The 72089-nt window shown below is 37.5% G+C and overlaps 3 protein-coding genes, 2 non-coding genes and 2 pseudogenes across 6 annotated transcripts; 5 read left to right on the top strand and 2 right to left on the bottom strand.

Annotated features, from left to right (window-relative positions):
• The first annotated feature begins 10715 nt into the window (after positions 1–10715).
• On the top strand, positions 10716–12152 carry LOC132169799 (acetylserotonin O-methyltransferase pseudogene; annotated as a pseudogene).
• Positions 12153–12181: 29 nt separating this feature from the next.
• On the top strand, positions 12182–13344 carry LOC132167784 (acetylserotonin O-methyltransferase-like). The gene is made up of 2 exons (XM_059578809.2): positions 12182–12946; positions 13048–13344. Exons 1-2 carry the CDS (start codon positions 12182–12184, stop codon positions 13342–13344), a joined length of 1062 nt encoding a protein of 353 aa, XP_059434792.2.
• A 22198-nt stretch (positions 13345–35542) lies between these two features.
• On the top strand, positions 35543–35692 carry LOC132168267 (U4 spliceosomal RNA). Its single transcript, XR_009438788.1, has one exon. It is a non-coding gene; the product is annotated as a U4 spliceosomal RNA (small nuclear RNA).
• A 2512-nt stretch (positions 35693–38204) lies between these two features.
• On the bottom strand, positions 38205–39879 carry LOC148587451 (uncharacterized). The gene is made up of 2 exons (XM_088512615.1): positions 39840–39879; positions 38205–39209 (listed from the first exon to the last, which is right to left on the bottom strand). The coding sequence occupies exon 2, from the start codon at positions 39204–39206 to the stop codon at positions 38205–38207; it is 1002 nt and encodes a 333-aa protein (XP_088368741.1). The 5' UTR covers positions 39207–39209; positions 39840–39879.
• Positions 39880–49527: 9648 nt separating this feature from the next.
• Positions 49528–49634, bottom strand: LOC132168304 (small nucleolar RNA R71). Its single transcript, XR_009438820.2, has one exon. It is a non-coding gene; the product is annotated as a small nucleolar RNA R71 (small nucleolar RNA).
• Positions 49635–63153: 13519 nt separating this feature from the next.
• LOC132169834 (acetylserotonin O-methyltransferase pseudogene) lies at positions 63154–64627 on the top strand (annotated as a pseudogene).
• A 34-nt stretch (positions 64628–64661) lies between these two features.
• LOC132167621 (acetylserotonin O-methyltransferase-like) lies at positions 64662–65824 on the top strand. Of its 2 annotated transcripts, XM_088513748.1 has the most exons (3): positions 64662–64977; positions 65089–65426; positions 65528–65824. In XM_088513748.1, the coding sequence occupies exons 1-3, from the start codon at positions 64662–64664 to the stop codon at positions 65822–65824; spliced, it is 951 nt and encodes a 316-aa protein (XP_088369874.1). The 2 variants fall into 2 exon arrangements, with proteins under 2 accessions (XP_088369874.1, XP_059434611.2); XM_059578628.2 differs by having other exon boundaries at positions 64662–65426.
• Positions 65825–72089: the final 6265 nt, after the last annotated feature.

Below are 72089 nucleotides of genomic sequence, written 5' to 3'. Positions count from 1 at the left end.
GTGCAATCGATCGCAAAATGTCAAAAACCTACTGGTACTGCGATCGATCGCACACGACTGTGCGATCGATCGCAGATTATTTCTTTTTTAATTTTTTTTAGGACCATTAGGGTCCACTTTGTGGACGCTAATGGTTAACTATCAGCGTCCACTTTGGTTTGGACGCTGATAGTTAATTTTTTTTAAGAAAATTTTTTAGGACCATTGGGGTCCACTTTGTGGACGCTAATGGTTGACTATTAGTGTTGGCTATGGCTTCCGTTTACATCACCTTTAGGGTCAAAACATTGCGACTTTTAGGGTCGATAAAGTGGACGCTAAAAGTGATCATTAGGGTTGACTTTAAGTGGACGCTGATAGTTAATTTTTCTTTTTAAATTTTTTTAGGACCATTAGGGTCCACTTTATGGACGCTAATGATTAACTATCAACGTCCATTTTGGTTTGGACGCTGATAGTTAATTTTTTTTTTTTTTTTTTTAATTTTTTTTAAGACCATTAGGGTCCACTTTATGGACGCTAATGGTTAACTATCAGCGTCCACTTTGAGTGGACGCTAATGGTTGACTATTGGCGTCGACTATGGCTTCCGTTTACATCACCTTTAGAGTCAAAACATTGCGACTTTTAGGGTCGATAAGGTGGACGCTAAAAGAGATAATTAGGGTCGACTTTAAGTGGACGCTGATAATCACTCATTTGACCATTAGGGTCGGACTATTAGCGTCGACACCTTTAGGGTCCAAAAGTCGACGCTGTTGTCAACAGCGTCCACTTTTGGACTTTTAGGGTCGACTCGAAGTCGCCCTTAAAGACCTAAATTCTTGTAGTGATAAGAAGTCGCACACATGAGCATCTCATTATGTTAAAGGTGATTGAGTAGCCACTCCTTCGATTTAGAGTTGGTTACACAGCCACCTTTATATATATATATATATATATATGGAGCTTGACTTCATTTTATATAGGAAAAACTTCACTTAGAACAACTAAACTACTACGCGTTTTGAGAAGAAATACCCAAATTTTAAAAACTCTCAATTTCACATTCGAACTTTCAATTTGATGCAATCTACCCCTCCTTAAACCCTAAGATAAACAATTAAAAATACCAAATTACCCTTCAATTTTTCCTCCTTTTTTTTTTTTTTTTTTTAAAAAAAATTTAATTTGAAATTAAGTGTAAATTTAGAATTTTATAAGAATGCTAGGGGTATAAAGGTTATTTTATCACTTTTAAAGTCTAGAAACTAACGGAGAGAGTAGAATATTGCATCAAAGTAAAAGTTTGATGTTAAAAGTATATCAAGCTCTCAAGAGCTCGAGAGCAGGTCTAGTGCACTCGAGCGCAGTAACAGAGAAAAGTGCAGGTCTAATGTGCTCGAGCGCAGTGACAGAGGAAAATGCGGATAAGCAAGTCCAACTAAGCTCGAGCACAGCCCTAAGGCGCTCGAGCGCAGATAGGCGCACAAGCCAATCGCATAGATGCAGGAAAGCTGAAAATCAATATGGAAAGATTCTTTATATCCCTCAACCTCATATGACAGCATATAAAGAAGATTTGGGAGTACTAGTTGGCTGTGATCAGATCTTGTGTAGAAGGAAAGAAGCTCAACTATTGGAAGACTTGGACAACAAGCAAGCCAACTAGAAGATCTCCTTCTCCTTAGTGTATATGAACTATGATGTAATATTAGATTCTGATTGTTATCCTTCAAAAAAAAAAAAAAAAAAAAGATTCTGATTGTTATGTTGCATTAGGTTTAGCCGTAGTAGTATATATACTACATCAATGTCAAATATATTACACTGCTCACAAGCCTCAGCCAACTTGCTTTCTATACAAAAATTCTGTAGTAATAATTGTTGCTACTTCATCCTAACATCATCTCATTATTTTACTAAGGACCTGCTGACCCATGCAACGCTCTTGGAGGGGAGGAGTGAAAATGGCTTGTATCCACTCAAGCTCGGAGGGAATCTTCACAAAGAAACCAAGACTTTTACAGCTTTCTTAGGAATAAGGACCACCTCTTTAGTGTGACATTTTAGACTAGGGCATCCTACTTAGGAGACTGTCAATAGAATTGTTAAAGACAAATCTCTTCCTATTTCCAATTATGATTTCAATAAAACTGCTTCTTGTGTTTCATGCCAATTAGACAAAAGCAAAAGACAGCCTTTTCTTACTTCTAATCGTGCCTCATTGCAAACTCTTGTTGAAAATTAATTCTCCACTAAAATCAAACAACTCCAATCTGATGGTGGAGAGGAATATACCTCAACTCAGTTTCAGTCTTTTCTTTCTAAAAATGGTATTGTGCACAAAAAATATTGCCCATACACCTCCCAACAGAATGGCTTAGCTGAATGCAAACTTAGACATATCCTTGAAATAGGGCACACTCTCCTAGCTCACTCTTATCTCTCCAATAGGTACTGCCGTAGTGGGTTGATGCCTTCCTTATAGCAGTCTATATCCAAGTTCACACAGTTGGCCAACAGAAAGAAGATTGAAGGACAATTCAGGCACATGAAAAACTTTAGGAACAGAAGGGGAATGTGTATCGATAGTGCCTATATTTTTAACAATCATAATGGAGCCATCAGCTGTGCGAATCAATGAGGAATGAGATGAAGGTACATATGTGCTAGTGACAAGTGCTAAAATATTCATACTTTTAGCCCTTAAATTATATGTTTTAATCCTTTAGTTTTAGTTAATTCATGCCATTTTACTTCATTTTTGTATTTTCTTTATTTTATAGGTTTTTGGAAGAAAAGAAAGCGTTTCTGGAAAAATTCGAAGCTTAAAGTGAAAATTGGGAAGACCTAGAAGATATGGTTAAGCTTAACCAATCATGGTTAAGTTTAATCCAATAAAGGAAAGGAGCAAATCGGAATTTCTCAAATAATAGTCAAAATCGGATTGGAGGCAAAATTGAATTCTGCATACCTCTCGGTATTTTGACCATAACATTCAGCTCAAATATCCGATTGAGGTGATTCAAGTGGCATTGGAAAGCTAACTCAAAATAATACAAATTATTATGAAATAGTATTTTCCCAATTCGGAGCGTCGCAAGGCCAAAATAGCCCCGCAATACAGGACCTCAATTCTGTGCGAATCCTATTCCGATTTGGACTTGGGTTTTCTTTATCCTAATTCGACTTGGACTTAAATCTCCGAAATTCCTAGGATTACTAGGGCTTCTAGGACTCTCCTAAGCCCTATAAATAGACCTCTAAGCCTCACAATTAAAATCATCCTTGGAAGAGGCACAACTTGGGGAGAGAAATTTGGAGGCTACTTCTAGGAGCGGTTTTCGGTTTTTTCTTTCCCTTTTCTTTTTAGTTTTATTTTCATTATGTGTAACTAACTCTTAAAGAGGGCTGGATTGAAGCCCTAATTATGCTTATTTAATATTTCAATATTGGCGCCTTTGTAATACTCTTGTTGTGCTATTTAACTTGATTAATGCCTACTTGCATGAATTCCTCATATGTGTGTGCCTGATCAACATATGCATGTGGTATGGACTAGTTAGTTAAATCAATTTGGATGACCGAGTCCTAGGTTTAACATAAGTAAAAAAAGAATCTACACTGCGATTCTTGGGTTAATCAACATGGGGAACTGGGAGTATATGCCATGCCATAGGCCTCGTGTGTTTGTCGATTTCCATAGAACATATGTTTTCCTAAGGAACAACTTAGTATACATCATGCTAAATCCCTTAGAAAAGAAAAGAGTTAGAGTATACACCATGCCTAACTCGTTGCTTAGGGAAATCTGTAGTCTTAGGAGTATACGTCATGCCCTTAGGTTGACAAACATTAGATATGCATAACATGATCAAAGCATTGGCATATTATTATATTATCTAAGTATTATTAGTGGTGGATATCAAAGCCCTGCCTTTACCTTTACTTTATCGTTATATCTTTTTATTTTTCTTAATATCAAATCTGTGACAATTTGATATTTTAATTAATTCAAAACAAAATCACAATCCTCGTGGGATCGACCTCGCACTTGCTGCACTATACTATTGTTTTAATCTTGTGCACTTGCGAGTTAAAACGTACTAAATGTTATCTCTTAATTAGGTAGTATTTGGCACAACAAGTTTTTGGTGCCTTTGCCGGGGATTGTTTGATTTTGTTTGGAATTATTTTCCTTAGTTTATTTTTATTTTAAATTTTTCTGTTTTTATAGTCTTTTCCACAGTTTCTGTGCCTCTAGAGGTGCGATCAATTGCCCAACCAGGGCGATCGAGCTCACCAGTACAATCGAACGCACCTCACAATGCGATCGATCGCACATCTAGAGAGCAGCACAGTTACTGCATTAATTATAGATCTGATTTTTTTTTTCTTTTGTTTCATGCAGGGTCAGTCGAGTCTGCAGATTAGTAAGTTTTTATTTCCCTTTTAATTTTAACCTCTTTTATTTTTAATTTCACATATGTGGGGAGGCTTCCGATGCCCCATGGATCATGTTCTTTATGCCACGACCTTTATCACCATGTTAGAGAATGTCCTTCAATAAGACAAATTCCTAACAAAATTTTTGGGCATAAGAACACATCGTTCTCTAGACCGGGGACCGACCGCTATTTTGATTCCTATAACCTGTCATGGAGCCAACAGTCTAATCTTTCGTGGCAAGCTCAAGCTCCTGGAATTCAAGCACCACAAATTCATGAAGAGGAGCCATCTCCACAGTTCTATGGTCAATCATATTCATGTCTTAGTCTCAGTCTAAGGCAATCCATTTTCAAGATAATAGCTCCTAAAGAGGAACCATCTCCAATATATGACTATTCATATTCCTCTCCACCTCAATAATACCAATAAGAACCACTTCCTCCAAAAAGATCTGCCTTACAAGAAGCAGTCCAACCAGCTCAAAAGCCGGAGAAGGATGACCTGAAGGATCTTCTACAGCAATTGGTGACTTCACAACAGCAATTTGTGATTGCGCAAGAATAAATCAATACAAGGCGTGATCAAGCCATTCAAAGACTGGAAGTACAAATGGAACAATTTGGCAAGGAGCTGAGTACATTTTGCATCAATAGGCCTTACCAATACCAAGAAGAAGAATGTCAAAGGCAGTTGATGGAACACCCTAATGAACAATACGTGGAGGAAGAGTGCACCTACTATCATGAGCAAGCAATTACCACATTGAGGAGCGAAGAGGTGGCGGAAAATCAAGTGGAAGAGGGGACAGTTCCATAGGAGCCACATCAGGAAAAAGAAGATAGCACTAAGATTTTTTCACCATTAGCTTTCATTCCTAAAACACCAAGAGGCTAAGAGAGAAGTCTGTTAGAGCGACCACATGAGAAAATTGACGACATCAAGATAGAGAAGCTTCTTGAGTTTCCTTCTTACTATATTCCAGTTTATGATTCCCCACCGGATGAGCAATTGTTTGAGAAAACTTAGAGTGGTCTCCCCCAATCTAGAAACACTTGGAAGCACCTTGCAACATAAAAGATTCATTCCCTTTGGTGCAAGATAAGAAAGGACTGGTGCTTCAAGTTTAAAGTGCCACAGTCTGGCTGAAGACGTAAAACTTAGCGCTCATCGGAGGCACTCCATAATTTATCCTTTTCTTTTGTTTAATGTGTTTTCAGTTCAATTTTTATTTAGTTTTAATTTTGTTCCTTTTTACTTGTTTGTGTGTTTTCTTATTTTGCAGGGACAAGTGTGCTTCACTTCAAGTTTGGAGGTGTGCTATGAGCCATGCTTTCCAAAACTATGTCGTCCCTATCCCGGGTACATTCTTTCCTTAATTTAGCCACATTGGGGATAATGTGTCATTTAAGTTTGGGGGTATGGGCACACATGTTTTTTACACACATTTTGTCCCAATTTCAAGTTATTTGTTTTGTTTGTTTGTTTGTTTATGTTTAATGAAAAAAAATATAAACATTAGAAGTATACGTCATGCTCTTAGGTTGACAAACATTAGATATGCATAACATGATCAAAGCATTGGCATATTGTTATATTATCTAAGTATGATTAGTGGTGGATATTAAAACTCTGCTTTTACCTTTACTTTATCTTTATATATTTTTATTTTTCTTAATATCAAATCTGTGATAATTTGATATTTTAATTAATTCAAAATAAAATCACAATCCTCATGGGATCAACCTCGTACTTGCTGCACTATACTATTGTTTTGATCATGTGCACTTGCGAGTTAAAACGTACTAAATATTATCTATTAATTTAGGTAGTATTTGACACAACAGGTAGAGGAAGTAGGGTGAGGTGTCATATGATTGCAACAAGCAGAGTTAAAGAGCTAAGGGGAAGAGGTACCTGGCAAGACTGAGAGGACAAAGAAAGATGCATTATCAGAACGAGATAGGACGACCTAGTTGACTATTGTCTCGAAGTCAGCTGCAGATAAGGTGACACTAGATCTTGATGCTTGGCCAAAGGGAGCAACCGAAGAGGAAGCAACTGAAGAGAGAGCAGCTGGAGAAGTGACACTCTCAGTATGAGCAACGGCTACTGTGGGTGCATTAGATCTTCCCTTACCCCAACACCTGTCAATAGTGTGCCCTCGAAGTCGACAAATGTGACAATAATATTTATTGCGAGACTTAGGAGGGAGTCGAGGAGTACTTGACCTATCAAAATGCTCTCACTGGAATGACGAAGAACCAGATGATGGCGCAGCCAACACTGTATGACTGGGCTAAGAGCGTAAAGTCTGCGATCTAATCTCGACACGGACAAATTCGAAGATGGTAGTGTCCAACGTGGGAAGAGGAGAACGATGAAAAAGTTGCACACGAACAGGCTCAAAATCATCACTCAAGGCCATCAAAAATTAGAAAAGGCGATGTTGATTTCTACGTGTAACATACATCTCAGCATCAACAGGATCCTTCCAAATAAGGTTAGAAACATTAATTTGGTTCCATAAGAATTGCCTGCGAGCAAGAAAATCATTAATATTCTGACTATGTTCCTGCCTTAGATGGAAAAGCTCAAACAGAAGCTAATACTCGTGAGCATCATCCACAGAAGAATAGCGAGAAGCAAGCATATCCCAAGCATCTTTTGTTTCATAAAAACTGCCAAAGAGAGCAGAATTGGATGGGATAGTGGTGTTACGGAACCACGTGAGAATCTTATGATGGTTACTATCCCAATCAATAAGACAAGTAGTGAAAACATCCTTTGATTCAAAAGCCCCATTAACTGGCTTTTTAATCTCCCCAGTCAAATAAAGCCAAAGTTTGCGGCCTTTAAGAAAGCTACGCATAGATTGAGACCACACCATATAGTTTGTGCCATCCAATACAGTCTAAACATGATGAATAATCTCGTTTTGTGTCATTTATACTGGTAAAATGCAAAAACAAACTACAAATATGAAATCATGACGAAAAAATAGAGTAGAAAGCACCTAGTCAACTCTGGAAGTCAACAGCCACTAGTCAACGCAAGACTGACGTTGCACTAGGGTTGACATGGAGCTGCTGAGGTGGCACTAGGGCTGACGTGGTAGCCTGGAGTGCTGGCGCATGTGGTGCACGCGCGACAGTAGGCGGTGGCGCTTGGCGCAAGAATCTCATGCTCAGAACTTTGGGTGGCACGTGAGGGTGCGTGAGGTGGCGGAATGTGATTCTGTTGGCGGTTTTGGACTGGCGGAAGCGATCGGACCACCATGGAGGCCTGTGGCAGAACGATAGTGGCGAAATTGCCGAAACTTTGGGTGGCACGTGTGGGAGCATGAGTACTTCGATGGAACTGTGTGCGGCGGCCCTGTGACGGTTGTCTTTCGAGCTTTTAAGCGGTATAGTGATCCAGTGAAAAGTACGAGGAGAAGATAGAGAACCGAAAAGGACAGAGGGAAAGATTTGCCGAAGAACAGTAGCGTCCCCGGAAAAATAATACGGGATGCAAAAAAAATTTAAAGGTGATTTAGGACCTGTGCTTTGATACCATGTTGAAAATAAGGTTGTATATTGAATCACACCGAATAATGTACAGAATGAGCCTATATATATAGGCTAATAATAGTAACCTAGTAGACTTAAGAAAAGTAAACCTAGTAGACCTAAAGTACCTAAGAAAGTAAATAACTGTTAACATAATATTCTTAACACTAAAAAAAATATGGTTTACTATTTGAGGGTTGGTGACTTGGTGTGATGCATTCAAATCCCAACAAGGCTGGTCGCCCCTGGGTTTTTATTAAGTTAAATTTGAAAAGAAAATATTCAATTTTTAAGGGAGACAAAATAAAATTCAGTGTTGTAAAATATTAGGATATTTACAGAACGGTTTGGTGATTTTAAAGGTCTTAAGGTTTAAGGAATGATTATAATTTGACTATTAATTATATGCAATATTGTGTATGCAAAAGAAATATGATATTGAACTATGGAAGGTACATATACTTTAGGGACTAAAAGAGAGTTATAAGTACAAATTTACTGTCCCTTTTTCTTCTCTCTCCCGTATTGATTAGAAAAAAAAAAAAAATACAAATTTACTGATAACACTTACAAATTTTACATATTACCTAAGCCTTATTTTAACCTTTTGCCTCAAGTCGATTTTCATTGAACTATAGCGTTGTTCAATTAAGTAATTCGGCCCTTAATATAGACATGTAAATTTTTTTTTTTTTTTTTTTTGAGCAAATAATGGTAGGCTAGGAAGATGAATTGTGACTATTTTACCTGAACGTGACTATAATAACATCTACCTATTGGGAGCCGCAAAGAAAGGGCTTAGACTATGAGAATCACAAGCGCTCCCTCAAGTCTCACTGAGTCATAGCCTAATTTAATCCCACCAAAATATCAATGAGAATCCAAAGCCGCTAATACTAATCAAACATTTGTGAAAATTCTCAATTTCAAAGATGGAAACCCATACTTGGATTACTGAAAATTTCTTTGAACAGCATACCTTTAAATTTGGTATGGACATGTAAATTGGAGTACAAGTTGGTTGACGGTTGGCAGTACTGATGATAGGCGCGCGTTGGGTGCATGTGCTGACTATTGACACGGCCTGCGGGGGAGATTGTGGGGATGGGCGAAGGGGTGAAACAAGTCAGCATGTGCTGTTTTCAACTTTGAAAATAGTCTATGATTGAGGGTTGGTGACTTGGTGTGATGAGTTCAAATCCCAACAAGGCTGGCCACCCCTGGGTTTTTATTAAGTTAAATTTCAAAAGAAAATATTCAATTTTTAAGGGAGACAAACTAAAATTCAGTGTTGTAAAATATTGGGATATTTACAGAACGGTTTGGTGATTTTAAAGGTCTTAAGGTTTAAGGAATGATTATAATTTGACTATTAATTATATGCAATATTGTGTATGCAAAAGAAATATGATATTGAACTATGGAAGGTACGTATACTTTAGGGACTAAAAGAGAGTTACAAGTACAAATTTACTGCATGTCCCTTTTTCTCCTCTCTCCCGTATTGCTTAGAAAAAAAAAAAAAAAAATACAAATTTACTGACAACACTTACAAATTTTACATATTACCAAAGCCTTATTTTAACCTTTTGCCTTAAGCCGATTTTCATTGAACTATATAGCGTTGTTCAATTAAGTAATTCGAACCTCAATATGGACATGTACATTTTTTTTATTTTTTGAGCAAAACTTGGTAGGCTAGGAAGATGAATTGTACGTGACTATATTTAAGTGTAACTATAATAACATCTACCAGCTGGAGCCGCAAAAAAAGGGTTTAGACTATGAGAACTATAAGCGCTCTCTCAAGTTCGATCCGACTGAATTATAGCTTAATTAATTCAGTCCCATCAGAGTATTAATAAAAATCTAAAACTATTAATACTAATTAAGTATATGTAAAAATTATTTATTGCAAAGATTCGAATCCAATTTAATATTTCAAAATTTCTTTCAACACCGTACCTTTAAATTTGGTATGGACATGTAACTTGGAGTGGTTGACGCTTGGCAGTACGCCAGTACTGATCATGGGCGCGCGTTGGGTGCTGACTGCTGACACGGGGGGGGGGGAGGGGGGGGGGGGGAGGGGGGGTGTGTGGGCTGGAGGTGGGGTGGTGTTGGGGGGCTTGTGGGGATGGGCGAAGAGGTGAAACAAGCCAGCATGTGATGTTTTCAACTTTGAAAATAGTCTATGATTCACGTGTTTTTATAGCGAGGCACGTGTTTTACCTGATTGCAAGTGAACATGCTTGCACAGTTGCACAGCTCTACTTTCGAGGGTTCTGTAACTCCTCTACAATCTTGAAACAATTATATTGATCGACAAAGATGCATTTATTTTCTGACCGGTCTTTATTGGTGGACTGATGGAGTCCCACGTAGGACCCAACCTATTTCTGTCAATTTATCGTGAACTCCTATCATGGACTATCTTAAATTAAAGGAAATTAAAACAAAAATTATAGCAGTACAATCTTGAAAGAATTATTGTGCATGATGACAGCTTCATTTCTTATTGCGAAAACAATTCTCTTTCTCGTATATATATATATAGATTGCTCAACCTCAAGTGTATAACCTCAGCCTTAAGCAATTAATAGATTGCTCAAGAGACGAGAGAGAGAGGGAGAGTTGGTGGGGGTTGATACTCGTAGTGTCATTGTTCCTTAGTTTTTACTAAAGAGAGTTCTGTAGTTGTTTGTTTGTTGATATAAAATTCAATCATTCATCCAAAAAAAAAAAAAGAAGAGAGAGATGGAAAAAACACAACGAGAGACAAAATGGTGCGAAGAAGAAGAACTGGCAGAAGCGAGTATTTGGAAATACGTCTTCGGATTCACAGAAATGGCGGTAGTGAAGTGTGCCATTGAGCTTGGGATAGCCGATGTTATTGAAAGCCATGGAAGTCCCATGACACTATCCGAGTTGTCATTAGCTCTAGCATGCACTTCATCTCCCCTTTACCGCAGAATAAGGTTTCTAATGCACCGGGGAATATTCAAAGAGGAACTCACCGCCCATGGCTCCCCAGGTTATGCACAAACGACCCTGTCTCGCCGTTTGATGAGATATGGAGAGCACAGCTTGACTGCTTTCATTATGCTAAATAGTAGCCCAATGGTGATGTCATCATTGCACTTTCTCAGTGCCCGTGTTCTAGCCAATGAGACTTCACCATTTGAGGTGGCTCATGGCAAAGATGCATGGAGCTTTTTATAAGCAAATCCTTCTCAGAGCCAACTCGTCAATGAAGCAATAGCTTTTGATGCCAAGGTGACCGTGCCTGCAATAATTCACGGTTGTCCAAAGGTATTTGATGGGCTTGGCAATCTGGTGGATGTGGGCGGGGGCAATGGCTGTAGTGCACTCACAACAGTCCATTCCATGCATTCATTAGTTGTCTTTATTATATATATATATATATATATATATATATATATATATATATATATGTAGAAAGCAACGTCAGTCGAGGGCCAGTCTTTGGCTGAATTATCATAAACGTTAAATGAGGAAAGAAAAGAAGAAGAAGAAATAAAATTACAAGTGATATCGTGAAAGAATTCTGTGATAGTCATAGCTTCGCTTCCTAATGCGCGGCAACTATTCATTCTTGTATATATATATGAAGCTCTGACCTGAAATGCAATGCTAAAAAGTTAAGAAAATCTAAGAGATGCAAAGAGAAAAGTTTATTGCTTAACTTTCACTGATAGGTACACGGTGATATATATACAAAAGGTACACTGAAAAATAAGGAATGAAAACATACACTGATTTACAATAACAAAGAAGATATCAATTACAGCCCAATTGCCTTATGTGAGATATATTCTGTTGATGTGTTTTCTTATAACCGTTGAGAGTTCTTTGTTATTTTTCCTTACTGATGTGTTTCCTTGTAAATTTTGAGAATGCCTTGTTGTCTGCACATTAATAGTTTCCTTGTAAGGCAGGGATTGTTTCTTTAGTTGGTTGCCCATGCTTTCCTTAGCGGGTGTCAATGTTTCTCCACAGCTGTAAGATATATGAGCTGATTGCTTGACAGCTTGCATGGTTGATAGTGTTTCCTTAATTGGTGTCAACGGGTCTTCACAGCAGGATGTCATAGCTAGATGGTTGACAGCTTGCAAGGCGTTTGCTGATGTGGAATTCATATTGCATACATAAAATAGCTAGATTTCTCAAACTGACTAGAGATGGAAGAAAAACAAAGAGAAGCAACATGGCAGGAGGAAGAGGAACAAGCGGAAGTGGCTATCTGGAAATACGCATTCGGGTTCACAGAAATGGCGGTAGTGAAGTGTGCTATTGAGCTTGGGATAGCCGATTCCATTGAAAGCCATGGAAGCCCGATGGCATTATCCGAGTTGTCGTCAGCTCTAGCATGCGCTCCGTCCCCACTCTACCGCATCATGAGGTTTCTAATGCACCGCGGGATATTCAAAGAGGAACTCACCACCGCCCATGGCTCCCCAGGTTATGCACAAACGGCTCTGTCACGCCGTCTAATGAGACATGGAGAACGTAGCATGGCGGCTTTGATTTTACTAGAAAGTAGCCCAGTGATGCTGGCACCATGGCACAGTCTGAGCGCCCGTGTTCTAGCCAATGACACTTCCCCATTTGATGCGGCTCATGGCGAAGATTTATGGAGCTATGCTGCAGAGAATCCCGCTCACAGCCAGCTTATCAATGAGGCAATGGCTTGTGATGCTAGGTTGGCGGTGCCTGCCATGATTCACGATTGCCCAGAAGTATTTGATGGGCTTGGCAGTTTGGTGGATGTGGGTGGGGGCAACGGAACCACTTTGCAAACGTTGGTGAAGGCATTCCCATGGCTTCGAGGCATCAACTTTGATCTTCCTCATGTTGTCTCGGTTGCGACAGAGTCCATCGGAGTTGAACATGTCGGGGGTGACATGTTTTTAAGTGTTCCAAAGGCTGATGCTGTTTTCCTAAAGGTAAATTAGTGTATGATCATTTATGTGATAATTAGGAAGCCCAAAAGAAGAAGGCATGTTTGGGTAATGAATTAATTAATTTGGCTTGTGATCAATCGCAGTGGGTTCTCCATGATTGGGGAGACGAGGAATGCATCCAAATCCTTAAGAAATGCAGAGAAGCCATTCCAGAGGATAAAGGGAAGGTAATAATTGTTGAAGCAGTGATTGAAGAAGCAGAAACGGACAAGCTAACTGATGTGAGGCTGGCTCTAGACATGATCGTGATGGCCCATACTAATACTGGCAAAGAGAGGACCTTCAAGGAGTGGGGATTTGTTCTTGGCAAGGCTGGATTTTGTCGATACACAGTGAAACCCATTCGTGCTGTGCAATCTGTCATTGAGGCTTTTCCGTAATATATATAGTGCATGGATTTCTAGTCCTATATAATATAAGTTTGTAATTTTCTTTCTGTAACGTTGTACAAGACAGGTTGTTTGATGTAGCTTGCTTCGTTTTGAGTGCAATTTAAGATTATGGTTTCCTCTAGAAAGAAAAACCTCTCTTCTCTCTCCTGTCTCAAACGCAGCCGACTAAGCTTGAGGAGGAGGGACCTTCTGGTTTCCTCCTCCTCCGACCCCCTTCTCATGGTTTTTGTTCCCTTTCTTCATGAGTTTCTCCTTTCGTGAAACAACTCTTTATTCTCTAGAGTTTTCTAGAGATCTATCTAGACCCTTAAGAAACAACAGCTGCAATGGATCTCCTGCTTCCTCTTTACCATGGATTGCCTCCTTCATAGCTTCACCGGCCGGATCTGTGTTGGCTTAAAGAATGGTTTTTTCAAAGTCAGATCTATTTCTTTCCATCAGTCCCAGCCAGACACGCGCCCATCCACCATCATCACCAGCGTTCCAGCTTTCCAGAGACCTCCTGTGTGGCTCCTTTTGACAGCCACGCATCGGGGCGTGGACCACACGCACTGGCACGTGGGCCCCACGTGCCGTGCAGTGTCTGCCGAACCTCCCCTCCGTCGCAGCTGCTGTAATTTGAGTTTTTTCTGGTTATCTTGTGTAACCTTTTGTATTTTTCGGCTTTGTCGCTTAGTTTTTATTCCGATCTGTTTGGTCTTTAGACTCTTTGTCTGTGGAGTGGATCTTTTTTCCTTTTCTTTCTGGTTTCCTTTTAGAAACCTTTTTTCTATAGTTACTTCTCATATAAATCTCCATGGCTTTTTAGGAAGCCTGTTTAGATGTTTGATTGGGGTATTCGTACTCCCAATTATAGTATCCATCACCAGTATGCGTCACGGCAAAAGTTTTCTCTGGCTGCATTCGCATTTTTTTTTTTTTTTTTTTTTTCTGTTTATGATCTCATTCCTGTTTTTTGAGATTTGGCCAGTTGGGGTTTACAGTAGGCTTGTATTTGTTTTTCTTTTCCTGTTACCTCTATATTTTCTCTGTTGAATGAAGGAAAGTTTGTAGGAAAGCTCTCTTTGTTAATTTAATTCGTTTTTTGTTTTTTCAAAATATTTAACAAACAATCACTTTGAAAAATATTTAACAAAAACAATCAGTTTGTAGGAAAGCTCTCTTTGTTAATTTTCTCAACTCAATTTATAAAAATGACACAAGCATATCCAATCTATAAATATGATATGAATTAGATGAAATTTTTTCAACCCAATTTAAAAGAAAACTTTTTCGTCACTTTTATAGATTGGGTAGAAAAATTTTTTCCATCCCAATTTAGATGAAAACGGTGTCCATTCACTTTTCAAAACACAACACAAAAAGCTTTTTAGAAAACGAAATACAATAGATCTATTGAGAAAAATTTTCACATCTTCTTATAGGAATATTTTGAGAAAACATGTGTTTATTTTTATAGGATAAATGATCACTTATTACTTCAAAAAACTATGATAAATAAAAGGGAAAAAAATGAAAAAGCACCACAAACTATCAGTCATTTCTATTTTCGCCCACTAATGTTCAAAAAGTGATAAAGTAGCCCCCCAAACTACCAAACAGTTACATTTTGGCCACTCTGTTAGTCATCACCATCAAATAGGATGGAAAATTCAAAACTACGTCGTTTTGGTATGGTTAAGTTACTAAAATGCCCTTTTGTGGGAAAAAAAAAAATTAAACAAGCAATCAAAACGGCGCCGTTTTACTTGAAATTATGGTTTCCTTACCCTTACCAAAACGACGCCGTTTTGGTAAGCGTAAGAATTAAAACAAAATTCCCCCAATCCCACGCATACTCCCAAAAGAGTTTGGTTTCAATTGTACAGAACCAAGCACGTGATTTCAAGACCAGCTTCAATTGTGGCATTAATCGCTCCAACAGCAGGAGCATTCTTCTTCCTTGCCAACAAAACCAACCTTTCCCTCAACATCAGTACTATCGTCATAGGAGTGTGTAGCAGGGCAATTACTAAGTTGTTTGGGACAAAAAATTTCTCCATAAATCACAATGTTGTGGTTGCAAATATCCCAATAGGATCCTTTGTTTTTGGCTACTTGGCGGCTCTTCTTTATCGCAAGGATGGAAATGGAGATGGCGAGTGCATGGGGATGGAATGCTACAGGAAGACCTTCATCATCTGGGTTGGGTAAGAGAACCCTAAAAAAATTGGAAGGTGTCGTGAGGGAGAAGGAGGTCTGGGTGTATGCGTGGGGTTGGGGGAATTTTGTTTTAATTCTTACCCTTACCAAAACGGCAAGGAAACCCTAATTTCAAGCAAAACGCGCCATTTTGATTGTTTGTTTTAAATTTTTTATTTTTTATTTTATTTTATTTTTAAAAAATGGCATTTTAGTAACCTAACCTTACCAAAACGACGTAGTTTTGAATTTTTATCCTATTTAATGGTAATGACTAACGGAGTGGCCAAAATGCAACTGTTTGGTAGTTTTGGGGACTACTTTTTCACTTTTTGAACATTAGGAGGGTAAAATGGAAATGGCTGGTAGTTTGGGAGGCTTTTTTATATTTTTTCCTAAATAAAAAAATAAAAAGGTGGTTCTATGGCAATTGGCAATTCCATGGCCACCTCCACGGAGGAGAGGGCAGCCATCCAACATAACATAAGAAGTCGCACGCATGAGCATCTCTTCATGTTAGAGGTGGTTGGATGGCCCCTCCTTCGGTTTAGAGATGGTTACACAACCACCTTTATATATATATATATATATATATATATATATATATATATATATATTTGGAGCTTGATTTCATTTTATATAGGAAAAACTTCACTTATAACAATTAAACTACTATGCGTTTTGAGAAGAAACACCCAAATTTTAAAAACTCTTAATTTTACCTTTGGACTTTCAATTTGATGCAATCTACCACTCCTTAAACCCTAGCATAAACAATTAAAAATACCAAATTACCCTTCAAATTTTCCTTTTTATTTTTAAATTTTAATTTGAAATTAATAGTAAATTTAGAATTTTATAAGAATCACTACAAAAAAATTGATGGCTTATGACGTGGCAAACAGTAACCAAATTTTGCCACGTCAGTAATTATTGACGTGCCAAAAGTGGCACGTCAATATTTATTGACGTGTTAAATTCAACACGTCAGGAAATTTAAATTCAATTTAATTTTTAAACATTTTATTTAAATAACTTAATATTTAAATATTTATTGACATCGTAAAATTAGACACGTCAAAATTTCTTGACGTGGCTTTTTGACACGTCAATATATCAGGTTTATATATATATATATTTCATCTAATTTTTGTTTTTTATTAGGAAGGATTTCTATTTTTTGCTCTATTTCTTTCTCTCTTTTTTTTTTTTTCACGCAAAAACACTTTTTATTTGCAAATAAAACAAAGAAACATGAAATGAAATTGTCGTTGCATGTACCAGATTTTCTTCTTCTTTCTTCCTTCTCTTCTTCTTCTTCTTTTCTTGTCAATCAATTGGTCCATTTTATAAAGCTGTTTTGGCTTAATTAAAAATAAATAAACCATTAACTCTCTTTAGAGCTGCTTGCCTATGTTTCAGAAAAATAAATGGAAAAAAAAAAGAGAATAAAATCTTATAAACAAATGCCGTATTTTTTAATTATCATACTCCATCATAGTCTCCCCAAATTAATAAATTTAAAGAGAGATCGAATTTTGTATCCAATAACGCCCTTGGTCAAAAGGCATGTTATACATACAATGACAATAATAAAAAAAACAAATTGTCCTAAACTTTCCCACCCTTATGGAGAATAAATCAAGAGAAAAGCTATACATACTTCTAATTATTCACTGTTTGACGTAACAATGAAAATTTTCATTTATTATTTTATCTAATAGTAATTTTCATTGCCATATCAAGAAGTGAGCAGTACTTGAAATGGAACACTTGATAGTATATGGAGCACCCCTCATAAATCAATGCCACCAAAGACCTATGGCTACAACATCTCAAGAAAAGTTCATGGGCTTCTTCGAGAGAAAAAGTGGAATTCATCTTCAATGGGCGAATTATTCAAAGTTCAAATGTAGGAACTTCATATGCATGTAAAGCCATTTGTAGCTTGGTAAATTAATCGAGACAACAAATTTCTGTAAGGATCTTTTTTTCTTTTTTCCTTCAAATAATCAATTAATGCATCTCGCAACCTCATACTTGACTTCTAAATATAATTTTTGAGATTTGTCCTTGTCTCTTAATTCCTACTTCCTCCCTTCAAAACATAATTAAAGATTAAGATTAATCACCATGTAGCTTACTTATAAAAATTAAAAAATAAATAAAAAAAAAAAGAAAAAAAAGAATTGGCATTGAGAATTCTATTAAATCACAACTTATTTCAAAAGCTTAAACCGATAAGAAATGATTGACTTAATTATTTAAATTACCTTCTAACATATACTCACAAAAGCTTAAAACTATCAATGACTGTTGCTCAAGTGAAAGCACAGTTTACCATTGTTCTAAGATTCAGGAAGGACACAATGGACTTGAAGAAGGGGGCCGGGGTTGAGAAGAGTACCTACATCAGCTAATGTGGCTCACAACATCTGCTCACTAAATACCTTCTACCATATATCTCGTTTAATACTTAGGTAGGGCATGATGTAGTGATTTATAAAAACATATGTTTCATGTTTCCCAATGGGACGATATTATAATAGTGCAGGTTTTAGAGAAGAGAAAGAACTCGATGATTGTCATTAGAGATTATTTTTCTCAGGTCAGATGACTTCTTAGGAAGTTTGATTCAGGGGAGTCAAAAGCGGATAATACTATGTTATTGGGGTGGCGTGTTACATTAGAGACATCTAGCGTAGACAAAAGGGGCACCCGTATTTTAAATTTAAAGAAAAAAATTAACCATACCTTCTGTTTCAATGGGTTTCCCGAAGAAATAATAAAACCGACCAAGAAATTTTGGTAGAATTTCGGGAAGATGTACATCTTGGTTGGCCACCTCACCATTCGCATCAGTCCTATAATACAAGATCATTCTAATATTAAAAGAGAGAACAGGCAAGGCAAATGCAAGCAAACAAATTAAGTTTGAGACTTAACATTAATAAAAATAAAAATAAAGATATAATGGAAGCCAATAAACACAAGACTAACAAGAGGACTTAATTAAGAAGCATTAATATTATTTTGCAAATTCCTGACATGCCAAATAACATAAGTCAGAAAGTTCTGACGTGCCACATGTGGCACCTCAGAAATTCTTGACGTGCCTCATGTGGCACGTCAGGAATTTGCCTTGGCAAGGCCAGCGCCTGTTGGCCGTCCCATCGAGCAGCCATGCCATCACTCTTCTTCTTTTTTTCTTTTTTCCCTCTCTCCCTCCCCACTTTTTCTTCTCTCCCGCCCAGGCCAGCCCCTCTCCCTCCCCCATTTTTTCTTTCTTTTCTTCTCCTCCCTCGATTAGCTTTGATCCGACCAGTGTATAGCTAGCTTCCTCTCCCTCACTCTTCCTCATCTCCCGATCTCTCTCTCTCTCAACTCTATCTCTCAACTTGGAACGGCAGCTAGCACACTCTCTCTCAAGCTCACTCTCATCTCCGGCGGGCCAGCTCAAGTACGTCGTCGTCGCCGTTGCTGTGTCTGGCGGTTCTCCAGCTTCAGCTTCTTTGGCAATATCCTCTCTCCGGCAGGTATATATATATATTGTTTTTTTTTTTTATATTTATGTTTTATTTTGTCATGAATCCGCATGATGTTTCGTTAATGCACTGGATTGAGTATTTGTGAGCATTTAATTGAGGTGTTTTTTTTTTTTTTTGTATATCTATTACTTATTGTACGTTGTATATGCACATGCATGCAAAATGATGTTTCTCATGCTAGGTTCTTGTTTCAAAATATAATAGTTTTTTAAATGTGGCTTTTTTTTTCTTTTTTGTGTGTGTGTGTGTTTACCTGAAAAATTTGGCTTATTAGTAAGGAATTTCTAGAACATTATGTCAATTTTAATCATTCATTTCAATCATTTGACCTTCTAATAATCACATGTAGTGGTGAATTATAGAGACTTAATTTAAGACTTTGTTTAATTAATATTCAAATATAAAAAGTCTTAACATTGAAAGGAATGATTAATATTCAAACATCATAAACATACATTGATCCCTTATTTGTAAGTTATAAATTCACACAACGAGAGGATTCAATCCGAACTCCATGGATTTAATGGGAAAAGTAGTTGGCGAAAGTGCAAACCTTGTCAAACTTAGAGAGAATCCAAATGAATAAGTAAAAAGCCATGACTTTGTTTTTTAGACTATTTTTTTCTTTTACACTTTTGTTTTGAGTTTTTAAAACAAATTTAATCATAATTAAACACATAACCTAAAACACAAAATATATTCAAAACAATTTTTACTTAATTCTATCCCACATAAAATATTTTTTCAAACCAAAAAAACCATCCAAAAAGGATTAAACTTTTGGATTGAGGAACTTAGATTTTTCTAGTTGAAAGATAACGCATTAAAATTAATATTACCTAAAAACAAATTGGAATTTTCTTAAAATTCTGATTAATATGAAAGAAATTAATCTAATGTGTCAATAACCCAAGAAACATCCCAACAAAAAAGAAAAGTTATACTCCAAAAAAAAAAAACTCCATTTATTAGATGTTTAGTTCATGATTTTCCTCTTTTCAACTACTTTCTTTATTAATGTCTTTTTATTTAAAAGAATAACAAAAAATATTAAGAAACCATTTAAAATATTTGCAAAACACTCAAAATTATTTTAACCTTTATATATATCATATGAAAAAATAATAAAAAATAATAATAATAAAAAATTAAAAAAAAAAAACAAACAAACAAAAAATCCAATATATTCTATACTGCAAATGACATAATAATAATACAAGCTGACAACAGTAATCCAAATTCAATGCAAAAAGAAATAAGGAAAGATTGTTTACAAAGAAATGATCATATTGATGCAAGTAAATTATTGAATTAGTAGATATGTCATGATATTATGGATTTTAAAGCTGCTATATTATTCTATATTCAGATTTTTTTTTTTTTCTTTTTTTTTGTTTTGTTGAGATTCTATATTCAGAAGTTGAAACCCATGTCATCACCTACTAATGCCAAAGAGTGACATTTAACATAGATTTATTGTATTTAGGGTCCCCATAACAAACCTAGCTAGGTAGATGTTATAGAAAAACCTTATAAAATAACCTAGCTAGAATTATTTTGTTTAGGGTCTCCACCAAACAAAATGTTTAAATTTGATCGAGTATGTTTTTTTTTTTTTTTTTTTTTTGGGTTTTTCAAGATTAATTATATTAGATAAGTGTTAAAAATACACACTTTGGTACTATCCCCTTATATAACAAATTCATATCCATGAATACTAGATATATTTGTTAATTAAATAACTAACCTAGTTTTGTTTTATTTTAGGGTCCCTATATAAAACAAATGCATATATATACACACACACACACACGCATGAATATTTCTTATATTTGTTAATTAACAGAGAGTTATATTTTCACATAAAAAATTTAAACCTATATGAGAATATATAGGTTTATATATTTTATGTGGTTGAAATATTTAGGTTTATATATATATATATATATATATATATATATATATATATATATATATGCATGTGCTTTAAATTAGGTTTATATTGTCTAAGTCTTACATATTTATTCCTAATTTATATACGTAGAGAAAAATGGACAAGAGTTGGATGATAAAGTCTAGGGGTACAAGGGAATATAAAGATGGGTGTAGATTGTTCGTGGAGTTTGTACTTAGTAACTGTAGAACCCCTGATGGATTCATCTATTGCCCTTGTAAGATTTGTCAAAATAACCGGCACCACCCGCCAGGTTTCATATTCGACCACTTGACAGGGGGAATAGGAATGATGCCGGAATACACACTTTGGTACTATCACGGTGAAAAGCCTGTACAGGGTCTAATTCAAATCGCTCGGCCTCAAATGCGGGTACAAGCGCAAATCAGGGTGGAGACTTGCACGCAATGTTGCGTGATTTATTCGGCATGCACGAAGTAGTCAGGGAGGACAATTGTGAGCCTCAGGTTGTGGTGCAAAAGGGTGAAGAAATTGTGAACCAAGAACCGCTAAAGGTGACGCACTAAATTATTACGACCTTCTTAAAAAGGCGGAGAAACAACTTCATACTAGGACCAAACATAGCAAACTAAGTGCGACTGTACACCTGTACAACTTCAAGTGCGTTGGGGGACTTAGTAATGTGATATTTTCGTCTTTCCTAGAGTTCATCAATCAGTTGCTGCCTAAGAGTGATGAAACTCTGCCAGTTAATACATATGAGGCGAAAAAGTTTTTATGGGACATGAGACTCAGGTATGAGAAGATTTCAGTGTGTCGTAATGACTGTATGTTATTCTGGAAGGGCAATAAGGAGTTGAATTCATGTACCGTCTGTGAAAAATCTAAATGGATAGATGCAATCAATTTAGATGAGGATGGTCAACCCATATCGTCAGGCAAGAAAGGTTCGATGAAGGAGTTGCGCTGGTTTCCACACATACCACGACTATAAAAGCTGTTTATGTCAGAGCATACTGCACCTTTTATGAGGTGGCATGCAGAAGGCCGTACTAAGGATTGTGTATTTTAAGGCATTCGGCCGAAGGTGAAGCATGGAAGTCATTCGACAATTTACATCCAGAGTTTTCAGTGCACAGCAGGAACGTAAGGCTCGGACTAATCTCGGATGGATTTAATCCATTTAGGAACATGAGCACATCTCACGGCATTTGGCCTATAATGCTTATGCCGTACAACTTGCTTCCTTGGATATGCATGAAACAAACGTCTTTCATACTATCCTTAATTATCCCGGGCCCAAGTTCACCTGGAATGGATATAGATGTCTGCCTTCAACCCTTAATTGAGGAGTTACAAGAACTATAAAATGTAAGGGTACGCACATATGACGTCTCAAAGAAAAATAATTTTGTTATACGAGCGCAGTTGATATGGACAACTAATGACTTCCTAGCATATGCAAATTTGTCTGGATGGTCTACCAGGGGTGAGAAGGCATGCACTCAACAAGGTCGAAATGGTTAAAACACGGCCATAAATGGTGTTTTATGAGCCACAAGCAATATTTGCCCATGGATCATCTGTGGAGGCGGAACAAAAGAACATTTAACAACAACGTAGAACTAGAATGTGCCCCTGATGTCCCAAGTGGAAATGAAATCATGAGCCAATTAGAAGGGATGGTGTTTGGGGATGAGAACGCCGGTCAGGCAAGGCCGGATGATATAGAAAAATGAAAGAAGCGGAAGACGAACCCTTCTAATGTAGTGTGGAAGAAGAAAAGTATTTTCTTTAGGTTGCTTTGATGTACAAATTTAATTGTACTCGCAAGTGCACGAGTCGTGTGCAATATAGCGTGTGTGCAAGTGCGAGGTCGATCCACAGGGATTTGTGTTGTGTAAACCAATTTCTATTTAAACCAACTCTATTTTAACCTAGTTCCGAATTTTGTGATTTTTGTCGTGCAAAATAAAACATAAACTAAAGAAAATAATGAAATAAAATGGTAAAGAACACTAAGGTTTTAGAATTCACTTCGCCAAATCTTAACTCTATATTCTCGTATTTGTTCCTACAATCGAAAAACTATATTCGATGTTTTACAAATATCAAGTTTAAATCATTCAATGAATCCACCCATTTTTACAAATCACAACAAATATCCGATTCGAAATTAAATCATCCTATGTATCCGTTTGGTTAACGAATCACAACGGATATCCGATTTCAATCGAATGATTTGATGTATCCGAAGGATGAAACACATCAAATATCCAACTCCAACACATAATAGTTCATCACATTCAATTAAAAGATATAAATCAAGCAATTGAATGAAAATCTACAACATCCTTATTCGAAGTCAAAATTGTATAAACAAGATACGAGAATACATGAGTTTGTCAATGACGAAGCTTCATCTTCAACCTTAGTTGAAAGATTTAGCCTCTCATGATAACAAAAATAATCACCAATTGAATTGTCATCATCGAAAGAATAAAACTTACAATGGAAAACAAAGCAAAAGCTTCCCCACGGCAATACGTCGTAATTCAGCTTAAAACGGCCTCCTTCAATTGTGAGGCTTAGAGGTCTATTTATATGGCTTAGGAGAGCCCTAGAAGCCCTAGTAATCCTAGGAATTTCGGAGATTTAAGTCCAAGCCCAATTAGGATAAAGAAAACCTAAGCCCAAATCGGAATAGGATTCGCCCAGAATTGCGGTCCTAACTTGCGGCATGATTTTGGCCTTGCGGCGCTCCGAATTGGGAAAATACTATTTCACAATAAATTGTAGTAATTTGAGTTAGCTTTCCAATGCCGCTTGAATCACCTCAATCGGATATCTGAGATGAAAGTTATGGTCAAAATACCGAGACGTATTCAGAATCCAATTTTGCATCCAATCCGATTTGACTTCAAATTGAGAAATTCCGAATTAATCCTTTCCTTTATTTGATTAAACTTTAACCATGATTGGTTAAGCTTAACCATATCCTCTAGGTCTTCCCAATTTGCCCCTTTAAGCTTGAAATTTTTCCAGAAATGCTTTCTTTTCTTCCAAAAGCCTATAAAACAAAGAAAATACAAAAATGCAGTAAAATGTCCTAATTAACCAAAACCAAAGGATTAAAACATGCAAGTTAAGGGCTGAAAATATAAATATTTTAGCACTTATCACCATATTGGAAAGATAATTTATTGCGGCACAACCTTGATGTAATGCACATAGAGAAAAAACATGATGGACAACATACTTGATACAATATAGGACATTCTAGGAAAAACAAAGGAGAACCTCGCTGCCCACTTAGATTTGCAAGAAACGGGTTTGAGACATACACTTCATCCCTACACTGGCGAGGATGGTAAGACCTATATGCGACAAGCTACCCACACGATGTCCAAGGATGGTAAAAACACATTTTTTGAAAGTGCTACGAAATGTAAGGGTGCCCGACGGATATGCCTCGAACATTTTCCGTTGTGTACGACTTTAGGACCGTACGATATCGGGGTTAAAGAGTCATGACAATCACATACTGATGCAGCAGCTTCTACCTATTGCATTGCGTGGATCACTTCTAGGCAACGTGGTTAGACCTCTTGTTGAGATGTCAACATTCTTCAGGGGCCTATGTTCCACAACATTGACACATGAGGATATTAACCGACTACGGGGTGACGTTTGTATCACGTTGTGCAAGATGAAACAGGTTTTTTCCCCCAGCTTTTTTACTAGCATGGTTCATGTAGTTGTGCATCTTGTCCGTGAATGCCGACTCGGTGGGCCGATATAGTATAGGTGGATGTATCCGGCAGAGAAGTAAAATTTGTTTACAAATATTCCTAATTTTTATTTTTCACTCCAATACAAGACAAGTACTAGCTAAACTGATTGATTGTATTGGTTCATATTTAGGAGCCTTGGAGTGTTCAAATCTAATGGGCGCAACAAAGTGGCTCCTGAGGGTTGCATTGCGGAGGGCTATATAGCAATTGAGTTGGAGACATTCTATTTGAGATATTTAGATAACGCACCAACCTTTCATAATAGGATACAAAGAAATTTGGATGGTTCAAAGGGACATGGAACACGAGTCCAAATCAACTGAATCACAATGACACAAATTCACTGGTATATTATGTTCAACTCGGACGAGTTCCTTCAATTGTAGACGTAAGTCGAGGTCCTTCATTAGCATATTGTATATTTAAGGAACTTGTACCATTAGTTTTGAATTATAATGAACCTAATTTCGAATTGTAGGATGCACATGGATTCGCTTAGGCGATCATCCAATAGGGGGCGAACAACAGAGGACCAGTTGAAAACCCAACATTATGAGCTGTTCTGCGAGTGGTACCGTGACTACGTAAGAATAATGTAATGTTTAACAAAAGAATTGTCGGAGTATATTTGTGTGCTGTTTTTCAAATCAACTAAAGCAACTAACCTTGTGTTTTCATTGTACGTAATATATTCACAGGTCGATCGATTGGACGATCAATCCAGGAAGGAACTTGGTGACAAATCGGTAATGCATTATAGAGGGCTGAGGGAGTCAGTAGTCAGATACAATAGATATGTAGTTAACGGCAAGCTGTTTCACACTATTGCATATGATGCCGGAAAAATAAATCAAAACAGTAGAGTGTGTGTGCCAACTTTTGATGGCAAAATGTATTACGAGAAGTTAACGGAAGTACTTGAGATTGAGTACTACGAGGGATAAGAGGTACAAAGTGGATGAGTATGGCATAATACTTGTCAACTTCAAAAACCTTATCCACACGGGAGAGCTGATTACTAATGAGCCGTATGTGCTAACTTCACAAGTTGACCAGGTATTTTACGTACAAGATCATAGGGACCCAAAATGGGCTTTCACTGTAAGGACTAAACCTAGAAACATATACGACGTTGATCAGGGTGAAGGGCCTCAGAATGCATGTGCCAACTACCCCAAGTGTGAGCCGCTCCTATTAACCAGAAATATTAATCACGATCCGCATGATCATATCAAATACGTCAGACTTAATTAAGCTGTGCGTTGAGTAAAATCGGGTATATATCTTATTTTTACTATGTGAGTCATGCATACATAAGGTAGTGAATATTTCATACATTGTATACATAATTAATTGGGTGCGTGCTATTTTTCGTAGGCTACCATGAGCGGTAGGGGGAAGACAAGAGCACAGAGGGACTCGTCTTTAGTGTGGCTGTCTATGTCGCATGGGTCTCCATCATACGACCTTGATGGCAGCGAGCAACAAGACATTGCTCAGCATATGGGCTGCAGGATGGGTATCGACCAGTATTTCTAGGTGATATGGAAGAGAAGATCCTTCTCCATAATCCATACGATCGGGCAGGCATGGCCTAGATGGGGTATTAGCCTGATTCGTATCCGTACAGCAAGTTAGGACAGAGTTCTCAGGGCCATGTGGAGCGACTAAACAGCCAGCATAGCGCAAGTACAGACAAAAGTTTTTTTGAAAAATTGAAAGTTTTGAAAGTTTCTAACTATATTGGTGCGATATCAATTATATTTAACTACAACTACTTCTTCATAAAGTTCTAAACATTCTAAAAAAATACAAAGCAGGTGCCGAGGACAGTGAGATAGAGGCTCAGGAAGACATGACTAGTGGGATAGGTGCCACGGATGACCCGCAGCCCACCGACCCTGTTCCCCCCAACCGGTTAGGCCCTCGACAGGTCCGTACGATAAGTAAGTGTATTTGCTCAAATGTCATGCATATAAGTCTTAATTACTTGTAGTTAGTATTCAATTCTAAAAAACATACATCGGTAATTTTTAATCTGTTAGGTACCGATCTAGATAGAAATACCGTTATTGAGGTGGTCTCCATTCGTGACTCGCACAGGTTGCTAGGGGTCCTCGCAGGCAAAATGATCATACTTGAGTTCAATGCTTCATGGCAGCCCGTCGGCTTTAACGTCGCGAGGTTTAAACGAATGGCCGGACATGTCATTAGGAACGGCAATTATGTCCGAATACCGGACGACTGGACGAAGGTACCGTTGCGTACCAAGGAAGATATATGGGACGCCTTGATGGTATGTGTATTTTATTATGTCAAACAATCCTAATGTATGTATATATGTGTGTTTATATATATATATATATATATATATATATATATATATATATATATATATATATATATATATATATATATATATATATACACACATATATTTTAGGTTTTTTTAATTTATCAATTTTGAACTTGTACAGGTATATTTTTTGTCCCGCCCAAGTGCAACTTGGAAGCCATAAAGAAGGACGCATTCAGAGATATGGGCTCCAAGCTGAGGGCTTGGAGGCACGAGCTAAAAAAATATTTTCCCATTATGACGGATGATATTCCTGCCACCGTACAGGCGAGAATGGGGCAAGATAGGATCTCGGAGTACAATGCCGTCGACTTGGAGATATTGTTGGAGAGATGGTGTAGCAAGAAGAACAAGAAGAACAAGGTAAGTCATGAGTTATTCTATAATTTTGTTTAGTGTCAGTAATTGTAATTGTGTTAGTATTAACATATTAAGAATGTTAATTGTGCAGGATTATGCGGTGTATATGAAGAGCTTGCGAGCATTGAATAATACACCCCATTGCACCGGGTCTAAGAGCTACGCGAGGGTGACACATGAGGAGGTCAGTGTGTAATTTACTCTATACTTATAGATGTAAACATTTTATCTATAAATATATTTAAACATATCTATATGTTCTATTTTTTCGTCATACCATACATCTGGGCACTCCTATTTGTGCACAGAATTACATCTGCACCCACAAGAAAAAGGATGGTGCATATCCGAATGACATAGTGAAGGAGAGATGTGAATGCTACTCACCTTTTATATGTTTTGCTTATATTTGTGATTAACTATCGTATGACACACTGACTCAATAATTAATGTAACATACAGGAGATGATGGAGGAGCTTATACCTACTGACCTTGCAGCATCGTTTAGCGTGACAGAGGGGACGATCAGGTGGGCACTGAACGACGCGTACACCTAGGCGCTTGGAAATAAGCCTGAGTACGCTAGTAGGGTTCGGTAGGCTGGACCGAATATTCTGCCTGTGTAGGGCTACATAAACTCATACTATACACTGTCATAGGCACGGTCACAAAACACCGGGCACTTCACGATGTCATAAGAAACACTTAACAGAGCGCTTGAAGCGGAAAGGGCAAAGCACAAGGAAGAGGTAGCTGCATTGTTGGCCGAGAACAATGCGCGGGTAGCTCAGCAAGTGGTAGAGCAGATGGTGGCGAAAAATGCGCGGTTGGCTCAACAGGAGGCTGAAATGATGGCAATGTTTGACACCCATTTTCGCCAGCTCGAGGAAATGATGCGGTCGAGCTCCGAGCCAAACAGAGCTTCCCCACCCTTTGAGATTATCCAATCGTCGGTCGATAGTGGATCAGGTAATGACATTTTTTAATGGTCAATATGGTTTTAGAACTGTCCCTATATATATGTACACCACTAAATTTAGAGTTTAAATATGTTGTAGTCATTCTCATTAATGATGTTGTAAATCTTGTTGAATTTGGTTTATATATCATAGTTGGTTTGGTGGTAGATGTGGGTTAGAGCTTTGCATTTGAAGCGTTTGGTATTATGAGATAGATTACTATGGTCCTTGTAGAATATTGTTTGGTGCATTTGGTTTGATCACGAAAATATGTTGGGAGTGTAGATATAAATTTGAATTTGTTGAGTGTGATGTCCTTTGTTTACATAGTGAATTTGCTCAATGATTGTTTGTTTTATCATTTGCAGCTAGTGGATTTCATTTGTTTGGTGAATATTGTTTGGTGATTGTTTATTTTATCATTTGCAGGTAGTGGATATCATGGAGAGGATGCTACCAATGATCAGCATTGAACGTCTGGTTGGCCATTCGCACTTGTTGTACATAAGCTATTTTGTTGACGTAATTGTATTTGTGATAGTTTTCTTGATGTATGTAGTTAGATATATTTCATCTAACAGAGATAGTTTTATTGGTGTATATTATGTTATTTGTCGTTGGTGTATAGTCTTTGTGCTTGGCCATTCGCACTTGGTATATATGTCATTATTTGTGTCTTGAAGCTAGTTTTGGTTGATAGTCTGTGATCAATGTTAATGGATATGAATTATGTTATTTGCATGGATCGATGGATAAATTGTATATTAGGTTAATTGTAATCCAAAATTCAGCTACAACCCCGAAAAAATTCAAAAAATATATAGGGGAAAAAATTTTAAAAATCACTAAATTTTCTGACATATCGTGTTTTGACACGTTAGAAAATTCTGACGTGCCAGAAAGTGACACGTCAGAAAATTTTTTGACGTGTTATATTTGGCACGTCAAAAATTTTTCTAATGTGGCAAATTGGCACGTCAGAAAAATTTCTGACATGCCTCTATTGACATGTCAAAAATTTTTCGTTTCTGACACCCAAAATTTTAACGCCTGACACACGTCAAAAACGCCTCGTCAGGAAAATTTTCTGACGTGTAAGACCACCTGACACGTTAGAAAACCAGAGTCAGCAAAAAATTCATTTTTTGTAGTGAATGCTAGGGGTATAAAGGTTATTTTATCACTTTTAAAGTTTAGAAACTAACGAAGAGAGTAGAATATTGCATCAAATTAAAAGTTTGATGTTAAAGTATATCAAGCTCTCAAGAGCTCAAGAGCAGGTCTAGTGCGCTCGAGCGCAGTAACAGAGAAAAGTGCAGGTCTAGTGCGCTCAAGCGCAATGACAGAGAAAAATGCAAATAAGCAAGTCCGACTAAGCTCGAGTACAGGCCTGAGGCGCTCGAGCACAGATAGGCGCACAAGCCAAGCCTGCAGATGCAGGAAAGTTGAAAATCAATATGGAAAGATTCTCTATATCCCCCAACCTCCTACGACAGCATATAAAGAAGATTTTGGAGTACTAGCTGGCTGTGATCAGATCTTTTGTAGAAGGAAAGAAGCTCAACTATTGGAAGACTTGGACAATAAGCAAGCCAACTAGAAGATCTTCTTCTCCTTAGTGTATATGGACTATGATGTAATATTCGATTCTGATTGTTATGTTGCATTAGGTTTAGCCGTAGTAGTATATATACCACATCAATGTCTAATATATTACACTATTCACAAGCCTCAGCCAACTTGCTTTCTATACAAAAATTATGCAGTAATAATTTTTTCTACTTCATCATAACATCATCTCATTATTTTATTAAGGACCTGCTGACCCATGCAACGCTCGTGGAGGGAGGAGTGAAAATGGCTTGTATCCACTCAAGCTCGGAGGGAATCTTCACAAAGAAACCAAGACTTTTACAGCTTTCTTAGGAATAAGAACCACCTCTTTAGTGTGGCATTTTAGACTACTGCATCCTTCTTAAAAAACAGTCAATCAAATTGTTAACGACAAATCTCTTCTGGTTTCCAGTTATGATTTCAATGAAACTGCTTCTTGTGTTTCATGCCAATTAGGCAAAAGCAAAAGACAGCCTTTTCTTGCTTCTAATCATGCCTCATTGCAACCTCTTGTGGAAAACTAATTCTCCACTAAAATCAAACAATTCCAATCTGATGGTGGAGGAGAATATACCTCAACTTAGTTTCAATCTTTTCTTTCTAAAAATGGTATTGTGCACAGCAAATCTTGCCCATACACCTCTCAACAAATGGCTTAGTTGAATGCAAACTTAGACATATCCTTGAAACAAGGCTCACTCTCCTAGCTCACTCTCATCTCTCCAATAGGTACTGGGTTGATTTTCCTTACAACAGTCTATATGATCAATAGGTTACCCACACCTGTCTTGCGAAATCAGTCCCCTTACTCCAAGTTCTACAACCGTGATCCAGATTACCAAAAGCTTAGAGTCTTTGGCTGCTTATGCTACCTTCTTCTCAAACCCTATGGCTTACACAAGTTAGAGTATAGGTCAAAACCTTGCATCTTCCTAGGTTATAACTATGTTGACTATAAGTGTTTGGACCCTATGACTAACAAAGTTTATTTGTCTAAGCATGTCATCTTTAATGAAGATTCCTTCACTGCCAAGGATCAAGCTACTGCACAATTTCCTTCCAAGATCAATGCTCAAGGTGATGCTCCTCTTTTCCTACCTATTTCATTGCCATTTGACTGTCATTTACCTTTTGAACCTAATTCTAGTGCAGCAGCCTCCTCACTTGAACAAAATCCATCTAGAACATTATATGCAGACACCAATAACCTTGACCGTAGGTCCTCTGCCTCCCCATCCATAACCAATCCTGCAGCTCCATCTATACCACCTAAAGCCACATCTGCAACCACAGCTTCACCTATACCCCTTGCAACCTCACCTATACCTACTGCAGCCTTACCTATAAACCCACCACGTCGTACCATGATCACTAGGTCTCAGACAGGCTCCCTCAAACATAAAACCTTTCCTGAATTTCACCTTTATCACACCCAACTAGTTGACATTGAACTAGTGTCCTATCGCCAGGTTGCTATTGATTCTCGATGGATGGAAGCTATGCAACATGAATTTGATGCCCTGTTATCTAATCACACTTGAACCTTGTGCCCTAGACCTATACATCACAATGTTATCAGAAACAAGTGGGTCTTCAAAATCAAAAGAAAAGCAAATGGGACTGTGGAGAGATTCAAAGCCAGATTAATTGCTAAAGGATTTGACCAAGGAAGTGGAATAGACTACAATGATACCTTTAGTCTTGTCATCAAACCATCAACCATTAGGATTATCCTAGCCCTAGCAGTTCACTTTGATTGGACTATTAGACAACTTGATGTCTCAAATCATTTCTGCAGATCATTTAACTGGAGAAGTTCATATGGAGCTGCCCCCTGATTTCATTGACAAAAATCACCTTGACCTGGTTTGCAAGTTACACAAAGCCATCTATGGTTTAAAGCAAGCACCCCCGTGCCAGGTTCACTAGGTTGTCCAATTTCCTTCTTGAGTTGGGTTTTAAGGGTTCACTGGTTGACACATCCATTTTTATATATGTTAATGGTTTGATCAAGATCTATATGTTGGTATATGTGGATGACATCCTTATTACAGGGACTCATTCTAATGTCATACACAACATCATTACTCAACTACAACTTGAGTTTCCACTAAAGGACCTAGGAGCCTTGAGTTTCTTTCTTGGCATTCAGGTTACAAGAGATGCTTTTGGCCTTCATGTCTGCCAAACCAAATATATCACTAAATTGTTGCATAAGACACATATGACCAAAGCTAAACCATCGAAGACACCCTGCATCTCTGGCTCAAAGCTGTCCAAACTAAAAGGTGACCTCCTGACAGATCCTACTACTTATAGCCAAATTGTGGGAGCACTCCAGTATTGCACTCTCACACGGCCAGAGATAGCCTACTCAGTTAACCAACTGTGTCAACATATGCATGCTCCATCATCCACCCATTGGATTGCAGCAAAAAGGGTTCTCAAGTATCTCGATGGCACTACTGACCATGGTCTCTATTATACTAAGAGCAATCTTTAGGTGAATGCCTTTTGTGATTTTGACTGGGCAGGGTGTCTAGATGATTGCAGATCTACTACAGGATTTGCAGCATTCCTAAGAGACTGTCTTATAGCCTGGAGTGCAAAGAAGCAGGCTGTTGTATCAAGGTCCAACACAGAAGCAGAGTATAGGTCACTCTCCATCACTACAGCTGAACTCTTCTGGATTAGAATGCTCCTGAAATAGATTCAAGTATATCTAGTTGCTCCTCCAGTTGCGTGATATGACAACGTAAGTGCTTTAGCATTGGCTTCTAACCCAGTCTTTCATGCTAGAACCAAACACATAGGTTGATTACCATTTTGTTTGAGAGAAAGTGCTTAATCGGGTTATCTTACTTAAATTCATTTCTACTCATGATCAAGTAGCTGATTTGTTTACCAAAGGTCTCTCATCTGCTCAATTCCTTACTCTAAAGTCCAAGTTGTTGATAGTTCCTCTCCCCATCAACTTGCAAGGGGGTGTTAAAGTATATCAAGCTTTCAAGAGCTCGAGAGCAGGTCTAGTGCACTCGAGTGCAGTAACAGAGAAAAGTGCAAGTCTAGTGCACTCGAGCGCAATAACAAAGAAAAGTGTAGGTCTAGTGCACTCGTACGCAGGCTCGAGCTCAATGACAAACGAAAATGTAGATAAGTAAGTCCGACTACCCTCGAGCGCAAACCTGAGGCGCTCGAGCGCAGATAGGCGCACAAGCCAATCCCACGGCTGCAAGAAAGTTGAAAATCAATATGGAAAGATTCTCTCTATCCCTCAACCTCCTATGACAGCATATAAAAAAGATTTGGGAGTACCAGCTGGCTGCGATCATATCTTTCTTAGAAGGAAAGAAGTTCAACTATTCGAAGACTTGGACAACAAGCAAGCCAACTAAAAGATCTCCTTCTCCTTAGTGTATATGGACTATGATGTAATATTAGATTCTGATTGTTATGTTGCATTAGTTTAGTTGTAGTAGTATATATACTACATCAATGTACTTATAAATTCATCAACTTTGAATATACCTTCTCAAAGTTTTTCATTTGAGGGATGAAATTGAGGTATAGGTTATACCTTGAATATACCTTCTACTGCTGGTTAGTGGTTGCAAACTATTTCCATTCCCTTGGTTCAGCCCTGGCCTTTGAAGAATTTTTGGAAGGGCTTCGTACGGGATAAAGCCCTACAATTACTATATCACCATGCACTCAGGGGATGGAAATAGTTTGCGAAGGTTTGTACGTGGGCTTTATCCGTGGGTTCTTGTGAAGGTTTTTTCTATCTATGTAATTTATGGACATTCCGGCCCAAGGCCCAATATTTTTCTTATGCAAAGAACAAACCATGCATGCACAAAGGGCCATTAGTGCCTATATCCTAATTCATACATAAAATCACAAGAGAAAAACACAAATTTTTTACTGTTAAACACGAAGACCCATAAACGTAAAAACTTCTTTTATTGAGAATCGAAGGCAAACGAGAAAGAAAGTTTACATCTTTCTCTTAGGATTACAATTTACACCTAAATGTTGAACAGAAAAAGAAAATCACACCTCATCGTCGTTGCACTCAGAGATACTGTTTAGAACAGTCTATTCCTTACGTAATGAAAACAGAGCAAAAGAGGTCCTCCAATCACCATCGCAAGAGGGCATCCTCCCACCAGAATTAACGCCACCGTAATTCCCCAACGAATTCGACCCAAAAAACTCTTGCGTGGAGCTACCGCCGGATGTTTTCTCGGGGCTTCCGCTGGCGCTTCCCTTCTTAAGTCCAATTACCATATCTAATTATCTATAATAGATAATTATATTATAGATAATTATCTGGAGTAAAATGTTGTCGGGGGGACACCTTAAAAACAGCTAACCGTACAATATCCATTCCCAAATGATACGTTACAATTTGATCAGTATGTGACATATGTTTTAAAATAATAAATTTTATGGAATTGTAACACATTATTTAAAAACTAATTTTTTTAAAAAAAATTTGAGATGTGTAGTACTTATTTATGCCTCCACTCGATAATTTTATAAGTCGTTTTAAGACGTACCTTACAACAACTTTTCATTCGAATTTAGTATACTTGAAAGTTTCTTTAATTTTTTTTTTCAAGGGTGACTCAAATACTGCAAATTAATAAGGGAAAACCCAAATATAAATATTCTAGGTAAAGGAGTTTCTATCTCTCATTGAGGAAACTACTTAAATCTTAATGTTATTTTGTGTGTGTCTATTGTCGCTTTATTTAACTGTAATTGTGATTGTTTTGGCACAGCAATTTCTATGGAGTTGTTATATATATATGTAGTTTTCTGTTGCATGTGTATTTGATGATGAAGAGTTAGCGGTAACACTTCGAGTTATTTATTTTTCACACATTATTAAAGAAATATTTTGAAAAACATGCGTTTATTTTTATAGAGATAGAGGTTGACTTATTACTTTAATAAATTATAATAAATAAAAATAGAAAGGTAGCGACATAGCCATCCCCACAGAGAAGAGGGTGGCCATCTAACATAACAGAGGTAAAAGTAGTTGTCCAGCCAAGTTCAGAGACGGCTACCAGCCATTTCTATAATTTTTAATTTTTTTTTATAGATAAAATGTAGCCAAGCTTTCTATCTAGAAAAAATTCTCAAAATAAACATGTTCCATATTTACTTCTTTGAAAACACAACATTTTCAACGAGTTTACCAAATAATTTTTATCTTCAAACTCCATAGAAAAAAATTAATTAAATCTAAGAAAAAAAACTTTTCAAAAAAAAAAAAAAAAGGGGTGTTCATTGGTTTGGAAACCGACTCAAATGCTGCAAATAAGGGAAAACCCCCAAACATAAATATTCTAGGTAGAGGAGATTTTCTGTCCCACATTGCCTAGCGTGCGACAAACCAAGCCATACATATGACTATAAAAGCAGAGCGAAACCAATATCTTAAGGCATCTTTGCGCTTGGGGCAATGACGCAGCTAGTGAGGTTCTAACCGAGGCGCGTCTATTGCTGGTTGAAAACTATTTCCAACCCCCCTCTTAGGCCTGGGTTCAGCTCAGGCCTTCGAGAATTTCTGGAAGGGCTTCCTCCGGGTAAAGCCCTACAATTACAATATCAAAACATTATTAAACTACGATTTGGGTTATTGGATTCATGTCTGATCTGATTTTTTTCATTTAACAAATTTTCTGGCAAGGAAATAACCCAGAATTGGCAATCCTTAAAATTAGGCTATGCGAGGCTCATTGTGGCAGAAAGAGCTCTAATTGAGGAAGATCTCGATTGAGGATCAGATTATAGAATGGGGAATAAAAGATTTGAAGGGGAAGGGAATGAAGGAGAGCTTAGGGGCTGTTGTATACCATTTGTGGATGCAGAGGAATGGGAATCAGCCTAATAATTTGGCAAATCAGAGCTAGAATGATAGCTAGAGGTAGATTCAAGAGGAGCATGAAAAACTTGGAGCTGTGTAGAACTTCGAATCTGCCACTGGAAATCTTGGGTGCATTAGGCTAAATAAAGTTTATGTCTTGGTAGCCTAATTTGGGATCTGACCAATACGCAAAACATTCTTGTATAAGCCACTTGTGTGGGTAAAGTGAAGAAATTTGCAAGTATACATAAAGGGGTATCTATTGATAATGATAAAATGAAGTTGCTTTATGCAATTGAACAACATTTTCATTAAGCAGGGGCATGTATTCTAACAGCATATCAAGCATATATTTTGAATTTTTGAAAAGAATTGGAGAAAAGAAGAAACAGCTGCAGGACTGTCTAATTTGCCAAAAACTTTGTGAAAACTGGAGAGAATCTGTGATGGCGGATGACTGCCGCCAGATCATAGGTGTTTGTAGCTGAGAATAGGATGCTTGCCATCCACAGTTGAAGGAAGACATTCTTTCCCTTGAACTTGAGCACATAATCCCACATCAACCAATGAAGTTGAGCACCCATCCACAAGAACATGCAAGATAGACCTTTTCATTTTGAGCATGTGTAATGTTATTTAGTATATTGTTATACAATTATTATCATTTAACTTGACGAAGCAGTGAAAATGGGATCTCCTCAATGTTATACTCAGAGAAAGAGATATTTTTAAAACCCGACATGGTGAAATGGTGCAGCATTTTTCAAAGACTCTTCCTCTATATCCAAATTCATGCTAGGAGCTGGTTCCTTGGCTCCTATTAAAAAGGGTTCTTCCCAGTTTCCACTGAATTATGTAGATGTATTCTACCTACTTGGCTACTCCTCATAAAAAGATAATGTTCATCTGTTTTTCGCATCAACAGGCCACCGCATAACTCAGTGGTTCAGGGGGAAAAAAAGGGGAGGCAAATCATTGCACATCTCATCTGAAAATTCTAAAAACGACTCCAAACGACACCTATTCAAATGTATAGGTGTTTCACAAAGATTATGCAGAATAAGATCTAACCTAACAAATAATATTCAACCAAATACAGATATGAAATGAACATTCAAGAACACAGATATTTGGTTACGAAGAGGAAACCATTTAGAGAACTCTCTAAATGTAAAACCTCTCCGAGGCAGCCAAACCCAGGAAATCAATTCACTATAAGAAGAATAAGGAATACAAGAAAAATTACAAAACCTTTGACTCTTCCTTGCACACGACAAGTGACCCACTTGACTTCTACCTTAGTAGCCATTTCCAGAACATCTGGCACAATTCTTCTAAAAGATTTCCTTTCACCGAAACTCCGATTGGCTTCACGTATTTAATTTTTTCTCAAAGAAACTAGAACAATATCTCTCTCTCTCCAAGCTCTCTAATTTTGCTCTCCAAAATATGTACATATCATAAGCAAAATAGTTTGTTTAAATAGATAATAAAATAACAATTCAGCAGCCATGTCCGGACAGGGATAAGTGGGTATTCGGACATGGCTAGGGTTACATATGCGTAACCTCGTGGTGTTCGGACATCCAACTGTTGTGTCCGAGCAGGCCATATAAAATGGACTTGCTGGAAATGGGGTCCGAACCCAGCTTCTGACGGTCCGAACCTGACTCTCAAATGCAGCTTTCTGGAACTTGAGTTCGGACCCAGCTTCTTGCGGTCCGGACCTACCTCTCAAAATCAGTTTGCTGGAAATGGGGTCCGGACCCAGCTTCTGACGGTCTGGACCTGCACATCAAAATAGGCTTGCTGGTTTTTGTGTCCGGACCCGACTTCTGACGGTCTGGACAGGCCCTTCAGATTGAGTTTTCTGGATATTGGGTCCAGACCTGGCTTCTGGCGGTCCGGACAGGGCCTTCTAGAATCAACTTTCTGGACATGCTGAGATGCTTCATTTTCAACAACTTACATGCAAACCGAATGTGCCAAAACATAACCTAACAAACTCCCCCTTTGGCCATTTGGGGACAAAAATAATTTGTACATGAAAATGACACATCAAAATCAACTCCCCCTTTTTGTCTCTGAAGGACAAAAGGAAGCACAAAAAAAAAAAAAAAAATGAAATTCTAGAGTTTAAACAAATAGACAATAACCCATTAAATCTTAAATAAGTCGACACAAGAAACCAAAAAGAGTATTCTTGCCAAAAAGCAAGCAAAGCAAACAGAAAGGAAGATTATTTTTGCCAAAAAATGTCTTTGATATACTTCACATCTTTCTCCAAAGTCGTCAGGCGGGTGTTGATAGCTTCAATGCTTTGGCCTTGAGCTTGAAGTAAGTCAATTATTTTATTTAATTGACTTGGAATATCTGATGATCTCGAGGAGGATGCAGCTAGAGGATCTTGAACGATTGGAGGAGCATGATCAGCTGCAACGGGAAGCCTATGAAGTTGGGCATTTGACTTCATCACTGTTGCTTTGCCAAAATAACCTTCAGGAGATTCCACATGTTCATTTGCAGCAATTTTTGGCAAAGTGGCTTGCAAGATCTTTGTGATAAGGCCGCCATATGGTAAGGCAATAGTGTGATCTTCATGAAGCTCAATCAAGGTCAACACCATATGAGTACATAAGCAGAACTCAACATGGTGAATGATGCCATAGATCATTATTGCTCGTTCAATGGTCACATGACTATTCCGAGATATTGGCCAAATATTTTGCAGTACTGTCTGTGTTAACAACCTCTCTGGAGCTCGCACATAACCAATGAGAATTTTGTTCTTGTCTTCGTCCCATACAAGCTCCCTACTAGGATAGAGAATCGCCATGATTTCAGCTTTTGTTGGTTGTGGATCGTCATCCAGAAATGGAAGCGGCTTCTCATTCGTCAATGGAATCCCAGTAACTTCACTTATCAACTCAGGAGTGATATTGAGAGTTTTCCCGGAGACCTTAGTCTTGAACAACGGGGGACCAACCAAATCAATATCTTCGATGTTGTAGTAGAATTCCCGAACTAACTGAGTGTATGCATTAACAGGAACGAACAAAGAGGTCCATTGATTGGCTTGGAATATTTCATGAATGAACCGAAACGGTTCAACTCTAAGATCATTTTGCTCCACTCCACGCTCAATCACAATGTTGCGTGTCAAAATCTTGTCTTGTAAGATTGATTTTTCTTCTCGAGTGCACTTCCTCCTTGGTGTGGATTCCAAAATTGGATACACCATTTTCTGCATTCACACCCCAAATAAGGAAGTAAATGGCAAAATAATAGCACAAATCACTAGAAGAAATTATTTTGAAAAATTTTTGATATGAAACATGTGATCCCATGTGATCCCACAAATGAGATATATGCACCAGAAACAGATTATAAATGTTGAATACAACAAACATAACTTATTTCACCATGAAAAATGAAAATAGATGCAAAAATATTTCATTTAGACATTTTATCGAACAGGTGATATGCATTAAGATATTGAATATCACATGATGAAAAGAATTCATGAATATTGAAAATACCTTGCCTAGGGACATCCCAATCCATATCTAAAGCCCAATAACATTGAACTAGAGCAAAGTAATGGAAGAAATGTGGCACAATTTCAAACCGGCATCTTTGAGGCAATTTATCAAACACATTGCATGCATAAAAAAATGTAGGCATGGAAAACACATGTCCAGATGAAGAATCATTCCTAAATACATCGAAGTTTATGGATTGTGCTACACTTCTGTGAAAGAAAAAAATTATCAAGCAATCAAGCAATTTGAAATGGCACTTTGAAACCCAAACGTTCACATCCTAGAATTGGATTCGAAACCAAAACTGAAAAGAAGAAGGGAAGAAAACATACCTTGGGTGAGTGAGTCTTGATCCTTTAAGTTGAAAAGATGGAATCACAGAGAAAGAAAAAGAAAAGAAAAAAAAATAACACAAAAAAAAAAAAAAAAAAATTAGGGAAGAAATGCTTCAGCCGAGAAAGAAAAAAGAGGAAATGTGAAAAAGAAGGGATTTCAGGTTTTTTTTTTTTTGAAAAAAAAACAAAACTCGACAGGCATGTCCAGACAGGTAAGTGCCGTGTCCGGACATCCTCCCCTTAATATTAAAATAAAATAAAAATAAACCTTTTTTAAAAAAAATTAAAACACAACTTGTATAGATATCCAATAACCCATTTATTTCCTTATGAAAACCTTAACAATCCGGAGTGATCAACAACTACACATACCATAAATGTATCACATGCATAAATCATCCCTTTTCTGTGAATTCAGCCAAATAAGCAATAACTCAGAAAACTCATGCGATGGTGTAGTCAAACCTTATAATATTAGGACTTAGAATCCCTCATCCGATGCACTCCCCCTGAGACTAATCATTCGCTTTTCACCATGTCCTTTAGTAACCATCTATTTCCGCAATGATTTGATCATTGATTCTTTCTATAGGGACAGATAGAAGCAAAACTAAGTCATTTGAACATATTTGATGCCCTTTTTTTTTTCTTTTTTTTTTTGAAGAAAATGTCGGAATTTTTAGGAGCTAGGTTCAACTAACGAGTTGGTCAAGTGGATAGAAATGACACTACCTATCTTCCAAAAAAAATGTTTGATCCGAATTCCCAAACACACATGAAAAATACAAACTTAATGGGGGCAAATAGTGCACAACTTCAAACATGAGAAAAACTTACTCTTACTCCTTCAACAGTCTTCAGAAGAACAAGGTAGATCATAAAACATATGAGGCATTAGATGTAAAGTGCAGACTGATTGACTCCACGCATATATAAAATATTCATTTGAAACCAATACATGAGAAACTGATTATCAAACAAACAAAAAAAATATCCCAAAAATAACGGAATCAAAGAAAAGAAAAACAAAACAAACAAAAATGCCCTAGAACAGCTATAGAAAAATATCAATATGCTTAATTTCTAGGAATGTTCTATGTATACGATCATGAGAGATCGCATACACCAATAGCATTCCTGAGATACTCAAACCTAGATCCATCTAGGGGTTTTGTAAACAGGTCAACTAATTGATGTTCAGTTGGCATAAATTCAAGAGATACCACATGGGTCTCCACCAAGTCACGGATGAAATGATGACGAATGTCAACGTGTTTCATGCGCGAATGTTGGACCAGATTCTTCGAGATGTTAATGGCACTAGTATTGTCACAGTAGACAATCATCTTTCCTTGAGCAAATCCATAGTCCGCAAGAAGTTGCTTCATCCAGATTAGTTGTGTGCAACAGCTCCCAGCAGCTATATATTCAGCTTCAGCAGTAGAAAGAGAAATGGAGTTTTGTTTCTTACTCATCCAGGCGACCTAGTTTGTACCCACATAAAAACATCCGCCAGACGTACTCTTTCGATCATCCGCATTACCGGCCCAGTCAGCATCATAATATCCTACAAGTTCAAGATTTGTGTTAGTAGAAAAATAAATCCCAAAATTGATAGTGCCATTTACATACCTGAGGATCCGTTTAACTACTGTCAGATGAGATTCATTTGGATTAGCTTGGAATCGAGCACATACACCCACACTGAAAGATATATCTAGTCGACTAGCTGTAAGGTAAAGTAGACAGCCTATCATGCTTCTGTATAAGGTTTGGTCAACGGATTTCCCAGCCACATCTGCACTTAGCTTAACACTTGTACTCATGGGTGTGCGAGCATGACTTTTTTCCATCCAACCTGAATCTCTTCACAAGATCTTTGGCATACTTTGGTTAAGACACAAAGATACCTTTGTTGGATTGTTGAACTTGAAAACCTAGAAAGTAAGGCAATTCACCAATCATACTCATTTCGAATTCTCGTTTCATTTCTGTAGAAAAGTGATGAGCATGTGAGTCGACCGTAGAGCCAAAAATAACGTCATCTACATAAATTTGGACAATGAGTAGTTGACTGTCTTTCCTACGGATGAACAAGGTACGGTCAGCTTGTCCTTGGATGAACCCATGTGCAAGAAGATATGTTGTCAGACGTTCATACCAAGCTCTCGGAGCTTGTTTCAATCCATAAAGTGCATTTTTCAGCTTGTAAACATGTTCTGGATATGTTGGATCCTAAAACCCTTTTGGCTGAGCTACATATACTTCTTCTTGAAGAATGCCATTGAGAAAAGCACTCTTGATGTCCATCTGATATAATTTTATCTGAAGATGGCATGAGATGCTTAACAAAATTTTGATAGATTCCAATCTGGCTACCGGTGCAAACGTCTCATCAAAGTCCACTCCTTCAACTTGAGTGTATCCTTGAGCGACCAATCGAGCCTTGTTTCTTACCACTGTACCATGCTCATCGGATTTATTCTTGAATATCCATTTAGTACCAATGATATTTTGATCTTTTGGTCGTGGAACCAAATTCCATACATCATTCCGAACAAACTGATTGAGTTCATCGTGCATAGCAGCAACCCAACTCTCATCTTCTAATTCCTCATTAACTTTCTTTGGCTCAATCTGAGAAAGATAACAAGAATAAGAGACTTGATTAACCACCCTGTTCTGCAGGCGTAAACCTTCATTAACATTTCCCAGCAAATTTTCTCTAGGATGATTAAGTTTGACTCTGGAGGATGGTACATGAGAAACCATGTTTAGAACCGGTGAAGGATACGATCAATGTATAAAACATTCTTCAAGAGATTTTACTACAAGCGAAATTAGGAAACATTAAACTTTAGTTGTGGAATATCATATTATTACAATAACTGATATGAAAAGACGTTGAAAATTAATAATTATTCCCGCCCCCATTCCGGCCTCCTATTCTAGAGTCCTTTCTACTTGAAAACAAGAAATAAAACTGAATGAGCCAAAAGGGGCCCAGCAAGTAAAATCTACAACCATAAATAGTTTTACTCCTTGTTCTCAGTTTTGAAAATTGTTTTCACAAATAAATATACATCCAGCCATAATAATACATGTATGTACGGTTGCATCTCCCGTAGCATATACGTACTATTACATCTATTAATAGATCATCGTCATAAATCATCTTTATAAATCATCATCATAATGCATCATTATAAATCATCATTGTAAATCATCATAGTATATCATCGTTGTAAATCATCATAGTATATCATTTTCTCATCTTAGGACCCATATACACTATTACCCCTGTGTACGAGGGTTGCGGGTCCTTGTGACCATGGCACTGAACTGTGGCCTCAGCCATGCCCGACCGTCAATTAACTCTTTTCTTGGTGCACTCAACAGCCATGTTGATGGAATACCACCTTCTGGCATAGCCTCCTTCAGTGGTTTCGCCTCCATCCGAGTATCGGTACCAAACTCCTCTCATCCTTACTTATCTTGGGGCCAAAAATCCTCTCCTCCATAGATGTGCCCTCATTTCATAAACATTTATCTCATTTCTTGTACTTCTTTTGATGCATCTTAGGGCAACATGTAGGAGGGTTTATCATCATTCTTCTTTCTTATAATCATCATCATTTCTTAACTTTCTTTTCTCAAAATGGAAGCTTTTCCAAATATAAACTTGTTGTACTTAGAAAGCGTTTAAAGGAATAGAAACTTTCTAAATAATTCTTTTAGAAATCTATCATGCATGCAACATATCTCCATGACAGGTAAATAAAATAATCATTTACAGTTTGATACAAGAATGTATAAATAGCATGACATGAAGTAATTTTAGAAGGGGTAGTGAATTTACTTACCTTTAGACTGAAGCTATGAGCAGTCTTTAAACTGCTAAATAATCATCTTGAAAAATATCTTGTTGTTCCACTCTGTTTATTCACAGCTAATTTAATAACAATTCACGAAAATCAATTAACTCTAGTCTACTCCTTTAGGGGAGTTAACCCATTAAAATCCAACCCAAAAGATCTTATAACTCAGCTCAAAAATAAAGAATCAACTCCCAACACTAATTCAAAATTCTCAAGAGTGAAACCACCCGATATCATCATGATTAAATCGAAAGGTTCTCATCTAAGACCCGTTACTCAACTTAAAATCAAATACCCATAGTTAAAGGAAGAAGAATTTTACCTTTAAAGAACCCATTTTTATTATTTTGCGAATTTCTCTTTTGGTCATCCTCTAAATCTCTGTTTCTCCCCCTCAGCATCTCACCCGCTTTCTCTTTCTCATGCTTCATTGTCCATCTCTCACTCTATTGCAACATTCTTCCTCCCTCTATCTTCTCTTTCTTACATCCGTAAAGCTCCCTCTCTCTATCTTCTTGTTTCTTCCTCTACGTTAAGTAATAAGAAATGAGAGTAGGTGAAGTCAAGAAAATGAAAAGGAAAGTCCAAACCGTGTGGTAAGAGAAGGAAGGAAGAAAATGGAAGGAGCAATGAGTGGTAATAAGTGGCATTGGGGAGAGTGGGGGAGGAGAGGGGTTAGTGTGCTGGTAGAAAATAAGAAAGGAAGAAAGAAGGAAGAAAAGAAAGTGGGTAGGGGCCTCACGAAAAGAGAGAGAAAGTAAAGTACAAAGCATTAGTCAATAATTCAAAGTAGGAGAATAAGTGGGTGTGGGGCTGCTGTGAAGAAAAATGGGGAAATGAGAAGAAAGAAAAATAAGAATTAGGTGAGTTGGTCGGCAAAGATGGGGAAAAAATAGTAAAAAGTAATAATAAAAGAAAAGAGAAAGATAAGGTGATTATGAGCAAGTATTGTAGGTTAACTCGCATTTTAAAATAATTTGTCTATTGTCCTCATTTAATCAATCACCAACTATTATAATCATACTCCAAATTCTATTAATCGGTCATCAATTATCATATCTCTTAAATCACCCAGTAAAATAATCAGATATAATCTCAAATCAATATCATATGATCTAATAAATTCCTCGAGAATAAATACCATTACCTAATCATCATCAAATAAATATATCTAAAATAAGACTTTTAAAATCTGGGGCGCTACACATGTCTTTTGCAGCTGAAGATATTGATGTATGGACTGGTGAAACATTCGGACTAGGAGGTTCATGAGTCTTATCAGAGATATCAATTTGCTCCCCCTAACCAGAGGTTCTTCTTCTGCAAGGTGATCCTTGGTAGTTTCATCATCGATGACAACATTGACTGATTCCATTACTCACTTGGTCCTTATGTTATACACTTGACTAGCTCGACTTGTAGTGGAATACCCAAGAAAAATTCCTTCGTCACTCTTGGCATCAAATTTCCCCAAGTTCTCCCTGTCACGAAGAATGTAGCACATACTTCCGAACACTTGAAAATATTTGACAGTGGGCTTCTTGCCTTGCCATAGCTCATACGGTGTCTTGGTAGTTGTTGGTCTGAGAAAAACTCGATTTACAATATGACATGCCGTATGGACTGCTTCTCCCTAGAAATGTTGTGCCAAATTTTTAGCATGTATCATGACTCTAGCCATTTCCTGTATGACTCTATTTTTCCGTTCGACTACTCCATTTTGTTGAGGAGTTATGGGAGATGAAAATTCTTGTTTGATCCCTTGTTGAGCACAGAAATCTTCAAAACTGGAATTTTCGAATTCTTTGCCATGACCACTACGGATTCGCTTGATGAGACAGTCTTGTTCATTTTGTATCTTATTGAACAAGATCTAAGCTTGTTCAAAAGCTTCATATTTCTCTCTTAACAGAATTACCCATGTATAACGAGAGAAGTCATCCACGACCACCATAATGTATTTCTTGCCTCCCATACTCGCTGTCCGTGTAGGTCCCATGAGATCCATGTGAAGAAGCTCTAAGTTTCTAGAGGTAGAAATACCTGAAGTCTTTTTGTGTGAAGTTCTAGTTTGTTTTCCCAATTGACATGGTCCACACTTTCCTTTATCAGCCTGATGAATCTTGGGTAAATCAGCTATGGCTTCTGTTTTTGAGACTCTGACCAGACCATGAAAATTTAGATGTCTCAGCCGTTGATGCCACAATTCTCCAGTGTCCAGGGTTGCCTTATTGCATTTTATCTGAGAAGTTGATGAGAGACAATAGCAGTTGTCAACAGTGCGCTCTCCTCCCATCAACCATTTCCCTTGAGAATCAAAGATGCTATATTCTTTCTTAGAAAACTAAACCACTAGATCATAATCACAAAACTGACTGATGCTTAATAAATTTGCCCGGAGTCCTTCAACATACAACACTTCATGTGGAGTAGGAGCACCGGAAATTTCCACAATTCCTTGACCGATCACCTTCGATTTGCTGCCATCTCCATAAGTGATGCTTCCACCTCATTTGCCTTCTTTAAGCTCTTTGAATAAAGTCTTATCACCTGTCATATGTTTGGAACAACCACTATCCAGAAATCACAAACATGAGTTAAGCACACTTAAGGCAGTATGGGCAACTAAGCATAGATGATCTTTCTTTTTAACCCAGACCTGTTCCTTTTAAGAAGGTGTTTTCACATGATTGTCACTCAAATTAGACATATCTTTTATATCAACAGAATTAGACAAAGCTGCTAACTTCTCACTAATAAGTTTCACTTGAGCAATTAAAACTTTTAGTTGATTCCCAATTCCAAGTTCATCTAGTCTAGGGATATTCTGCTGAGACCATGGTTGTTTAGCCCTAATTTGAAAACAATTTGGTCGACTATGACCTTTGACACCACAGTGAAAACAAGTAGGGATAAACTTAGAATTTAAGTTAGTCCTTACCGGAACCTTGAATTTTTTATTCTTTTTGGTCACATCTTCTGAACTTTCTTTAGGAAAACATGAGTTCTCAATTACTTCATCTTTCATTTTAGGTTTCACAAACATGATCTTAGAAGTGGTAGCAACATTTGAAGAAGATGAATCAACATGTTTATTAAAACCCAATCCAGTCCTATCATATAAATGTTTCTGATTTCCTAACATTTGATTCAATTTATCACTAGAAAATTTCTTTAAGTGATCATTTGAATCATTCAAGTCCTTTTCCAGAGATTTAACTTTAGCAATCAGCATGAGGTTTCCAGAAGTCAAAGTATTTCGAATAGCTAAACATTCATCCATAGATTTCATTAACCTCTCTTTCTAAAGTTCAGCTTCTTTCAGATTTTTTAGATTTCTCCTATTCATCTTGTTTAATTTATCACATTCCACAAACAAATTATTATAAGCAATTTGTAAATCCACCTCATCATCATATTCAATTTCAGATTTGTTTAGCATATGAGGTGAGTTAACAGTCTTATAATCATTATCGTAAGAAGCAGTAAAAGCTAAATAATTCACTCCTCCTTCACCTTCTTCTTCGGATTTCTCATCATCCGACTCATCACTTTGAGTGACATTAAAAGCTTTACCTTTGGATTTTTTTAGATTAGCACATTCAATTCGAATATGACCCCTAATGTGTGCCAAATATTGCATATTTGGACCCCTTAATTTACTTGTGTTAATCCTTTAGCTGTGTTATTATCTGATGTTCTATGTTAGTTTTGTGTTTCTAGTATTTTGTAGGTGTTGAAGAAAAACTACTTTTTGGAAGAAAACATACTTTGAGAAGACCTAGATGATGTGGTTAAGTTTAACCAAATCCAAGAAATGGGTAAATCGGATTAAGGATAAGATTGGATAAAATTTCGAATTGGATTCAAATTCAAATTCTACACATCTTAGTATTTTGACCATAACTTTTCGTTCACATATCCGATTGAGGTGATTCAAGTGGCGTTGGAAAGCTAACTCAAAATACTACAATTCATTGTGAAATAGGACTTTCCTAATTCGGACGTTTACTATTCCAAAATAGTCCCATAATTAAATGGTACAAACCTGGACGAATTGTATCCGATTTCAACTTGTAAAACCCTAAGTTTTAGGTCTATAAATAGGGAATTATCAGATTAGTTGAGGGGGCTACGAATTTGAAGATTGCAGAGGAGAAAGAAGAGAGTTTAAGGTTTTCCTAACTTTTGAATCTCTACCTTGTGATTCTTATTTGTAAGTACTCGATTTTACATTATGAATTCAATCAATTTTGTTTTGTCTTTCAATAACATGAGAGGCTAAACCTTCAACTAAGGTTAAAGATGAAGCCTCACTTATGATTAGCAACTTTGTTTCATGTATGTAATATTTCCCAATTTAATGGTTTAATTGCTCTATTGTTTTACTTCTAATCAATTGGATTGAATAACTCTTGGATATCTTTTCTGATTCAAGGATACACTTGATGATTTAAGATTATTCAATACAATTGATTGCTTGGTTTTCTTTGTTAAAAATTGGATTTCCCCTGTGATTTATTCTCTGGATACAATTGATGTTTTGATAAAGATTGGATATTTTCTTGTGATTTACGGATACAGTTAATGATTTGATTGAATATTGGATTTCTTTTGTGATTTGGGTTATGAATGGATACATGGGATCTTTTGATTAATTCTTTGAAGCAATAGTAAAACAAACTTAAGATTTATATATGAGAACTTTGGGGAATATTATAGATCATGAAATTATGTTGTTATGAATTTGTGAATGCGGATTCCGAAACCTTAGTGCTCGTCATAAGATTTCAATCACTTTAAATTGCTCATGCTTTTGCTTTTTCATTCAAACAAAAAAATCTCTCAAAAATTTGGAACCAGACTAGAATTTAATTAATTTAGATTTAAAATTGCTTTCAAGAATACAATTCCCTATGGGTTCAATCTCGCACTTGCAATCCATTAACTACAATTGATTCGTGCACTTGCGAGTTAAATAAATTTGCACAACAAGTTTTTGGCGCCGTTGCCGGGGAATTGTTTATTTTTTAAAACCAATTTATTTCTAGATTAGTTTTATTCTTCTACTAGTTATAATTAGGATTTTAATTTTTTTTGCAATTTGTTTTGTTTTATTCGTGTTACTAATACAAAAAAAAAAAAAAAAAAAGATTTTTCTTTTTGTTTTTTTGTTGTTGTTTTGTTTGTGTTACAGCCCTACTACGATCGATGCACACTTGTGGCCAAGACAGCAACCGCAACAGTTAAGTAGATTTTAGCCAAAATATTTTGGTCCTTTTTCGTGAGTTTGCATGTTCGGTCGTAGGTCTTTAAATCTGGAGTTAAACTCTTTTGATCCTGAAATTGAAAGAACAGTGAGAGAGAATCTAAGACAGCCACCAAACTCACCCACCAATTCTCAAAGTTCCGAGTCTGATTCGGAAAAGTCTGTTAAGATGGGAGAACGAAATCAACCTAGATCCCTTAGGGAGCTGTTCGTACCCAACATTACCAACACACCGTCATGTATAGTGTTGCCAGCTACTCGCTTCGAGCTGAAGCCGAGTACAATAGGTCACCTTCCTGCATTTAGAGGATTAAAGAATGAGGATCCATATGTTCATGTGAGGATTTTTTTGGAAATTTGCGACATTGTTAATACACAAAATGCCCCAGCAGAAGCGGTGCGCCTTCGGTTATTCCCTCTGTGCCTACATGATAGGGCGAAATCTTGGCTACTCAACAATAGACCTGGATCTATCACTTCTTGGGATATGTTGCAAAGCAAGTTTTACCACAAGTTCTTCCCAATTTCCAAAATCAATGCCCTCCGTCTACAGATCACCAATTTCAGACAAAAAGAAGGGGAAAGATTCACCGATAGCTAGGAGAAGTTTAAAGAGCTTACTATAAAATGCCCACCCCACGGGTTTGAGAATGAGGTGCTAGTTCAAATTTTCTACAGGGGACTAACACCAAGTGAGCGAAACTCGCTTGAGACGATGAATGGTAGAGAATTCTTAAGTCTTACTGGGGATGAAGCTTATAAAACTTTGGATGAAATGGCTGAACGAGCACAACAATAGAATTTTCAAGATAGTTGGGACAGAAAACAACCCGCTCCCAAGACAGGAAGCATCTATGAGGTGAGGAACGATGCTGAATTAAGGGAGGAGTTCAAGGTTCTCAAGCGTCAGTTTGACACTATGGTCTTAAACAAACCAGTGAATGCAGCAGATACTTACCACGTTGATGCATGTGGGTTATGTGATAGTCAAACGCACTTCACTTAAAATTGCCCAACTCTGTCAACAGAGTACCCAACTGAGCAAGTCAATGCCTTCAATGAGTACAAAAAACCCACCACTGGGCTGTTTTCCGAAACTTACAATACAGGGTGGCGGAATCACCCCAATTTCTCTTGGAAGCAGAATCAGCCATTGAACCAAAGAGATACCACTCAAGCTCAAAATCAGTTCAGGTCATCTCAACAAGCTCAACCGCCTGTTTATCAGTCTACCACTCAAGTGCCTACACCACAGTCATCACTGGAAGACATGATGAAAACATTAATAGAAAAAGTCGACCGGTCCAACTCCCAAGCTATACAAGAGCTCAAGAATTCCAACTCCCAATCTGTACAAGAGCTAAAAGGTTTCACCAATCAAGCCATACAGGAGCTGAGGAATTCTAACATGGCTAATAGCAGAGACATACAAGAACTTAAGCAGGCCATGATCAAGGTAGAAGGACAAGTTGGCCAGATAGCAAATCAGGTGGGGGAAAGAGAAAGAGAGAAGTTCCCTAGTCAATCCGTGCCTAACCCAAAAGGGCAATTTGTGATTGGAAGTTCCTCCGCCTCTATGCATGGTCAGGAGCATGTACAAGCCATCACCACTCTGAGGTCAGGCAAACAGGTGGATAATCAAGTGGTCATGTCTGAAGAGGCCACTAAGGCCGCAGAAGAGAAGGAAAACCTGGACAAGCCTGCGGAAGACACAGGACCGGACATTGCCATTCCGATTACTGAGGATCCTTCCAAAAAGTATATACCCAAAGCTCCGTATCCAGAAAGACTAAAACCGCCAAAGAAGAGCTCGAAGTTCAATGATATTTTGGAAGTGTTCAAGCAAGTGCAGATAAACATTCCATTCCAAGATGCCATCCAGCAAGTGCCTTCTTATGCCAAATTTCTGAAGGATTTGGTCACCATCAAGAGAAAGACGAACGTCCCCAAGAAAGCTTTCCTGACTGAGCAGGTCAGCTCTATCTTGCAATACAAGATGCCTGTAAAGTATAAGGACCCTAGATGTCCTACCATTGCTTACAAGATTGGTGACAATCGAGTTGAGAAAGCTCTGTTGGATTTGGGGGCCAGTGTAAATCTACTGCCATATTCAGTATTTGTTCAGTTGGGATTGGAAGAGTTGAAATCCACTTCAATTACACTTCAGTTGGCTGACAGATCTGTGAAGGTTCCAAGGGGAATTATTGAAGACGTGCTGATCAAAGTTGATAAGTTCTACTACCCTGTGAACTTCATTGTCTTAGATACAGAGATGAAAAATGCAGGAATTCAAGTTCCAATCATATTAGGGCGTCCCTTTTTAGCTACAGCTAATGCCCTAATCAACTGTAGAACTGGAGTCATGAAGATATCATTTGGAAACATGACAGTGGAACTGAACATCTTTGATATCAGCAAGCAGCCATTTGAGTATGAGGAGGTCAGAAGCACATGCTTAATTGAGGAGATAGTAAAGAAAACTGTCAATGAACCAGATATTGAAGACCCCTTGGGAGAATGCCTGATTGCATTGGGAAGTGACATGGCACTGGACACTTTATTGGAACAAGCTGACGCCTTGTTAGACTCAACTCCTGAGATAAAGACAGAGACTACAGAAATTACTTTGACATCGTCCCCTGATCCATCTTTATTAGCAGCTGAGCCTGTCAAGCGGGAGTTGAAGCCTCTACCAGACACCCTGAAGTACAAGTATCTAGATCCTATAGAATCTCTGCCTGTGATCATTGCTGCCGATTTGGATAGTGATCAGGAACATGAGCTGCTAGAAGCTTTGAGAGAGCATAAAGAAGCAATCGGGTGGTCAATAGAAGATATCAAAGGAATCAGCCCTGCCGTAGTGATGCATAAGATTCATCTGGAAGAAAATGCTAAAACTTCTCGCGAGCCACAGAGACGGTTGAATCCGGCCATGCAAGAGGTAGTTCGAGCAGAGGTAATTAAACTTCTGGATGCGGGAATCATATACCCAATCTCTGACAGCAAATGGGTGAGTCCCATTCATGTGGTGCCGAAGAAGGCAGGGATTACAGTTATCAAGAACAAGGAAAATGAGCTGGTCCCCACTCGTGTGCAATCAGGATGAAGAGTGTGCATTGACTACAGGAAGTTCAATGCCGTGACAAGAAAAGACCATTTTCCTCTACCTTTCATCGATCAGATGTTGGAGAGATTGGCAGGCCATGAGTACTACTGTTTCCTTGATGGTTACTCCGGCTACAACCAAATTTCACTGGACCCCGAAGATCAAGAGAAGACTATTTTCACTTGTCCGTTCGGTACGTTTGCCTATCGCCGTATGCCGTTTGGATTGTGCAATGCACCCGCCACTTTTCAGCGGTGCATGATCAGCATCTTTTCAGATATGGTTGAACGTCACCTGGAGATCTTCATGGATGACTTCTCAGTCTTTGGTTTATCATTTGGGGAATGTCTACATCATCTCACATTGGTGTTGGTACGGTGCAAGGAGAAGAATTTGGTTCTGAATTGGGAAAAATGCCACTTCATGGTGAAACAAGGAATTGTTTTGGGGCATGTAATTTCCCACAAAGGTATCGAGGTTGACAGAGCTAAGGTTGATTTGATATCTCACCTTCCGCCCCCGCAGACAGTTAAGGAGATTCGGTCATTTCTGGGACATGCTGGGTTCTACAGAAGATTCATCAAGGACTTCAGCAAGATAGCAAGACCTCTATGTAATCTATTGGCAAAAGATGTTCCTTTTGACTTCAATGACAAGTGCCAGACAGCCTTTGAGATTGTGAAAAAGACCTTAACTTCTACACCAATCATTCAGCCACCTAATTGGTGGGTTCCGTTCGAGATAATGTGTGATGCCTCTGATTATGCTGTGGGAGTCGTTTTGGGTCAGCGAGTAGAGAAGATTCCACATGTCATATACTATGCTAGCAAGACTCTGAATGATGCACAACTTAACTACTCCACTACTGAAAAGGAGTTGTTAGCTGTAGTGTTTGCTCTGGATAAGTTTAGATCTTACTTGCTAGGATCTAAAGTCTTAGTCTACTCTGATCATGCTGCGTTGAAATATCTATTGTCAAAGAAAGATGCTAAATCTCGTCTCATCCGGTGGATTCTGTTGCTACAAGAGTTTGATATTGAAATTCGGGACAAGAAGGGTTCCGAGAATGTGGTAGCTGATCATCTATCCAGGCTGGTTGTGGACTTTAATGATAATGTTGTGCCGATTGCTGAGACATTTCCTGATGAACAACTTATGTACATCTCTCAAAATCCTGCACCATGGTTCGCAGACATAGTGAACTACCTTGTCACTGCCCAGATGCCATCACATTGGACCAGGCAAGACAAATCAAAATTCTTGGCTGGGGTGAAGTACTTCTTTTGGGATGATCCTTACCTGTTCAAATACTGCCCATATCAGATTATAAGGAGATTCATTCCTGAAAATGACCAGCAAAATGTCCTATCTTTTTGCCATGATCATGCATGTGGAGGCCACTTCAGTTCTAAAAAGACCGCTGCGAAAATTCTTCAAAGTGGATTCTATTGGCCCTCCATTTTTCGTGATGCCCATTCCTACTGTTCAGCCTGTGATAGATGTCAGAAATTGGGGAGCATTGGAAGAAGGAATATTGTGCCGCTGAACCCGATCCTTATTGTGGAGCTATTTGATGTTTGGGGCATTGATTTCATGGGGCCCTTCCCTAATTCTTATGGGCATCTTTACATCCTTGTAGCGGTGGATTATGTTTCCAAGTGGGTGGAGGCCATTGCATGCAAGACTAATGACCACAAAATTGTGTTGCAATTTTTGAAAGAAAATGTGTTCGCACGTTTTGGGACACCACATGCCATCATCAGTGATGGGGGGAAGCATTTTTGCAACCGATATTTTGAGCAACTCATGAAGAAGTATGGCATTACTCATAAAGTTGCAACTCCCTACCATCCTCAGACAAGTGGGCAAGTTGAGATATCCAATAGAGAAATCAAGAGGATATTAGAAAAGACGGTGAACCCGACAAGGAAGGACTGGTCTCTTCGACTCAATGATGCTCTGTGGGCATACCAGACTGCATTCAAGACTCCAATTGGCATGTCTCCCTACCGACTCGTGTATGGCAAGGCTTGTCACCTCCCTGTGGAATTGGAGCACCGGGCTTATTGGGCTATAAAGCAGCTAAATTTCAACCTCACCAAGGCTGGTGAGCAAAGGAAGTTACAGCTAGATGAATTAGAAGAATTGAGGAATGATGCCTACAACTGTGCCAAGCTATACAAAGATCAGATGAAGAAGATACATGACCAAAACATTTTGAGAAGATCATTTGAAGTTGGTCAGAAAGTCCTCCTTTACAACTCACGTCTGCATCTGTTTCCAGGAAAGCTCAAATCCCGATGGACTGGACCATTCATAGTGCGTGCAGTTTCTACTCATGGAGCCATCGAAATCCAGGATCCTAAGAATGGAAGTGCTCTCAAGGTCAATGGTCAGCGGTTGAAGCCATTCTTGGAACTGAAAATTTCGGAGAGTGTGGAATTGCCTTTGGAAGATCCTATGTCGTCTACTTAATCATCAGCGGTGAAAAGTCTGGCTGAAGACTGTAAACTTAGCGCTTATGGGAGGCATTCCTTTTTCTTTGGTATTTTTAGTCATTTTTTGTGTTGTTTCGTCTATCTTCATTTTTGTTTTATTTTTGTGTTTTTCAGGACAGGTGTTATTATGAGTAAGTTTGGGGGTCGTCTCTTTGCTCACTCTGGTTCCTTATACCTCTTGGTATTGTGTTTCTGCCTACATTGAGGACAATGTGTGATTCAAGTTTGGGGGTATGGAAAAACACTTTGTCTATCTTTGTCTATTTATTTTTGTTTTTATTTGTTTAGTTTTATTTGTCTTTTTGTGTTAAAAAAAAAAAAAAAAAAAAAAAAAAAAATTATGCTATGTTTTTGTCAAGTTTGAGTTAAACTGTGACTGTGGTTTGCATTTCATTAGCTTGCTTAAAGGGTTGAACACATCATTATGTCATTTGGAGTCTGAGTCCTTTGACTTATTTTTGGGTAAAAGAGATTTCACTTGTTTTGAGATAAATTTTTATGAGCACATTAGCATGTTTTCTGTGAGGTATGATGTTTGAGCTTAAGCTTGTTCTCTTTGAAATTTGTTGGATGACCTATTGATGAATAACCATTGGCTTGCAAGATATAAAAAAATAAATAAATAAATAAAAAGAGAAGGAAAAAGAAAAGAAAGATCATGTTGAGTTTTTCGCTGAGTAACCGGACCTCTTGCCTCATTAAGCATTGAGTGTTCGTGTCAAAAGGTGTGAAATTCAATATTGATTTAAGATATGGCTAGTCTGGCTTCGTAGCCTTTTTGACTTAAGTTACTAAACCCTTAGAGATGTTTTACATCTAGTGCCCTAAAGCCACCTGGCTTGGGAGTCATTGGCCTAACACTTGTTACATGGGTCAATTAGAAAGCTTAAGGGAGTTAGACACTACAAAGTCTGTTAAAAAAAAAAAAAAAAAAATTGCATATCTTGCCTTGGTTGTTTCATCTGTTAGGGATTCTTACAAATTTTATGGAACTTGTCTTGAGTTTAAGCTGAAAGCTTCATAATTGTATGCTAATTACACTTTACACATTTCAGAACATATGAAGTCTAAATTGTTCATTTATGAGTGATTTGATTCTGGATTTCCTTTTGATAGTGATGATGGTGTTTGTCTTTTTAAGTTTGCTCATGAATAAGAACCATGGTTTATGTGAAACTTCTTTCTTGTTAACAACATAGTACTACAATGTTTGTGGGTATCATTCCTGTTAAGCCCTCACGAGACTTCACTCGTTCACTAGGGGTGCCTAGGGGTTTAAAAGGCTTGTTGCATATGCTAAATGCAATCGTCTCTCCCACGAAAGAGGATTTATGTTTTGTTTTGTTTTGTTTTCATTCTATTTTTTGTTTTGTTTTGCTAAGGGACTAGCAAAAGTTAAGTTTGGGGGTGTTTGATGTGTGCCAAATATTGCATATTTGGACCCCTTAATTTACTTGTGTTAATCCTTTAGCTGTGTTATTATCTGATGTTTTATGTTAGTTTTGTGTTTTTAGAATTTTGTAGGTGTTGAAGAAAAACTACTTTTTGGAAGAAAACATACTTTGAGAAGACCTAGATGATGTGGTTAAGTTTAACCGAATCCAAGAAATGGGTAAATCGGATTAAGGATAAGATTGGATAAAATTTCGAATTGGATTCAAATTCAGATTCTACACGTCTTAGTATTTTGACCATAACTTTTCGTTCACATATTCGATTGAGGTGATTCAAGTGGCGTTGGAAAGCTAACTCAAACTACTACAATTCATTGTGAAATAGGATTTTCATAATTCGGACGTTTACTATTCCAAAATCGTCCCGTAATTAAATGGTACAAACCTGGACGAATTGTATCCGATTTCAACTTGTAAAACCCTAAGTTTTAGGTCTATAAATAGGGAATTATCAGATTAGTTGAGGGGGCTACGAATTTGAAGATTGCAGAGGAGAAAGAAGAGAGTTTAAGGTTTTCCTAACTTTTGAATCTCTACTTTGTGATTCTTATTTGTAAGTACTCGATTTTACATTATGAATTCAATCAATTTTGTTTTGTCTTTCAATAACATAAGAGGCTAAACCTTCAACTAAGGTTGAAGATGAAGCCTCACTTATGATTAGCAACTTTGTTTCATGTATGTAATATTTCCCAATTTAATGGTTTAATTGCTCTATTGTTTTACTTCTAATCAATTGGATTGAATAACTCTTGGATATCTTTTCTGATTCAAGGATACACTTGATGATTTAAGATTATTCAATACAATTGATTGTTTGGTTTTCTTTGTTAAAAATTGGATTTCCCCTGTGATTTATTCTCTGGATACAATTGATGTTTTGATAAAGATTGGATATTTTCTTGTGATTTACGGATACAGTTAATGATTTGATCGAATATTGGATTTCTTTTGTGATTTGGGTTATGAATGGATATATGGGATCTTTTGATTAATTCTTTGAAGCAATAGTAAAACAAACTTAAGATTTATATATGAGAACTTTGTGGAATATTATAGATCATGAAATTATGTTGTTATGAATTTGTGAGTGCGGATTCCGAAACCTTAGTGCTCGTCATAAGATTTCAATCACTTTAAATTGCTCATGCTTTTGCTTTTTCATTCAAACAAAAAAATCTCTCAAAAATTTGGAACTAGACTAGAATTTAATTAATTTAGATTTAAAATTGCTTTCAAGAATACAATTTCCTATGGGTTCGATCTCGCACTTGCAATCCATTAACTACAATTGATTCGTGCACTTGCGAGTTAAATAAATTTGCACAACAGCCCCGACCTCACATTCATGACATTTGCGTCCACTAGTAAACTTATCCTTCTTATCAGTCTCTAAGTTTTCTCGAGGATTACTTCTAACTTCACCTCTAGGTTTCACAGGAACTTTTGAGTCTTGATTTTTAAACTTTCCATTCATGGGTCTAAAGAATTTTCTAAATTTTTTAGCAAACTGGGCAAATTCTTCATCATCCCCAAAATCCTCATCAAACGAACCACAAGAATTGACTTTAACATTTTTTGCTTTAAGAGCAATGTTTTTAGTTTTCTTGAGTTTGGGTAGAATTAGCTCAGAAGTCTGAAGGGAACTTACAAGTTCTTCGACTCTCATAGTATCTAAGTCCTTACTCTGTTGTATAGCTGCAATTCGGGGTATAAACCTCTCAGGTAAAGATCTTAAGATTTTTTTCACCACTTTAGCATCATCCATTTTATTTCCCAAATTAATGGTAGAGTTTCTAATCGCACTAAGCTTTGAATAGAATTCATCAAAAGTTTCATCTTCCTGCATTCTAATCTCCTCAAACTGAGAAACCAACATTTGAATTTTTGAAGTTCTAACAACCTTAGTTCCTTCATGTGTGATTTTTAAAGTTTCCTAAGCTTCCTTAGCTATCTCACATCTAGAAATTCTTGAAAATTCCTCATTTGAAACAGAGATGTAAATAGCATTTATAGCTTTGTCATTCGCAGTAGCATTATTCTTTTCCTCTGTTGTCCATTCAGCTATTGCTTTGTCTGGACGTGTCCATCCAGATTCAACAATATGCCAAACATTAATAGATTTAAAGTATGCTCTCATACGAATTTTCCAAAGCGTATAATTTGTTCCGTCAAAGACATGAAGGGAATTATGAGCAACAGTAAGAGATATTTGATATGAAGTCTCAGATCACACTCAGGAAAAAATTCCTTCACGGAGTGTACCCGCTTTGACACCAATTGAAAATTCTAAAAACAACTCCAAACGACACCTATTCAAATGTATAGGTGTTTCACAAAGATTATGTAGAATAAGATCTACCCTAACAAATAATATTCAACCAAATACAGATATCAAATGAACATTTAAGAACACAGATATTTGGTTACGAAGAAGAAACCATTTAGAGAACTCTCTAAATGTAAAACCTCTCTTGGGCAGCCAAACCCAAGAAATCAATTCACTATAAGAAGAATAAAGAATACAAGAAGAATTACAAAACTTTTGACTCTTCCTTGCACACGACAAGTGACCCACTTGACTTCTACCTCAGTAGCCCTTTCCAGAACATCTAGCACAATTCTTCTAAAAGATTTCCTTTCACCGGAACTCCGATTGGCTTCACGTATTTAATCTTTTCTCAAATAAACTAGAACAATATCTCTCTCTCTCTCTAAGCTCTCTAATTTTGCTCTCCAAAATACGTACATATCATAAGCAAAATAGTTTGTTTAAATAGAGAATAAAATAACAATTCAGCAGCCATGTCCGGACAGGGATAAGTGGGTGTCCGGACATGGCTAGGGTTACATATGCGTAACACCTCGTGGTTTCCGGACATCCAAGTCTTGTGTCTGGACAAGCCATATAAAATGAACTTGTTGGGAATTGGGTCCGGACCCAGCTTCTGACGGTCCGGACCTGACTCTCAAATGCAGCTTTCTGGAACTTGAGTCCGGACCCAACTTCTAGCAGTCCGGACCTACCTTTCAAAATCAGTTTGCTGGAAATGGGGTCCAGACCCAGCTTCTGGCAGTTCGGACCTGCACATCAAAATAGGTTTGCTGGTTTTTGTGTCCGGACCCGGCTTCTGACGGTCTAGACAGGCCCTTCAGATTGAGTTTTCTGGATATTGGGTCCGGACCTGGCTTCTGGCGGTCCGAACAGGGCCTTCTAGAATCAACTTTCTGGATATGCTGAGATGCTTCATTTTCAACAACTTACATACATGCAAACCGAATGTACCAAAACATAACCTAACATCATCAAACTAGTTCTCCCTACAAGAAGGGGTTTAGATATTAAGATACTACAAATAAGCCTTTCAAGGACCACAAAATGAAAAGCCAAATTTTAAGGTCCAAGATTCAAATGCCTTGTTGAAACAAATAATGTTGGTGATGGAGTCCAGCATAGTCACTTCAAAGCAAAAGAGCGCAAAGATGGTGCTGATGTTGTCCGCGACAACAGAAAATTGCAGAAGAAAAAGTGATTTGTTACATGCTAGACATCTCTCACCACAACAGAAATTTAAAAGAACCTTAAACAATCTCATTGTCTTTGAGTCTTGACTATATGGAATTGCCAAGAAATATGGGGCTGAGGCTTGTAACAGAAAGTCAAATATAGTTTGTCTCGTTGTTGTAAGTTGATTTGTGAGTGTTGAATCTTACATTGAAAAAATATAAAGAATAATTATAGTTAATATATATAAGTGGACTCAAGTTCCTTAGCTTTGACTTTTGGGCCAGAGTGGCGTTCAAATATGTATATTAAATTTTTCAATAATTTATATTTCAATGTACAACATCAACGAATCAGTCAAAAACTCATTTTTAATTTTGTTGTGAAGCTTAGTTTTAATAATATACATGGTTGAAAATGTTTTGCGGTAAAAACAAGAAGAGTAAGCACAAACACAACAACTTCAAAAACATGTTGATAGACAATTGATCTTCTGGTCTAACCAACCATTGGCGCAATTTAGAAATATATATATATATATATATATATATATATATATATATATATATATTTTTAATTCTTCTACGTACTCTTTAGGGTCAACAAAGTCGACCCTAATACATGAGTATGAGGGTCGACTTTGAGAGTCGACCCTAATAATTGGTCTTCAGCGTCCACTTTTAGTGGACGCTATTGATGGGCTTGGCAGTCTGGTGGATGTGGGCGGGGGCAATGGCTGTAGTGCACTCACAACAGTCCATTCCATGCATTCATTAGTTGTCTTTATTATCTTGTGAGGTCTTGAGTATCAAGCTTTGTGTTTCTGCAGGAATATGTATTATAATTTAGCTAGTGATTTTGTAATAACTTTGTGTATCTTATGAAAATATTGAGTTCATTTGCATTTAGATGTTTGTTACACATTTGATTTGATTGGTTGTTGTTCTATTTTCAGGTCTTATTTGTTTACCCTCCAGAAAAGCAGCTGCCTCTTAAATACAAAGATCTTTTTTCATTTTGCATCCCTGGAGGCTTGGAGGTTGGGTGTATGCTTTTTGGGTCAATTTTTGGAATGATCAGTTCGTGTATTTGAAAGTTTGGAGCTATATTTCTTATTGCTCATGACTTCTAGTTCAGCTGCTGTGGAATCATAAAATGTAACTTATGCTTGAAGTTTATTTAGTTACCATCTACTGGCGCTAGAAAAATGCTCATTAAACCGAATACCAGGGAATACCAGTGTTCCCTGGTTCTGTGATCGATCGCACTTGGAGTGCGATTGATCGCAGTACCAGAGGGTTTTTAAGTAGGTTTTTTATATTTTGCGATCGATCACACTCCAAGTGCGATCGATCATAAAATGTCGAAAACCTACTGGTACTGCGATCGATCGCACACGATTGTGCGATCGATCGCAGATTATTTTTTTAAAAAAATTTTAGGACCATTAGGATCCACTTTGTGGACACTAATGGTTAACTATCAGCGTCCACTTTGGTTTGGACACTAATAGTTAATTTTTTTAAAAAAAAATTTTGGACCATTAAGGTCCACTTTGTGGACGCTAATGATTAACTATCAGCGTCCACTTTGGTTTGGACGCTGATAGTTAATTTTTTTTTAAATTTCTTTAGGACCTTTGTGGACCCTAATGGTTAACTATCAGTGTCCACTTTTAGTGGACGCGAATGGTTGATTATCAACCATAGTCTTTAGGGTCAAACCATTTCGACTTTTAGGGTCGATAAAGTGGACGCTAAAAGTGATCATTAGGGTCGACTTTAAGTGGACGCTGATAATCACGCATTTGATCATTAGGGTCGGACTATTAGCGTCGACACCTTTAAGGTCGAAAAGTCGACGTTGTTGTCAACAGTGTTCACTTTAGGACTTTTAGGGGCAACTTGAAGTCGCCCCTAAAGACCTAAATTCTTGTAGTGGTGCTGACTATTGACACGGCCTGCGGGGGAGATTGTGGGGATGGGCGAAGGGGTGAAACAAGTCAGCATGTGCTGTTTTCAACTTTGAAAATAGTCTATGATTGAGGGTTGGTGACTTGGTGTGATGCGTTCAAATCCCAACAAGGCTGGCCACCCCTGGGTTTTTATTAAGTTAAATTTCAAAAGAAAATATTCAATTTTTAAGGGAGACAAACTAAAATTCAGTGTTGTAAAATATTGGGATATTTACAGAACGGTTTGGTGATTTTAAAGGTCTTAAGGTTTAAGGAATGATTATAATTTGACTATTAATTATATGCAATATTGTGTATGCAAAAGAAATATGATATTGAACTATGGAAGGTACGTATACTTTAGGGACTAAAAGAGAGTTACAAGTACAAATTTACTGCATGTCCCTTTTTCTCCTCTCTCCCGTATTGCTTAGAAAAAAAAAAAAATACAAATTTACCGACAACACTTACAAATTTTACACATTACCAAAGCCTTATTTTAACCTTTTGCCTTAAGCCGATTTTCATTGAACCATATAGCGTTGTTCAATTAAGTAATTCGAACCTCAATATGGACATGTACATTTTTTTTTATTTCTTAAGCAAAAATTGGTAGGCTAGGAAGATGAATTGTACGTGACTATATTTGAGCGTAACTATAATAACATCTACCTGCTGGAGCCGCAAAAAAAGGACTTAGACTATGAGAACCATAAGGGCTCTCTCAAGTTCGATCCGACTGAATTATAGCCTAATTAATTCAGTCCCATCAGAATATTAATAAAAATTTAAAACTATTAATACTAATTAAGCATATGTAAAAATTATTTATTGCAAAGATTCGAACCTAATTTAAGTATTTCAAAATTTCTTTCAACACCGTACCTTTAAATTTGGTATGGACATGTAACTTGGAGTGGTTGACGCTTGGCAGTACGCCAGTACTGATCATGGGCGCGTTGGGTGCTGACTGCTGACACGGGGGGGGGGGGGGGGGTTTGTGTGGGCTGGGGGTGGAGTGGTGTTGGGGGGCTTGTGGGGATGGGCGAAGAGGTGAAACAAGCCAGCATGTGATGTTTTCAACTTTGAAAATAGTCTATGATTCACGTGTTTTTATAGCGAGGCACGTATTTTACCTGATTGCAAGTGAACATGCTTGCACAGTTGCACAGCTCTACTTTCGAGGGTTCTGTAACTCCTCTACAATCTTGAAACAATTATATTGATCGACAAAGATGCATTTATTTTCTGACCGGTCTTTATTGGTGGACTGATGGAGTCCCACGTAGGACCCAACCTATTTCTGTCAATTTATCGTGAACTCCTATCATGGACTATCTTAAATTAAAGGAAATTAAAACAAAAATTATAGCAGTACAATCTTGAAAGAATTATTGTGCATGATGACAACTTCATTTCTTATTGCGAAAACAATTCTCTTTCTCGTATATATATATAGATTGCTCAACCTCAAGTGTATAACCTCAGCCTTAAGCAATTAATCGATTGCTCAAGAGACGAGAGAGAGAGAGAGAGTTGGTGGGGGTTGATACTTGTAGTGTCATTGTTCTTTAGTTTTTACTAAAGAGAGTTCTGTAGTTGTTTGTTTGTTGATATAAAATTCAATCATTCATCCAAAAAAAAAAAAAACAAAGAGAGAGAGAGATGGAAGAAACACAAAGAGAGACAAAATGGTGCGAAGAAGAAGAACTGGCATAAGCGAGTATTTGGAAATACGTCTTCGGATTCACAGAAATGGCGGTAGTGAAGTGTGCCATTGAGCTTGGGATAGCCGATGTTATTGAAAGCCATGGAAGTCCCATGACACTATCCGAGTTGTCATTAGCTCTAGCATGCACTTCATCTCCCCTTTACCGCATAATAAGGTTTCTAATGCACCGGAGAATATTCAAAGAGGAACTCACCACTCATGGCTCCCCAGGTTATGCACAAACGACCTTGTCTCGCCGTTTGATGCGATATGGAGAGCACAGCTTGACTGCTTTTCATTATGCTAAATAGTAGCCCAATGGTGATGTCATCATTGCACTTTCTCAATGCCCGTGTTCTAGCCAATGAGACTTCACCATTTGAGGTGGCTCATGGCAAAGATGCATGGAGCTTTTTAGAAGCAAATCCTTCTCAGAGCCAACTCGTCAATGAAGCAATGGCTTCTGATGCCATGGTGACCGTGGCTGCAATAATTCACGATCGTCCAAAGGTATTTGATGGGCTTGGCAGTCTGGTGGATGTGGGCGGGGGCAATGGCTGTAGTGCACTCACAACAATCCATTCCATGCATTCATTAGTTGTCTTTATTATATATATATATATATATATATATATATATATATATATATATATATATATATATATGTGTGTGTGTGTGTGTGTGTGTGTGTGTAGAAAGCAACGTCAGTCGAGGGCCAGTCTTTGGCTGAATTATCATAAACGTTAAATGAGAAAAGAAAAGAAGAAGAAGAAAAAAAAATTACAAGTGAGATCGTGAAAGAATTCTGTGATAGTGATAGCGATAGCTTCGCTTCCTAATGCGCGGCAACTATTCATTCTTGTATATATATATGAAGCTCTGACCTGAAATGCAATGCTAAAAAGTTAAGAAAATCTAAGAGATGCAAAGAGAAAAGTTTATTGCTTAACTTTCACTGAGAGGTACACGGTGATATATATACAAAAGGTACACTGAAAAATAAGGAATGAAAACATACACTGATTTACAATAACAAAAAAGATATCAATTACAGCCCAATTGCCTTATGTGAGATATATTTTGTTGATGTGTTTTCTTATAACCGTTGAGAGTTCTTTGCTATTTTTCCTTATTGATGTGTTTCCTTGCAAATTTTGAGAATGCCTTGTTGTCTGCACATTAATAGTTTCCTTGTAAGGCAGAGATTGTTTCTTTAGTTGGTTGCCCATGCTTTCCTTAGCGGGTGTCAATGTTTCTCCACAGCTGTAAGATATATGAGCTGATTGCTTGACAGCTTGCATGGTTGATAGTGTTTCCTTGATTGGTGTCAACAGGTCTTCACAGCAGGATGTCATAGCTAGATGGTTGACAGCTTGCAAGGCTTTGCTGATGTGGAATTCATATTGCTAACATAAAATAGCTAGATTTCTCAAACTGACTAGAGATGGAAGAAAAACAAAGAGAAGCAACATGGCAGGAGGAAGAGGAACAAGCGGAAGTGGCTATCTGGAAATACGCATTCGGGTTCACAGAAATGGCGGTAGTGAAGTGTGCTATTGAGCTTGGGATAGCCGATTCCATTGAAAGCCATGGAAGCCCGATGGCATTATCTGAGTTGTCATCAGCTCTAGCATGCGCTCCGTCCCCTCTCTACCGCATCATGAGGTTTCTAATGCACCGCGGGATATTCAAAGAGGAACTCACCACCGCCCATGGCTCCCCAGGTTATGCACAAACGGCTCTGTCACGCCGTCTGATGAGACATGGAGAACGTAGCATGGCGGCTTTGATTTTACTAGAAAGTAGCCCAGTGATGCTGGCACCATGGCACAGTCTGAGCGCCCGTGTTCTAGCCAATGACACTTCGCCATTTGATGCGGCTCATGGCGAAGATTTATGGAGCTATGCTGCAGAGAATCCCGCTCACAGCCAGCTTATCAATGAGGCAATGGCTTGTGATGCTAGGTTGGCGGTGCCTGCCATGATTCACGATTGCCCAGAAGTATTTGATGGGCTTGGCAGTTTGGTGGATGTGGGTGGGGGCAACGGAACCACTTTGCAAACGTTGGTGAAGGCATTCCCATGGCTTCGAGGCATCAACTTTGATCTTCCTCATGTTGTCTCGGTTGCGACAGAGTCCATCGGAGTTGAACATGTCGGGGGTGACATGTTTTTAAGTGTTCCAAAGGCTGATGCTGTTATCCTAAAGGTAAATTAGTATATGATCATTTATGTGATAATTAGGAAGCCCAAAAGAAGAAGGCATGTTTGGGTAATGAATTAATTAATTTGGCTTGTGATCAATCGCAGTGGGTTCTCCATGATTGGGGAGACGAGGAATGCATCCAAATCCTTAAGAAATGCAGAGAAGCCATTCCAGAGGATAAAGGGAAGGTAATAATTGTTGAAGCAGTGATTGAAGAAGCAGAAACGGACAAGCTAACTGATGTGAGGCTGGCTCTAGACATGATCGTGATGGCCCATACTAATACTGGCAAAGAGAGGACCTTCAAGGAGTGGGGATTTGTTCTTGGCAAGGCTGGATTTTGTCGATACACAGTGAAACCCATTCGTGCTGTGCAATCTGTCATTGAGGCTTTTCCGTAATATATATAGTGCATGGATTTCTAGTCCTATATAATATAAGTTTGTAATTTTCTTTCTGTAACGTTGTACAAGACAGGTTGTTTGATGTAGCTTGCTTCGTTTTGCGTGCAATTTAAGATTATGGTTTCCTCTAGAAAGAAAAACCTCTCTTCTCTCTCCTGTCTCAAACGCAGCCGACTAAGCTTGAGGAGGAGGGACCTTCTAGTTTCCTCCTCCTCCGACCCCCTTCTCATGGTTTTTGTTCCCTTTCTTCATGAGTTTCTCCTTTCGTGAAACAACTCTTTATTCTCTAGAGTTTTCTAATGTAAGAAATTTCATTTAAAGTATGTCCCTTTATGTCACATATATTATTGTAATTATAAAATTACGGTGTTCAATAATTTATTTCAATTAAAGCTTATTGTGCAAATCAAATATTCTGAATTAAATTACTGATTTAATTCTTGTGGAACAAGTATTTGATTTCAATAAAGATTTTATTTTGTGGAATCAATTAGCTGTATTGATTTGATTTTATTCCTTGATGGGAGGAATAATTAAGTTAACAGCTCTAATTGAGGGTCCCCTGACCTACCTATAAATAAGGTCTGTGTATTCCATCAATTGTCACTCACTGGTAGGCATAGGTCAGAAGAACCTCTCAATAATAATTTTAGTTTTTAGTTTGATTGCTGTGGAGTTGTTCTTCAAGCTGCTTGAGCAAAGCATGGCTAGAGGTATTTATATAATTATTCGTTCCGCTGCGAATTTTATTGTCAATTAACATTTAATTATATATTGAATTATTACATGTGGTATCAGAGCCTTCTCTAGGCTATATTTGCTCAGTCTAGCATTTTTATATGTCTACTGTTGATATATTTGTTTCAATGATTATTAAAACAAAATGAAGGCACGCAATTCTAACATTGTTTGAGAGTTTTATATCTGAATTGTTTTGCAAATACTGCCTTGTTTTTTGATTCAAACAACACTTTTGACCAAACCACCATTAGACCCATATTGGGTGCCACCAGAGCACTAGTAAGAAAGTAACAGTAGTGAAAAACCTATATACGACTCCAAACGACACCAATAAGGGGGTTGAATAGGTATATGCAAATAATACGCGGAATTAAAAATTAAACAATCATACAACCAAAATATGTAGAACAATAGATCACAGAGACACAAATATTTTGGTTACGAAGAGGAAACCATTTAGAGAACTCTCTAAAATGTAAAACCTCTCCGGGGCAGCCAAACCCAGGACATCAATCAACTATAAAAGAATAAGGATTACAAGAAGTTCACACTTACAAAACCTTTGCAATTGACACTCCCTTGCATAAGACAAACGACCCACTTGACTTCTACCGCAGTAGCCCTTTCCAGAACATCTGGCACAATCCTTCTACTTGATCTCCTTTACCGGAACTCCGGTAGACTTCGGTTGTATATGATATGTGATGAAGACACAATCTTTAACTCTAAGAGAGACTAACCCTAACGCTCAATATCTTAAACGCTCTCTTAGCACATGGAATTCTTATGTGGAATTACTTACAATTTCGTGCATAACAGCTCTCTATATATAGATTACAAGAAAACCTAGTACTAGTTGAAATGGGAAGAAAAACTAGTTCTAGTTGGAATAGGATTCATCCAAATTTTCTTTCTTATCTTGCGAGACGATTTTGGCATAGCTAACTTTCGAATTTTGAAAATCTTATTTCACAAAGATTTGTAGCATTTTGTGTTAGCTTTCTAATGCCGCTGGTTTCACCTGAATCCGATTCTTGAACCGAAAGTTATGGTCCAAATACTAATACATGTGCAGGATACAAAATTTAATCAAATCCTATTTTAACTCTAATTAAAGAATTCCGATTTGATTAAACTTAACCATATCATATAGGTCTTCTATTATGATTGGTTAAGCTTAACCACATCTTCTAGGTCTTCTCTTGACACAACACCTCGTATGTATGCAATGCTGACGGGATTGCAGATAAATGTATTTTGTCACTGAATTTGGCAATTCAAAACCCAACAAACTCCCCCTTTGACAATTCTGTGACAAAAATTACAAGATACATCTGAATAGATAACTCGTGTTTCCTGAAACACTCACAAAACATATTAAACGTATGTAGAATAAAAATACCCAATGTACCAATAATATAACAGATTTGAATAGAATATAATCATGAATAGCTCACCAAATCTGTTAAAACACAAAACAAATATCTTTCATAGATGCAACAAGTATATCAAAATCAAAATCATCTATGGTGTTCTATCTATTCCCAGTTTGCACTCTCTAAAACTTTCTCTCCCCCTTTTTGTCATGAATGGACAAAGGGCAGTAAAACACCAATAAGCCCAAGGAAAGTCGGAGAAACATAAACATGATCAAAACTATGAATGCATAATGAGTGAAATGCAAGATAATGAAAAAAAAAAAAAAAAATTCTCCCCCTCAATGTATGAAATAAGAAAAATGTCAAATATACACATGATAAAACATAAAAGACTCATGTATTAAGCAATGATTATCCGGTAATATCTCATAATGTCCAAAATATGCATGAGAATAAAAAGATATGAAACAAAAGTTTCTTCAACATAAGCGAAGCAACATGTTCCACTCAACTTGATAAGTGCTAGAATATTCATATTTTCAGCCCTTAACTTGCATGTTTTAATCCTTTAGTTTTGGTTAATTAGGCCATTTTACTTCCTTTTTGTATTTTCTTTGTTTTATAGGCTTTTGGAAGAAAATAAAGTGTTTCTGGAAAAATTCCAAGCTTAAAGGGCAAATTGGGAAGATCTAGAAGATATGATTAAGCTTAACCAATCATGGTTAAAGTTTAATCAAATAAAGGAAATGATTAATTCGAATTTCTCAATTTGAAGTCAAATCGGATTGGATGCAAAATTGGATTCTGAATACGTCTCGGTATTTTGGCCATAACTTTCAGCTCAGATATCCGATTGAGGTGATTCAAGTGGCATTGGAAAGATAACTCAAACTTATACAATTCATTGTGAAATATAATTTTCCCAATTCGGAGTGCCGTAAGGCCAAACTCACGCCGCAAGATAGGACCGCAATTCTGGGCGAATCCTATTCCGATTTGGGCTTAGGTTTTCTTTAACCTAATTGGGCTTGGACTTAAATCTCCGAAATTCCTAGGATTACTAGGGCTTCTAGGACTCTCCTAAGCCCTATAAATAGACCTCTAAGCCTCACAATTGAGGGGGATCAGACGAAGACGCGCCGGGGGCGCTGTTCTTGGTCGCTTTCCGTGTTTTCTGGGTTTTTGAAGCTTGGAACTCGAATTCTTTTGTAAGTTTTTAATTTTAATGAAGTAATTTAGTTTCTTTATGATTTCTTTTGTCATGAGAGGCTAATTCTTCAACTAAGGTTGAAGATGAAGCCTCACCATTGATTAGTTTTATATTTTTATGTTTCGTTCGTACAAATCCGTCGTTTAATGTAATGTATGTTCGTTTCAGTTCAATTGTGTGACAAAATTGTGATTGATTGTTGTTTATAAATCGTGAAAATGTTGGATATTCGTTGTGTTTCATCCAACGGATACATCGAATGATTTGATTGAGACTTATATCCATTGTGATTTACGGATACAATGGATGATTTGATCTCAATTGGATATTCGTTGTGATTTGTAATAGAGATGGATTCATCGAATGATTCAATTGGTTTATAAAAAAACAATAGAACATATATATAGGGTTTAATTGTTTGTCGGATGCATGAATGAAAACATAAGAATGTATGCTTTGATTTGGTGAGGTGAATTCTAAAACCTTAGTCATTTATCTTTTGATTATTTTTATTTTATTTAGTTTATGTTAGTTTATTTTCAAAGTCAAAATCATTCGGAACTAGGTTAAGATATAATTGATTTAGATAGAAATTAAATTTCACAAACACAATTCCCTGTGGATCGACCTCGCACTTGCACACACACTATATTGCACACGACTCGTGCGCTTGCGAGTACAATTAAATTTGTACATCAAATTTTGGCGCCGTTGCCGGGGATTTGTTTGTTTGTGAAAATTGATTTTTGTTTAAATTGATTTTATTTTTCTACTAGTTATTTTCTTTTTACAGTTTGTTGCCTTTTATTTTTATTTTTTTTATTTGTTTCTGTTTATAGTTACTAATAAAAATAAAAAAATAAAAATAAAAAAGAGAAAAAGTTGTTTGTTTTTGTTGTTTCTGTTGCAGCTCTGCCGAAGGAACTAGTCCCTGCCAAAGTACTTGATCGCACATCACCTACACTCGAGCGCATTCGAGCCTAACGCAGCAAGCATCCCGCGTGCCTGCGCTCGACACTTCCGCAGGTGCGCGCGAGCGCACACCCCGCGCCCATGTACGCTCGATCGCACATCACTTGCGCTCGAGTGCACCTTCACAGACTACCCCAAAACGGGCCAGCACCTTGAATTTTGCCAAACTTATGTTTGGTCCGTTTTGTGAGTTTTTGTTTTGATTTTTTGTTTTTAATTTTTGGTATTTTTGTTTATTTTATTTTTTTAAAAAAAAAAACCAAAAAAAAAATCCAAAAAAATCCAAAAAAAAATTTGGTTAATGTTTCATGTGGAAGTGTGCTTTGTTTAAAGAGTGAGGATAAGCATGAATTTTCCTTTAGGTAATTTTAATGCTACCTTTAGTTGTAGGACACCCGCTTTTTCCAACCATCCTCATCATTTTCACCCACATGGACCATGTTCATACTGCTCTAACCCTTATCATAGTTCAGGTAATTGTCCATCTTGGGGACAATTTTCCAATTTTTCACATGAGCAGATGAACACCAATTTCTCCAGTTTAGGGTCTGAATCAAATTTCAATTGCTACACCCTCAATTGGAGCAACCATTCTAATTTCTCGTGGCAAGCTAATGCTACGGGAAATTATGCTCCCCAATTTGATGAACTGCACCATCATGAATATCCGCAGTTCGACAACCAATCATCTACCCCTTCACCCTGCAATTATCCTCCACAAGATTTATCATTGGAAAACACCCTCAAAGAGTTCATACAGTCTAATGGCCAAACCTTGCAAGAGCTTAAAAATGCCACCATGGTCAACTCCCAAGCCATAAATGAAGTGAAGAATGCAGCCATGGCCAACACTCAAGCAATTGAAAAGTTGGAAGGACAGCTTGGTTATTTAGTTGCTGAACTCACTAGAATAGAGGAAGAAGAGCTTCAAAGTCAGTTGATGGCTGAAAGGCACTACATGATTGATGAGGATGATTCTAGCAATCCTTATCATGAGCATGTCAAAGCCACCACCCCAATTAGGAGAGAGGAAATTGTTGAGGAGACTGTTGATGAGACAAGTCTAGAGGACCCATTGGGAAAGTGCTTTGCTCAATTTGGATGTGACCTAGACCTTGACAAGTTACTTGAGCAAGCTGATGCCTTATTGGACTCCACTCCTAAGATGCGAATTGAAAATGGGGAAACCACTAAGATATCATTCCCTAACTCACCCTCATTAGCAGCTGAGCCTTTCATTGTGAGTAACCATGAGGAGAAAGAAAAAGAGGAGCAGTTTGATCACATTGAGCCCCCATCAACTCCAAATCTGTCCAGTGACAAGGGAGTGAGTACTGAAGCTCACTCCTTCATCAAAATCCCTCTTGAGACAATTCATGAACCCCAACCTTCAATTCTTCAATGTCTCAAAGAGTCATCTCATGCTGAAATTCTCAAGGATCTATGCACACAAGGTCACAAATCTAGGAACCATGTTCATAAGAAGATCCTACGAAGCAAGCAACTAGGCTACCTGAGACGGCAAAACATCCTTCCAGAGGGATATCAAATTCTTAAGAAGAAAGGATGGAAGGGATTGGTTGGACACCCAAATGATCGAGGAAAGTGTGGTATTCTTTCTTTCTTTTTATTTTCAGCACTTTATTTTGATTTCTTTTCCTTTTTGTCATTTCATTTTGTGTCATTTTCTTTTTATATCTATTAGCAATTAATCTTTTGATATTTGTTTCTATGAGAAAATATTGCTGCTAGATTTTGACAGGTGTTTTGGTGTTCAAGTTTAGGGGACGCCCTGGCCTTTGCACACTCGAGTTTCCACATCCTACGGTATTGTGTCTCTTGCTACATTGGGGACAATGTGTCATTTAAGTTTGGGGGTGTGGACAAACACATTGTCTTTTTGTTTGTTTGTGTCTTTTTGTTTGTTTTTATCTGTTTGTTTTGTTTAAAAAAAAAAAAA

This window comes from Corylus avellana, chromosome 2 (assembly GCF_965113065.1).
Source record: "Corylus avellana chromosome 2, dhCorAvel1.hap1.2, whole genome shotgun sequence".
Lineage (NCBI taxonomy): Eukaryota > Viridiplantae > Streptophyta > Magnoliopsida > Fagales > Betulaceae > Corylus > Corylus avellana.
This window is presented reverse-complemented; position numbering and strand designations above follow the sequence as displayed.

What these genes read in the sequence shown, in the direction of transcription:
- LOC132167621 (XM_059578628.2), top strand. Translation starts at nt 64,662, where the DNA reads ATGGAAGAAAAACAAAGAGAAGCAACATGGCAGGAGGAAGAGGAACAA. An exon ending in CTGATGCTGTTATCCTAAAG is followed by an intron (nt 65,427 to 65,527) that starts GTAAATTAGTAT and finishes GATCAATCGCAG; the next exon opens with TGGGTTCTCCATGATTGGGG.
- LOC132167784 (XM_059578809.2), top strand. Translation starts at nt 12,182, where the DNA reads ATGGAAGAAAAACAAAGAGAAGCAACATGGCAGGAGGAAGAGGAACAA. An exon ending in CTGATGCTGTTTTCCTAAAG is followed by an intron (nt 12,947 to 13,047) that starts GTAAATTAGTGT and finishes GATCAATCGCAG; the next exon opens with TGGGTTCTCCATGATTGGGG.
- LOC148587451 (XM_088512615.1), bottom strand. Translation starts at nt 39,206, where the DNA reads ATGGTGTATCCAATTTTGGAATCCACACCAAGGAGGAAGTGCACTCGA.